This window comes from Molossus molossus, unplaced genomic scaffold (assembly GCF_014108415.1).
Source record: "Molossus molossus isolate mMolMol1 unplaced genomic scaffold, mMolMol1.p scaffold_m16_p_20, whole genome shotgun sequence".
Classification (NCBI taxonomy): domain Eukaryota; kingdom Metazoa; phylum Chordata; class Mammalia; order Chiroptera; family Molossidae; genus Molossus; species Molossus molossus.
Genome location: NW_023425356.1, coordinates 53,599,409 through 53,668,165, shown reverse-complemented (window position 1 = coordinate 53,668,165; position 68,757 = coordinate 53,599,409). Strand labels below are relative to the sequence as shown.

Sequence of the window (68,757 nt, the reverse complement as noted above, 5' to 3'; positions counted from 1 at the left end):
CTGGAAGGCGCCTGCCCAGACCTCAGGTGACCGGCTCTTCGGAGAAAGGCCTCTGTGTGACCTGCACCGCTGACCTTGCCCCAGTACCTGGGTCAGTTGGTCCCACGCTCCTGCTGACCCAGGTATGTCCTGTAAACTATTCCTTAAAATAAGTAGCCAAAGTACAGCCAACTACGTTAGTAATGGAACATCCTGATTCTTCCTAAGCTTCCTGAGGCCCCCCAAGCCCCCCACGAATGTCTCATCAGAGAACGAATGTCCTGTACAAGAGAACGTCAACCAGGAGTGGCCCAGTCACAGCAGCCGGCGCCCGGCGCCCCAGCCCTGAGCACGACAGAGCCCCGTGCCCCGTGCCCCGTGCCCCGTACCCCACCTTCACAGCCTGGTCCACTGCAGGGCAGCCCGGCCTTCCGGGCACAGACGGGACCTTGAAAGGGAGACAGACAGGACCCGGGGTCACGGGCCTCCAGCCACACCCTGGTTCCTGACTGGACTCATCAAGGTTCAGGTCCTTTGCCTGCCGGCCAGCAGGACACACGGAGCCATTACCACCGGCCCCGGAGGCAACAGGTCCCCTGGACAGAATCTATCCCAGAGCAGTGCGCGGTCGGCTCAAGACAGAAACACAAATCGGATGAGCTTTGGGGGGTCCTTCCACACCTCGGCGTCTGGGATCTAAGTGTTCGGAGTTGGCGTCTGGTGGTCAGCACAGCCGTCACGGGGCCGTGACAGGGTCTGTGTGGGAAATGGGGCCTCTGTCTGGCCACCGTGGACAGGCCTGCGGCCCGTGACCGCCACCCAGGGCCACACGTGCCCGGCACAGGCCGTCTTCCTGCGGATTCGATTGTTTAGGCCAAGGGGGTACGCATCTTCCCTGAGCCAATCCCTGGACCCGAGCGTCAGGAGTGGGCGGCGCCTGAGGCCTGCTGGGAGGAGAATCCGCCCCCCTCCCCCGCTCGCCGGAGAAACACGTGGATCGTGCAAAATGTTGGACCAGCCGCCGCACACGGGGCGCCCCGCCCGGGTCTCGCCCCCCTTTCCGTCCAGACCTGGCGGACTGCCCTGCCCTTCCGGGGCCGTCACGAGCCTTAGGCAGGCACTGCCTCCTGCAACTCTGGGCAAAGGTTTCCCTGAACCGGAAGCTCCCTGAGCCTCAGGAGCCCCCTTTCTTTCTTAGCACGTAGTCAGTTATTTCTCACAGGGGACCCCCCACAGGGCCCCTTCTTTCCCTTCCTCCCGACGGGGCGGGAGCGTCCTGGCGGGGTCCCCGTCCTTACCCCTCAGGCAAACATGAAGGCCACCCAGAGAAACGACCAACATCGTGTCCTCCGTTAGGACAGAAACGAGGTTTTCTCGGTGACAGCCCCCAGTTCTGTCAAACAGCTCGTCGCGTCCTCCGTGGGACAGAGCATCGCGGAAATATCTGCAACCGTATTTGCAACGAGGCTCTGTCGGGACAGGGAGCTCGAGACTCTCCCTGGTTCCTCAGCGTGCGGCCGGAACCCACGCAGGTCTGTCTCCCTCTGTGCTTGGGCTTCTCGGTGGCCCTGGGTCCCTCCTCACTCAGCTCTCGTGGTCCAAGTCCACCGCCACGGTCTGCACTCTGCGTGATCGCCGGCTCCCCACAGCTGAGCCCACAGTGACTCGGTGGGAGAAGGGGCCACACTGGTCCAGCCCCGAGACCTGGGGGCCTGGCCCCCCTGCGGCTGCACAGCCGTCAGAGAAGACGGGGAGTGGACGTTTACTGAGGTGAAGGAACCCGTGTCACCTTCCCCGTGGACTGTGTGCAGCTCCTGAAATTCCCAGGAGCCCGTGGGAGTCGTGGACCAAACATATCCCACCGCCAGCAGCCTCTGTGATCTCGACGGAGGCCAGAGCTGTGACCCACCTGCCCGGGGCAGTTCTTCGTCCACCTTCTCAGCGGAGACGGTGAACGTGGAATCAGGCCTTGTCACACCGATGGGCGCAAACAACTGCAACCAGGCCGGCGGCGCGATACGAGGGTGACCCTTTGGGGAACCCCAAGGATGACACTTGTTCTGTCGGAATGTTCTTGTCTTTCCCCCAAGAGCAACCTTCCCTTGAAAAATCAAGCTCGTCAGAGACTCAAGGGTCTGGAAATAAAATGAATCTTCAAAAGAAGGCTAAAGTTCGAAGTTGAAAATCACTGGTAAAAATGAGACCTTCAGCCCTGGCCGGTGTGGCTCAGCGGTTAGAGCATCAGCTGGTGCACCAGAGGGTCTCAGGTTCGAGTCCCGGTCAAGGGCATGTACCTGGGTTGTAGGTTTGATCCCCAGCCCTGGTCGGGGCACATATGGGAGGCAAATAATCAATGTTTCCTTCTCTCTCCCTCTGCCTCCTTTCCACTCTCTCTAAAAATCAATGGAAAACATATCCTTGGATGAAGACTAAAAATAAATAAATATGCAGCAGAATTTTCACTGATACATCACCTAAGGCGACAGAAACAAAGGAGAAAGTGAACACATGGGACTACATCAAACTCAAAATCTTCTGCACAGCAAAAAAAAACCACCATCAAAATGAAAAGGCAACCCACTGTGTGGGAGAACATCATTGCCAACGATACATCAGATAAGGGGTTAATTTCCAATATATATAGAGTGCTCATACAACTCCACAAAAGGAAGACAAAGAACCCAATTTAAAAATGGGCAGAGGAGCTGAATAGACACCTCTCCAAACAGGACATACAAATGGCCAAGAGACATATGAAGAAATGCTCATCATCACTAATCATCAGAGAGATGCAAATTAAAACAACAATGAGGTATCACCTCACACCTGTCAGAATGGCCGCCATCAACAAATCATCAAACAACAAGTGCTGGCGAGGGTGTGGAGAAAAGGGGACTCTAGTGCACTGCTGGTGGGAATGCAGACTGGTGCAGTCACTATGGAAAAAAATAAGGTGTTTCCTCAAAACATTAAAAATTGAACTCCCATTTGACCCAGTGATCCCACTTTTAGGAATATACCCTAAGAAGCCTGAGACACCAATCAAAAGGAATATATGTACCCCCATGTTTGTAGCAGCACTATTTACAATAGCTAAGATCTGGAAACAACCCAAATGTCCATCAGTAGACAAATGGATAGAAAAGCTGTGGTACATGTACACAATGGAGTACTATGCAGCTGTAAGATAGAAAGATCTCTTATCCTTTGAGACGACATGAAGGGACCTGGAAAGTATCATCCTAAGTGAAACAAGCCAAGCAGAAAAAGACAAATACCACATGACCTCACTTATTTGGGGATATAATGAACATAATAGTCTGAAGAACAGTGTAGTCCCAGAGACGTGGAAGTGGGGTACAGACTGACAATCCCCAGAAGAGGGGGTAGGGGTGGGGGGGATAAACCACAGAACTTATATGCACGTGTGCATGAACAGTGGACATGGACCACAAAGCTGGGGACAGGGTGGGGAGGGAGGAGGAGGGGGAATCAGTGGGGGGAAAAGGAGAAACATCTGTAACAAAAATAAATTAATTAAATAAAACAATAAATAATAATAAATATGAGACCTAAGGTGACTCAGCTCTGTCCTCCTTCGCCACGAGGTAGCAACTGCGGGGAGGTGGCCACAGCATCCACTCAACTGTTTACATCGTCGGTCTCCTCAAATATATACAAGCACGTGAGGTCAACTCAGATTCCGTAAGCAATACCTCAAACATCTAAGGAGATAAAGACAGGTTCCTGTCACCACGCCCGAGCTGACGCTGGGTTAGCGTCTCCAAATGCTGAGAGGGGTGTTCTCTAGGGGTGAAGCTCCCCCACAGGGGGTCAAGTTCGCCGTCTTGTGGGTCAGCCTTGGGGGGTCACCGCTTCTGCCACAGCTGTGATTTCAGCCCTGGCCTGGGTCTTGGTGATTTTTAATTAGGCGACTCTCTTCTGCTCCCAAACTTTTAGAGGGAATGAGTTAGGAAGACTCCCCCTGGAAGGCATCTCTTGCTGATCCCTGAAACCGGTGTGAGAATCGGAAAGGACGTTATCGAACAAGTGACCCACCCTCCCTTGGCTACGTTAGGAAACAGAATCCTGGGGAGAACTCCTGGCCCGCGGGTGCAAGTCCGGGGCCTGACCCACCGAGTCTGCTCCTCGCCTGCGCTCTTCCCGTGGGCTGGGAGGAATGACAATGTGTCCGTCAGGGCTCTGTACCCGAATCTACCCCACGGCACGGGGCTTCCCGTGAATCCTCGGTGGGCTTGCCCTCGCAGCAGGTCGCTTTGCTAAGCACGTAGGTTGTCCTCATTTATCTTACCTGGATTTTTAAAATTATTTATTTATTTTTGTTACAGATGTTTCTCCTTTTCCCCCCATTGACATCCTCCTCCCCCTCCGTCCCCGCCCTGTCCCCAGCTTTGTTGTCCATGTCTGTTGTTCATGCACACATGCACATAAGTTCTGTGGTTTATCTCTTCCCCCTTCCGCCCCCTCTTCTGGGGATTGTCAGTCTGTACCCCACTTCCGCGTCTCTGGGTCTACCCCATTCCTCAGACTGTTATGTTCATTATATTCCACAAATAAGTGAGATCATATGATACTTGTCTTTCTCTGACTGGCTTGTTTTACTTAGGATAATACTTTCCAGGTCCCTCCATGTCGTCTCAAAGGGTAAGAGATCTTTCTTTCTTACAGCTGCCTAGTACCCTGGCTCTGCCCCCCATCTCTCGTCCCCACACCCCACCAACTCTCACTTTTCCTTTCTTCTCTCCAAGCGACTAAAGGAACCCGGTGCTCAGTGCTCAGATAAAGACATTAAAATCCACGTCGGATGGGGGCAGAGCCAGGAAAGGCAGATCTGGAAGCATTAGTTCAAATGTTGCCTTTCCTTTGGGGCACACGGTCTGAGACCCCTCTGGAGGACAAGTGTGCTCAAAGCTCCCCAATCCCATGTCCCCAGCCCCGGGCTCAGGCAGCACTGCAGTGGGGAAGATGACTCCATTCACAAAGGTACCAGATGACAGAAGAGGTGCACGCGGACAGGACACCACGGCAGCGGAGTCCCCCGCGTGCCAGGACCCTGACCGGCTCAGGTCAGCGCGAAACAGCTGCGGCGCCTGTGCCCTGCCGTGTAGACTTAGTTACGTCCAGAAGGGGCGGTGCGTTCAAAGATGCACACAGCAGTCATTAACCTCGCTAGTGCACCAGACAGAAGACCGCGAGGAACCGGCAAAGAAACGTCCCATCCTCGTGTCTCGGGGAACATGTCGCATCCCGACAAGAACATACGGGGTGCAGCGGTGACAGTGCCTCCTTTTCCGCAAACCGCTGTCGATACCCACGCAATGCCAGGCCGTGTGCCGCAGGGTCACCAAGCGCCGGGCCCACGGACGTGGTCATCGTCCTAGAGCCCAATGTTCCCCAAATAATAAGGGGCCCTCTATCCACTCCACGGAGGTACAGACTGATTTCAATAGCAGTGGGCTAAAGGCATCATTACCGTCATGAAAGAGGATTGTAATCCCCGGGGTTGCGGAACTGGAAGGGGAATAATCAGGCTCCATCTCACACTCGGGGAGCCCTGCGTGCCTCTCGCCTCCCATTTCTCGTTTCTCCTGTTTCTCGGGCTCTCTGGGGCAGGGGGCAGGCTGAGAGGCGTCAGGAGTAGCCAGCCTGTCCTCCCAGGGTCTGTTCAATGGTCAACCTCACCCCCCCTAGTTACCATGTAACCACCACAACTGAACCAGTTACTGTTATCTTTTTTCTTTTTATCCTCACCAGAGGACATTCTTGCATTTATCTTCAGACAGAGCAGGAGAGAAGGGGGGAAGAGAGAGAGAGAAACATCGATATGAGAGAGACACATCGAGTGGCTGCCACCCGCACAACCCCAACCGGGGCGGGGACACGCTGCAACCGAGGTACGCGCCCTTAGCGGGAACCGAACCCAGGACTCTCTGGTCTGCAGGCCGACGCTCTAACTGCTGAGCCAAACCAGCCAGGGCTGTTACGTGTATCTTTTAAAAATCACCTGTGCTTCTGACAACAGGGAGGGAGGGCAGGACTTACTCTCAGTCCTGGTGTTGTTGGAGACGGGGCCCTTGGCTACAATGCTTCTCTTTGAACATCACCTGGAGGTTATTTCTAAGGTAAAAGTCGTCAAAAAGATCTGAGCTGAGAGACGGAACCCGGCTGTCTCTTAGGCTAACACTGCTGGGGCCTTAAGGGACAGAGTCAGGGTGCACAGGGGTCGTGTCCTTCGAATCACGAAGGCTCAGCCCACATTCCATCACATCCACTCTCGGGAGAAACACCCGCTTAGTCTGCATCCTCCAGGATCACGCGGTTAGTTTCTGACAGTCGCACTGCGTTCCAGTTGCTTGGCTCAGACGCTGGTCTGCAGGCGGGAGTTGGGCAAGGCCACAGGTCCTGTGCACATGTTGGCACCTGAGTCTCCGCGTGAGCACAGCCCTGGCAGAGGAGTGTTCTCGAAGGAGCTTGGGGAGTGCTGGGCCGGCCGCCCCGCAGACTGTGAGGAGGCCCTGCCCTTTATACTGTGGAGACTGCCCCCCCAATACTGTGCAGGTAGAGAGAACCCGGGAAACTACCAGTGTCCATCTACCTGAAGAGATTGGGTAACACCTGTAGCCAATGAATAGCACCTGTGGCCCAAGGGCTTTCTCTGTCCACCCAACCGCTGCTTCCTTCTAACGGGGTCAAGGTGCCCAGGACGTGAGCCTGCGCCTGGCAGCATGCCCGTCTTCCTCCCGGTGCGGCTCACGGACACAGCCCAACTCTGACGGCGCTCGCGTGGGCGCCAGGGGGGTTCCGACATTTCGTGCACAGTCACCAACCTTCACAGCCAGCCAGTGGGCAGACACGCTCGGCTCCCTTTTACAGGGAAACTGAGGCGCAGAGAGGCTAAGGAAACCACCCGCTCACACAGAGAGGAAGCGGGGCCAGGACTCGAACACGCAGCCACAGCCCAGGCCCCTCTGCAGAAGACGCTCTGGGCGCTCGGGGTGCGCGGTTCCCCTGGGGGCGTCCATCTCCGGGCTCAGCGCCCTCAAGCCCTCCCTGCGGCCCACGGAGGGGACACAGCCCCCCTCTGCAATGAGCACCTGTCTGAGCTGGGACCCTCCCCTGAGCAGGGTGCCCCTGCCCCCCTCGAAGCCAGCCTCGCCCTCACCTTTCCAGACAGGAGTGGGGCAAGGCTGCGAGCCCTTTGCACATGTTGGCAACCGAGTCTCAGCTGTGAGCGCAGTCCGGGGATGAGAGTTGTCGAAGGAACTTCAGAAAGCGCCTGGGCCGGCGGCCCCGAGACTATAAGGAGGCCCAGCCCCCCCAGCCCGCGGCCAATCCGGAGCCAGGGCGGGGCTGCGGCTGGGAGCAGCCTGCCAGCGGGGGCTGGGGGGCTGCATTCCTCCCCGTGGGGGCGGGCCCCTCGGTCCCTGGCGGCTCCATCAGGAGGACGCCAGGCTAATCTGCCCGCAGGGTTGCCTGTTCCCCCTGGGGCCCCGAGCCACCTGGAGCTGTGGGCTTTGCCCCCCAAAGACAGATCCGCGGCTCACAGGGCCTCATGGACGGGATGAGACTCCGGGGATGACAACGCATTTAGACCGATGTAGCAACACTTGGATAGTTTTTGTAACTGTCTTTATAACATCCTTCTAGCCCAGGTTTCCTGAGATGTGGGGGTTTGTGGTTTTCGGATTTTGCTCCGGAAAAGTACAATTTCTACAGTAAGACTCTTCACTGTGTGATTTAATTGCGTTACGGTCGAGATACTGTGGCTTGGAAATGATAAACTCTTTGGAGATTTGTTGTCTATTCTTTTTTGGGGGGGTGAATATTCCTTTTGTGCTTGGAAAATGTATGTTTTCTTTCCGTTAGACTCAGGCAAGTTCCTACACATCTGCGGTTCTGTGACTTTATTTTATCCAAACCTTCTCCAAGCTTACTTTTTATGTTTGGCTCTCGGTTCCTGAGGGAAACACTTGAATATTCTCAATGTGAGATGGATTTTTCAAACTCCAATGACCGAAAAGCAGTAACTGAGATAGTATTTTCTTCGTACATTGGGAAGCTTGATTGTTAGGTACCACCAAGTCCTGACCATCAAGAAGGCTTTTCAAAAATCCGTGTTTCACACCTATGATTGTCTCTTTCCATGGGTTTTGCTCTCAAATTTATCTTGTCTGATAGGAATATTTCGACCTCACCTGTGTTTTGATTCGTAACGGTCCACATTCATCATTTCTGCGGGGGTCTCTGTAAATTTAAAAAACATAGTTCCATGTTTCAGACCCAATAGTCCATGTCCCTTCATCATTGGTATCATTTCTGTTCCACCTGTTGTGGATATATTTTTGCAATCCTGTGTTGTGTGAACATTATTCTCCTTTTTCTAAACACAGAGTTTATTTATTCCTTTCTATTATGCTTGATTTATCTCGTGGTTACACTTTCTATTATTTTAATGGCTACTCATACACGTTTAATATCCTAAGTTCATTTTAAGTCCAAACATTACTTAGTAACTCTCTCCTCTCCCCAAAGGGACACATCACTTCTCCCAGTACTCCTGCTGAAGAAAAACCACCCCACAAAGCAGTAATTTATTGTTTGTTTTCTAATCATCTGTAGTCTGTGGGAGCTAATCCTCCATCCCTGGGGTGTAACCATGGTGTTTGTTACTTTTCGTCTCTTTTCCTTCTTGTTTTAATGTTTCTGTCAGGGAGGATCTGTGTGTGTTTCTAAAAATAAAGGTGAGGCTGGTGGGAGAGTCTTAGTTGTAGACTAAGTTGTAGACTAAGTTGTAGTCCCTTTTCAGGGAGCATTTTGAAGGGATGACTGCTTTCTGGAGCCTGGGAGTGTTGTCGCTAAGTGTCCGGTGCATGAGGCCGCTGGGTTGGGAGGTCTCTGGAGGGAGGTCTCTGTGGGAGCCTGGGGTCTCCCTCCGCTCCGGGAGAAGGGGCCCAGTTCCTAACTCTGCCTGAGCCAAGGGCCGTCCAGGGAGAGACCCAGGTCTCCCTGCAGCTTGGAGACGCTCAGCCTCGGTTCCCCGCACCTGGCTTCATGTCTTTGGATAAACGCCCGGAACAGGAACTGCCCGGCGTGACATTTCCCGGAACGAGTTAGGGGATGTCAGTGGCCTTTCAGGAGGGCAGTGTGACTTCGTGGTTTGGGGCCCGGAACAGGTCTGCCACCGAGCACGACTGAGCAGACGCCGTCCCCGGTGGAGCCAGGCGGCGGTGCCTGCCGGGGGCGCGCTCAGGAGCCCGGCCAAAGCACCGCGTTGGTTCCTTCTCACGTGTTTTCCATGACACTGAATTTGCTCGTGGGGTTGGATTCCCATCTGGATTTTTGTTTTGTGGGATGACCTCCTGTGGGAGCGTTTTCTCCCGAGTGTGTTCTGGGTGTCCCAGACGGCGTAGGGGGCAGGGTTTGGACTTTGCACGGGGTTGTGCCGGGGACCTGGCTGGACCCCGAGTCTGGGCAGGGGGGTGATGCATTTAAATCCGGACCGAGCACCTGACAGACACACGCTGAAGCGCTGGGGTTTCTGAACAGGGGGTGGAGGGGGCTGGACTTTGCCCCAGGTTCCTTCCAGCCGGTGACGGAGAGGACGGCTTGAAGATGATGGTGTCTGTGACACTGGGGGTGCAGAGCCCCAGGGCAAACATGTGCTCGTGGGGGGTGGGGAAGTGGGAGCCACAAGTAAAGAGGGCGCTTCCCAGACCTGTTGGGGTGATTGGACGAGACCCATGAAGGTAACTCGAGCAGGAGCGAGATGGTTGAGAATCCTTTAGAAGGATGAATGGGCCTGGCCAGTGTGCCCAGTGGTTAGAGCGCGGCCCTCGGACCAAAGGGTCTCAGATTTGATTCCTGTTCAAGGGCATGAACCTGGGTGGCAGGTTACTGATGTGTCTCTCTCACATCGATGTTCCTCTCTCTCTCTCCTCCCCCCATCCCTCCCTCCCTTCCACTCTCTCTACAAATCAATGGAAAAAATAGGTGAAGATTAATACAAAAGGATGAATAAAATAAGTAAATTAAAGGAAGAATGAGAGGTGAGTGCGTCACAGGGGACCGGCGCGGGCAGGCTGAGGTTCGGGAAGGAGGCCCCACCCGAGACAAAGCAGAAGGGAAATGACAGGCACTGCGACGGGATCTGCCGTGAGGGGACAGAATGAGGAGGGTGCGGCGGCCTTGTCCTCCGGGTTGAGGAGGGGAGGGCACAGGGCTCGGAGACACCCTTCCTCGCTCTCCCCGTGTGGCTCAGGGGAGCGTCGAACTGGAGACCCCACCTTTTGTGGACCAGTTCAGTGTTCTGACAGGTGGGGTTGTCTCGGGGGCCTCCGTATGGAAACGGCTCCGCGCGGGACGAGAGGATGCCCAGGACGTGCCGGGGCCTCTGCGGCCCGCGTGGGATCGGAGGTCGGTGGAGCTGGCAGAGCTGCAGACAAGGAGTCCTCGTCTCCGGAGGGAACGGGCCGGCGCGGCCCTGAGAGCTGCTTGCGGCTGTAATTACCCTAATGTGTGTTTATCCTCAGGGTCAGCCGAGCGGCTGGAGAGCCTGTCCCTCCCCCGAGAACCGCGTCCTCCCCAGATAAATAATTCCTGTTGGAAGAACATTCTGTGAGTCCCTGTTCTCACTACAAATGTCGCCCAGCTTTGCACTGGAGGGTATTCGAAAACAAGCCCTTTCTTGATCTTTCCCACGAAGTCAGCGGGACGGCGTAGGCGGGGAATTCGCTTTCCGATCCTCGGCCTCCGCCTCTCTGGGTTTGGGCTCCCACATCTGAACGAGGGCTGGGTGGTACCCCCGAGTCCCCTTCCACGTCTAACATGCTGGGCTCTTTGATTCTGGGGGGTCACAGTGACAGGTGCCTCAAACCACAGCTGAGCCTAAGCTTCTTGAGGCCAGATGGGGAACATGTTCTGTCTTTGGGCCCCACAGCGTGTCAGACGGAGGCCTGTGTCAGCCACGGTCTGTTGCTGAGGCCACAGCTGAGGTCATCACGTCGATGCAAGGTCTCCGAACATTGCAGCAGCCTCAAGGGCACCAGCTTCAAGAGGGTCAGACGGGACACCGACCGGCTTCACGGCCCAGCTCTGGCCAGCCACCCAGCCCTCTCTCTCGGGCACATGCTCGTGTGCAGGGCACAACCTCCCACGAAACGTGAGAAGTGGGCCCCTCATAGCCCCCACATAGGTCTGCATGTAGCCTGTGGGAACGGAGCAGCTGTCCTGGGAACCACGGTGCCACCGACGTGACCAGGGCTCAGCGTCACCTGCCCCAACCCTGTACCTCGGGCGTCTGGGAAGCACTGCCCCCCGCTCCTGGGCTGACCTCATGCCATCCTGACCCTCCTCCAGGTCGCTGGCCCGTGTGGCTCTGGTTGTGAACCAGCTGGTCTCCTTATCTTCAGTGTCCCCTCTTATCACCCCGCTTCCTGGACTTGCCTGAAACAGAAATGCTCCTCAGATGAGAGACTTCATGTTTTGTTTTGACTCTGTGTCCTCCTATCCCGTGGCCCCCGGGATCGGGGCAGGGGGGCCCTTTGACTCCCTCCTGCGGTGTGCGGTCACTTTGGGATGAAGGGGCGTCCTCGCTCCACCGGTCGGCGGCCCCTCTCAGCGGCACATCCTGATGCGACCGGAGCAGATGCCACTCACTCTCCTGAACAGAAGCCTGGCTTCGTGTGGAACAGCACCCCGTGCCCAGCTCTTAACAACTAAAATTAAATTTCCCTCGGAGGGTGGTCAGGGAGGTCACATGGTTTATCTCAAGTGGAGGAGGCAGAGTCGTGGGGGCCCGGTGCCCTCCTGTCCCTCTGACCGTGTGACACCCATGGCCGTGGGCACTGGGTCTCGGTACCAGGAGGCAGCGAGCGGGAGGACGGCCTGGAGGCACTTGGAGCTCAGGGGGGCCCGGAGGGCGTTTGTCCAGAGGCCGTGGTGCAGGGAGAATGGAATCCTCACGTGCTGGGCCCAAGGCAGAGGCAAAGCGTCTCCTCTGTCTTTTCCGGGTTCTCCTCCAGTTGTCCCAGGATGGTGGCTGCGGGATCAGCCATCCTCCAGCTCTGTCCTCAAGTCTGGCCACCAAGCACGGTGACCTCGGCATGGGGGGGCCCGTCGGTTACACAGAACCGGTTTCCAGCTCATTTCTGATTCTCTCTGTCTCACTCCATCGAGGATCCACTCGGGGTTCTGTCAAAACCAGAAACCGCACCCCCGTAAAATCTCCAGTCCACATCCTCCATTTCAGACGCCTTCTTCTCGTCACTCACGTGACCCCATTACAATGACCACCAAACCCCCAGCTCTGAACCCTGTCACCGCTGTGAACCCCACCTGTGCCCCCCGGCGAGACCCCACGCGGCTGTGCGTCCAGCCCCACGTGCCGGACCCGGACGTGCCGGACCCGGAGTCGGGACTGCTGACACGCTGCCGTATTTTCCCAGGTTCTCGTGTTCATCGTTTCAAACATCCTTCCGGGGAAGCGAGACCCCTTTGCTCTGTTTCCTGGGCCCATCGCTGTCCCTTCCTGAGAAAACCATCGGCATCACCCACATCGCTCCTCGCTCTTAACACATGTAAACAATGTCTTTGTATGTGATACATTTTCCTAAATGTAAGTGTGCGTGTATCTCTCCCTCCAAAAACCAGATACATCTAGTTTTGTGTATTTATTTTAAAATACACAGAGGCTGGAAAGATTCCGTCTGAGATCTTTCCGCATTGATTCATGCTGGTCTGCGTCACTCATTGGAAATGCCGGGCATTGTTCCGTGACGTGGACGGAGAGTCGTCCGTCTGGGCGGCGGGTGGGTGATTCCGGCCCTGGAGCTGGTCGCTGGGTTCAGGCCAAGCCCCTGCCGCTCAGCAGCTGTGAGACCTGAGGCGAGTTACTGCATCTGCCTGACGCCAGCACTGTATCTATAGATGTGGTTGATACGTGCAGCCACGTTGTGGGATTTAATAGGGATTAAACGAGTTAACCTACGGGAAGCATCCGGAACCTTCCCAGCCTGCGGGAAGCACGCAGTATCAGGGTAGCAATTGGAAAACGAGTGCAAATGAAAATTAGGGAAATTTGGGAGAGGGTTTGCTTGCAAAGGGACCTATTACAAAAGTGTAGGCAGATTGGGGGGTGGGCGGGGGGGTACCTGGAGGCAGTGACCCACGGTGAGAAGCTGTGAGCACACCCAGGTCAGAAGGGGAACAAATCTATCACTGGAGCCAAGATGTCAGGGCAGACGAATGGGAACCGGCTCCGCTCCCCCTGGCCCCATCCCGCCCTCTCCAGGACCCGCCGTGAGGGTTGGCGTGTGTGCAGACCATAGACTAAGACTTGGCCACACAGAGTTTTCCCCGTGAAGAAATAAACACTCTCGGGGTATTCCCATAGTGTACCCGCTCTCTTGATTATTTTGAGAAAGATTAATTTTTCTGCTGAAGAATGTGGGTGTTAGTGAGCACATGAGATTTCTGGGGATGAGATGGTAAGATATGATAAGAAAAAGAGGTGGGGTCACCCCTTTCATCACTGACGGGACCAGGCAAGTCTTCGGTGGTGAAGTATTTCTCTGACCCGGGTCCCACCAACGGTCCTTCATCCAGGCCACTGTCTCCTCCCCAGCCCAGCGGGCTCGGGGCAGACGGCGGTTTGGAGGAAACAAGTCAGTTTTACTCCAACAAAGGACATTTCAAAGTCCAGCTGCAGAGGGGGGAGGTCCGCCCTGTGCAGTTTTACCTGGTGGAGTCAGCGGGGAACGTTGTTCTCCCACCTGGACGCCCCTGACAACACGCCAGGGAGGCCTCAGGCCAGGGACCTGGGCAGCTCGCCAGTTCCTGAAGTGGCCGCACAAAACTCAGGTGAGGAAGGACAGAGGTCCTGAACTGACCTCAGGACCTGAAATGACCTCTGGGCGCCGGAGGGTCACGCTAACCACCGTTCCCCCCGCACAGGCTGGTCGGAGGCTCCCCCGCAGTCACGCGTGTGAAACGTCACAAGGCCGGCACATGATAGCCGCTCATTACATACATGTAGCCTTGCTGTTCCCAACTCTGTACAAGAACAGAAGAAATTACAGGGTGTTCCAAGTGCCTCGGAAACATGTTGTTCTCCTCCTTTGAAGGTGTCTGTTCGAATTTCTTTCTTTAGCTTACTTTTTCCACTCCCAAATCTCTGAATGCAGATGTCTACTGATAGAATTTCGTTCTCGCGATTTCCTGGGAAAATTTCAAAAACATTAATTACTGTCCTTAGATGTTCTAGAGGAAAAACAGAGCCTTGAACAATTCACGAGCCAACAGCGGCCTTGGGGACAGGCGGAACCACATTTGTGATTTCACGGACTGACCTTGTCGGGGAGGCTCGGCCCCTTTCTCTGCCTGAGAACACGGGGACTGCTCTCAGGTTCGGTGAAGATCAGGGGTCCATCCTGCCCCCCAAACCACTCCCAGCCCGAGGCAGGACTTACCATCCGCTTGCAGCCAACATTTCCAGCTTTTACAAAAATGATGCGGATCTCGTAACCCCATCTGCTGTCATAAAGAAGTCACACCAGTCCGGCCGGTGTGGCTCCGAGGCTGAGCGTCGACCCTGCACCAAGAGGTCGCTGGTTCGATTCCCGGTCAGGGCACATGCCCAGGTTGTGGGCCTGATCCCCAGTGGGGGGAACGCAGGAGGCAGGAGTCGATGTTCTCTCTCATCCATGTTTCTCTCTCTCTCTCTCCCTGTTCCCCCCTCTCTCTAAAATCAATAGAGAAAAGAAAAAAATTAACAAAAGAAGAAGTCTACACTAGCACGAAATGTTTCACGTGTCGTGTGAACACTGTTAGGGGCGCCATCAGCATCGTGAAACGCCCATCCGTGCGGGGCGCCCTGCTGGTGCCGCGAGAAAGACACCAGTGAACACGAATACGGTCCCCACTGGGGGATAAGGTTCCCTGAAAACCTGCTCTTTCCAGAAGCCCGACAGTTGATGTGTTAACTGTCAAGAACAACTGCACCGCACCGCTGGCCCTAGCCTGTGGCACTTGCAGGAACCGTGGGAATCGGGGGGCTGCAGGGCGACGCCTCACCTGCGCCCCTGTCAGCTGAAACCAGGTCCGGGTATTTGTGCGCCCGCTGATTTTCACACGTTCCTTCTGGACGATGACTCGACGCCGTCATGCACTTCAGTTGTGTCTCTAAGTCATCGTCGGACTTTCAGCATCGTTTAAGGCGTCTTCTCCTCCAAGTAACTTCGCAGGTGGCGGCTTCCGTCTGTGGTCACAGTATCTGTCTCCGTGTAACATTGTTTCTTTCAGCCCCGTCTGAGGTTCACTCCTTCAGCCTTGCGACTTCAGTTCGTCCGTCTTTCGACAGTATTTCAAACATGTTGCCGATTATCTTCACCAACTGAAAAGTAAATGACGATATTAAACAAAATCCACATTCTTAGACGAATATGTGGACATCGGTTCCTCCGCAGCGGCATGAAGCTGTAGATGAGAACGTTCTGTGGGGTTTCCTGAGGTGTCGTTCCCTGGGGTCTTCTTTCTCTGCTGTGCAAACTCCTCTGTCCTGGGACTCGCGTCCCGCAGGATCCCCGGGGAAGGTCCACCCGGAGCCCAGAGGCCCTGGCACCTTGAGGACGTCGTGAGCCACGACGGAAATAATCTGTCGTCCGTGACTTCCCGTGTGCGATGAGTCAGCTCGCGTCGCGTCGCACCGTTTGAGCCTGCGCTTCGTTACGTGTAACGCAAACCATGAGACACAGACATGGTGGCTGGGTGAGGAGCATGACTGACAGGCCCTGCGGTCAGAACCGGGTCCGGGGCGGGGCCTGGAACAGCGAGGAGCCGCGGTGGACAGTCCCTGGCGTGCGTTGATCCTCTGATGTGACCTGACCCGGGACAGAGATGGCGTCTCCAGGAGGGGCCCGTCTCGTGGCCGGCCGTCGTCTGCAGACCAGTGGACAGAGTCACAGTTGGAGCTGAGCAGGCTGGACCAGCGGCATCTGGCCCACAGGGTCTCAGCCTGTTCTCCCTGCCTCTCCGGTGCCTGGAGGCTCCGTCAGTAAAATTCAGAGCATCTGCACACTGGAATGGGGGGAAAATGACATCTTTCTTTTCACTAGAACCCCTAACTGAAATACAGCCTTTCCTGTCATTCTGAATGCAGACCGAGCCAACCAACCAGCCATCCCCCCTGCGCTGGGTCTGCGACTCGATGGGTCGCTAGTAGGATTCACGGCTATTTCGGTATCGCGTTCTAGTTATTACAGGTGTCTCCGAATATCACTTAAATGCATAGCCACTTTGGACTTCAGTGGGTCCACTGCTAGATACTGAATTAATTTTAAATCTCTGAAATATTAATGTTCATGAACGAGTCAACACCTGTAACATCAGATGGGTTTTTAATATTTTCACAACTGTGCTTCAACCTAATCTTCCTGGGACCTTACGAGTCTCATTTCATGCCCCGGAGGACGTTCTTCTGCGTCTGTGAGTTCCAGGGCTCCGCGGAGGCTGCGGCCCCCACAGCGTCGTGAGCGTGGGCGAGAGGCGGGGCCCTGGGGCAGGCTGACTCCCCTCAGGGGACGCGGTGGTCAGTGTTCTCACCCACGAAGGGTCTTCCCTGGGAAGGAGCCTCTGGGAACCCACCGGGGGCCAAAGGTGGAGCACAGGCCGCGTCCACACCCCAAACTCTCGTTCATAATATTCTCCAGCTGAGGTCCCTGCTGTGAAACCCAGGGGTGCGCCCGGAGTCCTCAGACGCAGAGTCTCTGTCCCCACAAAATTCAGGGCCCTGGGTGAAGTGAACAGGTTGCGGCTCCGTGTTTTCAGATTTCTGTTGGTGTGATCTGAAGGGTGCCACGTACCCAGGGAAGTACGCCAGGCACAGGTCTGTAGCTTCCACAGACTGGACGTGCCCGAGGCAGGGACACTGGCCCGGGGGCTGCGCAGAGGCCACCAGGTATGAACATCATCGGGCGCTCAGAGCCTTCTCGGGCTCACCTGTCCTGCGTGCGGTGGCAGCTCCCGGGGGTCCCGTGGCCTTCAGCCCGCAGCGGCCGCGCCCAGACTCCCCCCGCCTGCGACTCGCCTGGAGCCCCAAGAGGTGAACAGAGCCTCCGTCAACCAGCGCTGTCCGCCCTGCAGGAGCCGCGGGAACTGTGCCCTGAGGGAAGGACCCGCTTGAACACTGCCCCTCGCTTACCACGGAGGCTGCCGACTGCAGCACTGGGCTTCCCTCCCTGACCACCTGAGAGTCTGTTTTTCTCAGACGCGGAGGCAGGTTTCTGCGGGCGGGCGGTGTGTGGCTGATATTTGTGGCTCCCCCCACCCCCTGACACAGCGCGGGGCAGGAACAGGCCCCAGGAGACGCTTGTGGATGGATGAGTGTCTCCCGGCTTTGCTGGGAAATGCACTGCCTTCTGGTGTGAACACGGCCCTGGAAACTTGTCCTGCGGGCACGACCTCGTCCCTCCGTGCCCGTAGCAGTTCAGGTGGAATTGTTTTCTTTTTGTAAAACCTTTTTAAAATAGAGGAAGGGAGAGGGAGAGAGAGGAACAGAGATGAGAGAGAACATGCATTGGCTGCCCCCTGCACGCCCCCCACTGGGACCCAGCCTGAAACCTGGGCCTGTGCCCCGGCGGCAATCACATCGTGGCCCTCAGTGCTGGGGCGACGCCCAGCCAGCTGCCACAGGGGCCAGGGCTGGGCTGTCCTCCTGTGATAAAGTCGCCCCTTCACCCAGGTTTCACACTGTGGTTTCGTTGATTTACTGTGAGCGTCCAGGTCAGTGTGGGTGACACACACTCCACCCGAGACCATGGGCCACGCTTCTCTCTCCACCTGGATTCCAGCCCAGCTGCGGAGCTCGGTCAGATCCCACTGCCGACCCTGTTCATCCGTGACGGGAACGTGGCCGACACGGTCGGGCTGGCCAGGCCCTGCTACAGCCGCTCAGTTCTTACGTGTTCCGTGTAAGAGAGAAAACACCGACCCAGACAGTCACGGACAGAGGAGTTGACAGTGTCCGGGGTGGGGAAGGACGGGTCCTTGCAGTGCGGACGGCGGTGGTTGATGGAGGCTCCGTTCACCTCGTGGGGCTGACTCACCGCTGTCAGGAGCCGGGGACGAGCAGCACAGCGGCTCTGTTATGCCCGACACTCGAGACTGAACGGGACGGGCTGGCACAGACCTCCCCTGGGGCGCCCCGGGTCCGCACTCACCTCAGGGCCCAGGAGGAGCCTCACTGTCCGGTCTCCTCTTCGCGTGGAAGATCCTTCTGGAAAAGTCACAACCCGTCCCCGAGGTGTTTGCTTCCGGCCTCACAGGTGAGTCCCATAGAAGTTTTGTCTTGAGGCCCTGGTCAGTGTGGCTCGGTTTGCTGGCTGCGTCCCGGGTACCAAGAGGCCACTGGGTCGATTCCCGGTCGGGGCACATGCCAGGGTTGGGGGCTCGATCCCCAGCGGGGGGCGTTCAGGAGGCAGCCAATCGATGTTCTCTCTCCCCCTCCCCCTTCCTCTCTTTCTGAAATCAATAAAAACATATTTTAATAGAAAGTTTCGACCTGAACATCCAGGTTTGTGGCTCCAGGAAGACAAAGCGGTAATGGGTCCAAGATGCGCATCGTTAGAATAGGCCGGAAAAATGTTTGCTTTTCGGTCATTTCACGTCGCCAGCGGGTTCTGAGCACGTGGAGATGAAGTCGTTTGGGCCACGTCCGTGAATGTTTGGTTCAACTTAACCAACATTTCCCAAGCGGGTGCTACGCAGCAGACAAGACGATGGGTACCAGGCGCTGTTCCGGGTTCGAGAGGGGCGCGGAGGAGGGGAGACGCCAGGCAGGACAGACACGCGGTGAGCACCTCACGCGACACCCAACTCTCAGTGTCCAGAGGGAATCAGGCAGGTTCTGTCTTCGGCCACTTCAGCTGCGTCTCAGAGGCTGAGGTCCCAGGACAGTGGGGGGCCCGTCCTTGTGGGAAATGCCCGCGGGCAGGAAGCGGCACATGCCGGGGGTGGTGGGGTCGAGTGTGGGGAGAGCTGGGGTCCGAGGGGAGATGCGATGGGATGGGGGGCTGGACTGGGAGGCAGAGGGCTGGGGTCTCTCTCCGCAGAGAACCAGGGAGGGTCCCGACAGCACGCCGACCCGTGTGACGGGTGCTGGGTGGACCGTGCGGAGGACGGAGCAGGGCAGCTGCGGTCACTGTGATGGGACAGTTCTGCTGTCACCAAGTATCCCAGAGGCCAGAGAGCAAGACACATTCCTGTGGGCGTCTTTATACACAGGAGGGGGCTTCACACCCACACACACCCTCACACCCCCCACACACCCTCACACTCTGGTCTGGCAGAACTTCACTGTGTCTGAGGTGGAAGATTACAAGGTCATGGGCGTTGGAATCAGACAGAAGCCAGGGTCCTTCACTGGCCCTAACTTTGCTCGAGACACCGCAGCTCTCGTACAGGGCAGGGTGGAAAAGGCTCCGCAGCCTCTGGAGCCGCAAAGCGAGCAGAGCACGCGAGGGGTGCAGGAGGGCAGGGGCGCGGGAGGGGCGCGTGAGGGGCGCGTGAGGGGCGCGGGAGGGGCGCGTGAGGTGCACACAAAGGGTTTTCTGCGGCTCTGGCCTGTTTAAGGACAGTGGGCGCTGACGTGGCCAAGTCCCTTCTCACAGTTCCTGCCGGGCTGAGCCCCACCCGACGTCCATGCGTCCCTGGTCCCCGCGTTTACTGAGCAGCTTGAAGTCCGCGCGGACCAGAGGACGAGGAGCCCCACTCTGCACGCCCGTGATTTCCAGATTCACCACAAGGAGGTGCCGCACAGAACACTGGCTCCTGCAGAGCCTGTTCCGAGTGTCGCCCCCAGAAGTCACCCCCGCGAGTGGGGTCTCTGCAGCTCCACCCAGAACCTGCTAAATCATGGTCCTGTCCTGGGGGGCTCGAGAGTGACCCTTGGAGCAGCTGACAGGGGCGTCCACCGAACACGCCGTCCCCAGCCACCCACTGGAGCCCGGCCACAGCGGCCCCTCTGACTCATGGAGAAAGCAAGTCACAGGACGATGGGTGATCGCGTTTCTTTTAAAAACAGACTGAAGACAACTTTAGCAGAAACAATAACATTCACAGCAAGTAAAAAAATAGAGCACATTAGAGAACTCAGAAAGGACGAGGGTCACTAGTCCAAAGCTCTGGTGGTGACGCACTGCAGGTGCCACACGGGAGTCAGCAACCAACACGCTCACGGAAGACAGTCACCCAGAGCTCAAGACTCGGGGCCCAGGACCCCCTCCCAGACCCCCCAGTGGGCTCCACTCTCTGAGGCCTTCATCACCATCGCTCGTCCACTGCAGGTCCCAGGCCTCTCGGTCCCCGGAAAGGCCTGTTCCCGGCAGCCGTCCAGAGCTCCTCATAAGGACACGAGACCTTCCGCCCACGCCCTTCGCCCTGAGCCCTTCATCCAGGCAGAGGGGGTGTGGGGACTGGGGAGAGACCCCCGAGACATTGCACCTCCGATCACATTACGGAACGTGCTCTGCTGAAGAGATTCCCTCCCTCGAAATGGCGACAAGGGTAGACAAGCGATCGGGCTCCATGGCCCCTCCTTGGGCCGCTGTCCCTAACGGTGCTGAGACGTGGGTGAGCCCAGATTTCAGACCGACCAGCAACATCATCGGTGACTGTGAAGACTGACCAGGCAGACAAACCAAGTAAACCGCATTGAACTCAACTGGAACATTTTGAAATCATCTATGTATGTCCTCAGTTACAGAGGTTACACTGCAATTGGATTGAAGTCGATTATATACACACATATATATAATAATAATAATATATAAAATAATATATATAGTATCTCCTCTCCTGAAAATAGGCCACCCCCCCCACTCCCGAGGGACCCCCTTGCCCATTGTACAAAATTCTCTCACAGCGTGGCGAGGTGACGACTAATATTTATGTATCTCTTTTTTTTTTAAATCCTCACCCGAGGACATTTTTTCATTTTTCGTTCAGATAGAGTGGGAGGGAGGGAGAGGAAGAGAGAGAAACATCAACGTGAAAGGGACACATTGAGTGGCTGCCACCTGCACGACCCAACCAGGGCCGGGGACAAACTGTAACCGAGGTACGTGCCCTTAGTGGGAACCGAACCCGGGTCTCTCCGGACTGCAGGCCGACGCTCTAACCGCTGAGCCAAACCGGCCAGGGTGTGTATCTTTTAATCCTGTTCCTTCTACCCATGGCTGACGACCCACGGTGCTCGCTCTTGCCGCCAGGGATACAGGCTCTCAGCTCTCCCCACTCTGCCCTCGCGTGGCCGAGGCCCTTGAGCGTTACCACCACCACCTCTGGGCTCCACCCCCGCCCCCTCCACGGAAAAGAAAGGGTTCAAATCTCTGCGAATCTATAGTTTTACAAAACCAAAGAATCGGAGTGTCCCGAGGGGCCCGCGGAGACAGTGGGCAGGACGGCCCGGGGCTCAGCTTCCCGGGTGGCACCTTCTTGGCGCCCACATCAGGTCCCGGGCGCAGACAGCGGCTGAGGAAGACCAGAGACAGAAGCACCTTCTTTATTGGATTTGGGCGAGGCCAGCAGGCTCCAGACGTGCACAGAGTCAGCTCTGCCAGTGTGATCAGACAGCGCCCTGGGCGCACCTCCGCTGTCCTGGACGTGGTCTGCCGGCCAGGCCAGGATCAAAGGCCCCTGCGGTTCATCTCCGCCCCTCCCCTAACGCCGCCTGACACCCGCCGGGTGCCCTGGGGCCCAGATGGAGCTCTGACTGCCTGAATATGGGGTGACAGGCACGCACCAAGCAGTGTCCTGCCGTGACCCTGGGAGGGAGGGGGGACAGCACCCCAGGTTTAAAACAAGCCACCCTGCTTCTTACTTTAGATGAAGCCCTGCAGACTCAGAGAGAACAGATCTCCCTGTTCTGGGCACTGGCCTCACAGGGCGGCAGAGTCACCCCAAAGTATCAGAAATAAGCATTTCCCCAGAAAAGCCATGCCCGGGGAACATGAACCTTTCCGCTCCATTCCCGCGAGCGCCCCCTTGGACTCTGAGGTGCTCAGCGCCTCTCCTCTCCCCAGGCTCCTGCAGGCAAGACAGACACAGGTGAGGGGTCCGCTTCCCTGACGGCGGGTCAGCAACACCTGACATGCAGCGCCTCTGGGCAAAGCTGGACTCCAGGCTGAGGCTGGGACCCGGGCCAACCCGGGTCCCTCCGAGCTCGGCGCCCTGATGTGGAGACGGGCTCAGGCGGGCAGAGGAGGGTCCGACGTGCTCACGCGAATGGCAGGAGCTGGAAGGTGGCACCTTTACCGGGCGGGGGACCAGCTGCCCGTCTGGTTGCTGGGTGAGGCAGGAAGGGGGGAACCTGCTCCCTTATCAGACAAGGGGGGAAGCCCAGAGGCAGCAGAACGCGGACGGGGGGACCTCGCTGCCACTTTCCGACCCGCCTTCTGCGTCTCCTCTCCTGCCACCGGGGTGACGGCCACCGCTGGGCCGGGCGTTCGTGGAGGTGAAAGGGGCCAAGGTCACACAGGTCCTAAGTGAAGCCCTCGCTGTCCCCCCACAGGTGACTCCTCTGCCTCCCCCCAGGACACGTGTCCCCATCGGTGGGTCCAACCTGCCCAGCTCCCAGAGTAACTAGGGCCTGAGGCCCGTGACTGAGCTCCACCTGGCAGATCTCGGTTGGCCCAGAAGGCCCCAGAGGGGATGCGGGGTGTCCCGTGGAGCCCGAAGCCGTCTGCAAGTGTAGCTCAGGCCAGGGGCTGACGAGGGGCACAGGTGGTGGGCTTGACCTTATGGAACTGGGCAGCCCCCAAACGACCCTGAGAAAAGCCAGAGCGAGAGGGTAGAGACCATCTGCACCTAGAGCCAGGCCTTGGCGCGCGTGTGTCCGGAACCCACCGCCAGGGCCGCGCTGAGGGTCCCCCCGCAGCCCTGAGGCGGTGGACGGCGTCGCTGCCGCTGCAGGACGCGCCTCGTCTGTGCGGGGCCCAGAGCCGTTAGGTCCGAGGCTGCACGTGGGCCCGGGGACCTCTGCCCAAGCCGGCTGAGGGCGGCTGTGGCGGGTCCCCCGTGGCCAACACGAGGCTGAATGCTCGGGGTTCGGTCTCCAGACAGGAAATGCCTTTCTCTGCTCACCTCACTGCTTGTAATCTCTTGGCCACTAGACCTTGAAAAATAGAAAATGTTAGTGTTAGAAAGGTGCCAGTTTCGGCTCAGCCGGGTGAGTCAGCGACTCCGCCTGGGGGTCGGCGGAAACAGTAAGAATGGACAGCACGGAAGGTTCCCAGGGCGTTCGAATTTACGACCCACACAGCCCGTCCATAAAAGGGAAAAAATGTGGACATAAAAGTTACAGACAAGTGCTGCTCAGGCAGCTCAGGGAGTTCTGCATAAATGCCGGGTCGGGGTCCCCGGGTTTCCTGGCCCTTGGTGGTTTGTGCCTCACGGAGGCTTAGGAAGCGGGCTCCGGGCAAAGCGCCAGGGAAGCCGTCCCGCACCTTTGCCAGCTTGGAGTCTGGAGGTCGGATGGTGCAACCTGCACATTGTCTGGTGACGGTTCACACTGTTTTCTGTTTCCTCAAGTGGCACGTATGTCGGTCAGCAGCACCGTGGCCGATGGGCTGCCCGCCGGGCACCAGGCTCTCTGTGAGCAGCGCCGTGGCCGATGGGCTGCCCGCCGGGCGCCGGGCTCTCTGTGAGCAGCGCCGTGGCCGATGGGCTGCCCGCCGGGCGCCGGGCTCTCTGTAAACAGCGCTGGTTCCCCAGTGAAGCCGAGCCCGTAAAAGACCCAGAACAAGCAACAATCTGCTCTGTCTTCACGGACTTTCCAAATGTACCAAAAAGTTTTATTTGAATATTTTTTTAAAGTGATAAAACTATAATGAAGAAAATAACAAAAAGGGAAAAAATCACCCCAAATCCCACTTTAACTCTGTGGTCACACCTTCTCAGTTTCTGAGTGGGATGATCCTTTCCCTCGTCTCACAGAATCTTGTTTGTTTGTTTGCTAATCCCCACCTGAGGCTATTTTCCACTGATTTTTAGATAGAGTGGAGGGGGGGGCAGGGGGGAAAGAAAGAAACATCGATGTGAGAGGGACAATCGATTGGTTGCCCTCCACACGATCCCCACTGGGGCTGGGGATTGAACCTGCAACCCAGGCATGTGCCCTTGATCAGGAATCAAACCCGAGACCCTTTGGTCCGTGGGCCGAACCTCTAATTGCTGAGCCGACCTGGCCAGGGCGGTCACGGGTTCCTGAGCGCATCTGGCCCAGGGCCTGTCCTCGGACGCTCCATGTGTGTGGTGGGGACCCTGTGTGCATGGCCACAGCCGAGGCCCCAGCTGCCTCGTCACAGCCCCCCAGCCCCCCTTAGTGGTTCTGTGCCTCTCCTCACCCCACCTCTGCCCCTGTGTCTGCCCACACCAGTCCTGCAAAGGGCATTATTTGCCTGAGACCATGTGAAATTCAGCTGAAAACTTCCCAGGAACACATCCCAGGAAACGGGTTGGGTTTCTTCTCTAATCACATTAAAAGCCAGGAACAGATTCAAACCACCGGGTTGAAGGCGGCGATGGCTGAAGCCAGCCTGGGTGCAGACATCCTCTCAGCGGGGTGCCAGGCGCTGGCCTGGGACTCGGGGTGGGGCCGCCTGCCCTGCCCGAGGTGCTGCAGGGGAGAGGATAGGAGGCCAGCCTGCGGCCCGGGTCACGTTGCAGAGGAAGCATCTTCATGGGAAAATGAGGCCAACATGAAAATAGAAAGTGCTCGTGTCCTCCAGCACCCTGGGGAGGGCACAGTATGGAGAACGGAAGGGTGGGGGAGGGCTGGACGGGAGCTCGGCCCCTGCCCTGCTGCGATCCCCGTGGGCGTTCGGGGTCCGATCCCCACGGCAGTTCTGTGGGGAGAGACTTTCTGGGCTGAAATTCTAGGGCGCTGTTTCCAAGTGAGGCCCCTGGCCAAGGAGCAGGACAGAGACAGGGGAGAACATGAAGAAACACTGACTTGGCTCTGGGACAGAACAGGGGGCCTCCTGCGTCTGATGCAGGCTGGCCCTCGGAGGGTCCCGCCCCACCCCCTGCCTCAGGAACACAACTGGCTTTCGACCCCTGCGGGGAATTTCGGATAAAGAATCCTCTGCTAAGAGGCCTGACTCACCTCACCCTCCCCACCCACATCCCCTGGGCCTCCCACCCCCCCAGAAGTGAGCCTCCTTCCGTCTCCGGAACACATCTCAAAAGAACCCTCTCCTCCAGGCGTCCAGCCTCGACAGGCCTGGAGCCGCAGCCCCTGATGAGAAGAGCCCCATCTCCATCCAGTGGGTGAGGCCGTCCTGGGCTCCCAGACCCCACAGACCGCGCGGGGAGGGAGGGTGCGGAGCCCAGAGGGGAAGGTGGCCGACAAGAGCCCTTCCAAGGCTGAGCCTCACACTCGACGCATCCAGTGAACAGGGGTGTGGTTCTCTGAACATCTCCGCGACCTGGGGGGACGGGACATTCTGCCCCACCGACCTGCCTGTCTGTTTTCTTAGACGTCCGCCGGTCCCTCCTCCAGGGCCACGTGTGAGCGTCCTTGGACACTGTCCCTAGCGAGCTGGACGATTTTCATTCACATGTCCCTTACATCTCTGCTTCTTCACCTGTGAAGTGGGGCCGATGGTCAGGTCTGCGCCCTAGGTGGTGAGGATGAAGTAAAATTATACCTGTAAGGCTTTGCAAACTCAGAGTTGCCTTGTTTACCCTGGACCGCACGTCCCCTCGGTGGGCAGTCGGGTCCGACCCGTCGTCTTTGTTTTGACTCCAGCCCCCACCAAGGTCCGGACGACTGTGTCACGCGCGTGATCCTGTCCGACAACCTGGTCTTAAATTCCCTGACCCTGGACTGTGAACACCTCATCCCTGCGACGCTAATCCCACCATCCGCACACCCGTGTGCTCCCGTGTGCTCCTGTGTGCTGCGTGTTCTCCGGGGTCCTCGGATCACCCTTCCTCGAGCCCCCCTTTCCTGCGGGCTCCCTTCCTTCCCCCTCGGTCTAAATCTCAGCCTCCAGGGTCTCCTTCATCCCTCTGCCCAGCGTCTGAGGTCCACAGACCCCTGCACCCTCCCTGTCGGTCCACCTGGACCGTGCCTTCCCTCCACGAGGGGGCCGCTGAGCGTCCCTGAAGGACGCTGCACACCTGTGTCCCTGCTGCCGCCAGAAACGTGTGGACTGGGCTGGGGCACCCCCTGCCCGCTCAGCTCCCTCACGGCCTCACTCACACCTCCCTGTACCTCGTCACGTTGCCAGCACCGACTCCGGTGCCCGGGACACCTCCTTCTCCATGACTGACGCCGAAGAAACAAGTGGGGGACTGGATCCCCAATAGGTCTTGGAAGATGAAACGAAACGACATAAAAAGCAAAGGGAAAGGACGAGGGAGAGGACAGGTGTGAGAAGTGTGCCCTCTGATCACGGCCGTGCCGTCACGTGGTGTCACGGAGCACGTTAGTGTTCCCATCACATTCACCTGCTGCGGCCCGGACCTCCCACGGGACAGGTGTGGAGGCGGCTGGCCCTCGGCAATTCGGGCTGGGTCAACGCCCTTGTGAGGAGAGACACCAGAGACCTCCCCGCTCTCGGGGCAGGTCCCAGGGAAGAGGTGGCCAGAGGACAGCCCCCCCAGGACGTGCCGGCCGGCACTTTGGTCTGGACGTCCCAGCCCCCAAGACAGTGAGGAAGACTGTTCACGGCTCAGGTCGCCAGTCGAGTGTTTACGCTGTAGCCGAATGGGCAAGACGTTAACGAGCCCCAGTTCATTTAGTCTGTGGGGGCTTCAGAGAGTGAATCTGCTGGTTGAGAAGGGAGATTATTTGCAGACAAACAGAACTATGGGCCAGCTGTCTTGAAAAAAGTGTTTTTAAAAAAGTTCTAGTTTCCATCGTTAATGAAATTCCTGCATCTGTTGTGTGGATGCGTCCCCCTGGGGACCCCAGGAATGTCCAGGTCCTCCAGGGACTCCAGCAGTCTCATTTCCCATAAACTCACGTCGCCCAAAGCAGAGCTAATTAAGTCCCCCGATGAGAAAGGGAGATGTCACTGTGCAACTCCGTCTGTCTAAATACACAGAACCGGACTCGGCCAGAGGCCTTGATCTCTGCTTTATTAAAATAGCTTTACTCTAGTGCACTGCTGGTGGGAATGCAGACTGGTGTAGCCACTATGGAAAACACTATGGCGTTACCTCAAAAAGTTAAAAATTGAACTGCCATTTGACTCAGAAATCCCACTTCTAGGAATATACCCTAAGAAGCCTGAAACACCAATCAGAAAGAATACATATACCCCCATGTTCATAGCAGCACTATTCACAATAGCTAAGATCTGGAAACAGCCCAAGTGTCCATCAGTAGATGAGTGGATAAGAAAGCTGTGGTACATACACACAGTGGAGTACTATGCAGCTTTAAAAAAGAGAGATCTCTTATCCTTTGAGGACTGACAAGCCTCAGAGGAGGGGGGATTGAGGGGGGGGGAGAAAAACCACAGAACTTACATGCATGTATGCGTGACCAATGGACATGGACAACAAAGCTGGGGATGGGGTGGGGGAATGGGGAGGAGGGTGTCAATGGGGGAAAAAGGAGAAACATCTGTAACAAAAACAAATTAATAAAAAAAAATAGCTTTATTGAAGTAAAATTTGGCTACTATAAAACTCCCGCCATGAGCACACACTTCAACCACCCTGAGGGAGCGTATCGAGCTTCGCAGCCGTCCCCACGGAACGAGCTTTTGAACTTGGTCACTGCCCCGCCGGCCCCCAACAAGCCTGCATCCCATCCCTGTGAGCTGGCTTTTTCTGGCCATTTACAGAAATGGAGCCACAGGCAAGTCTGTGTATGTGGCTTCTTGCACTCAGGTGCTGGGGAACCCACCCCACAGCCTGTGCCCCTGGCTTGTCTCCCCTGAGGGCTGCGTGGTCTCCCCGTGTGGACACCCCTCCCTGGTTGCTCTGCTGGACAGACACCTGGTGGGTCCCAGCCCTGGTACCGGGGACACTCTGCGGACCCTTCCCTACGAGCCAGTGAGGCGGCCGGGCCACAGGGAGAACGGGTTTAACTTGTTCGAGTAACTGCCAAACCCTCCAAGTCGGCCACACACTGTTCCCAGCAGCCGCTCCTTCACCTTCGCGGTCTGTCCTTCCCTGAACCCTCGCCAAGGGGATGTGCTGCTCACTGATTCCAGAGAGGGGAGGAGGGGAGACATTCACTGGTCGCCCCCCGCATGCACCCCGACCGGGCTCAAATCTGCAACCTGGGTATGTGCCTCGACCGGGAATCGAGCTCGTGACCCTTCGGTGCATCCGAAGACCTTGAATCTTTCTGTGAGACAAAAAAATGTCTTTCTCTTGATCACACTGCTGTTTGCTAGGCAACGTTCCTCCTCAAGCAGGCCGCCTTCTCACAGAAGTGGGCAGAGCGGAGAAAGGAACAAGGGGCGGCTCCGCACGCGGGCGCCGAGCACCAGGAGCAGGTGAGCGAGGGCGTTCCCAGCTGTGTCAGGGGAACAGGCGTGTTCCCACGAACAGTCCCCTGGAGACAATGTAACGACCAAGGCAATGCTGTCTCCTTTCGTCTCAGCCAGTGGTGAGGTGCGTCTCCAAGGCGGGTTTTGCTTGGCAGTGGTCGGCAGACTCTGCCAGAGTCCGTAGTGAGGCCCGTCCTCGGTGCTCTGAGCGGACCCTGCCTTTTCTCCGCGACCCAGTGACACAGTTCAGCTTGGCCCCGTGGCAGCCATCCACGCCTGCCATGCGGGGTTCCGTTTCTAAGGAGAGTAAGATGAACCACACGTACTGACCAGGCTGCACTCAGAGGGCATCAGTAATAGAAACGTAAGGGAATCAGGGCCACTTAGACCCAGGGGTGGGGCCCTGTGCGGCCCTCTGGCTGTTCACAGGACCCTGCTCACAAGGCTTCTGGTCCATGAAGTCCTCACCCCAAAACATCAGACTGTGACCTCATGTGCAAATACGGTCTTTATGGGGACCTTGGGGCGGCCCTCACCCACTGGGACTGCTGCCCTTGTGGGTTGGGGATCTGGACAGATACACAGGGAGAAGCCACATGGAGGTGGAGCAGAGACAGGGACCCACAGACCACCAGCAACCCCCTGAAGCCGGGGAGAGGCCGGGGACAGATTCACAGCCTCAGAAGGAACCAACCTGCCGACACTTTGCTTCCTGTCTCTGAGCTCAAAGTGGAAACGTAACAGGCGTGAGATGAAGTACCCTCACCACCCCATCAGTGGTTTTCAGATGAAGAGTTCATTGCCACTCAGGGCAGGAATGATCTCGTAGCCCGACATGCTGTGGTTTGTTCCTAAGAACTAAGATCACAATGACGTCGCTATGACCGTTTGTTTTCCATGTAGAGCAAACGGTCGCTTTCTTAGGAAAATCGATGCTCAGAGGGAGGAAACGTGGTGAACGTGTCCCGTCTCAGTTAACAGGAAAAACCTTCCGAGGAGCCAGGTCAATGAGCAGCTAAGGCTGTGAAACTTCCCAAGACAAAGAAAGAAACACAGAGAGCCCAGGACTTGAGTCTTTCTCTCTGCAGTGAGTGATCCTGGGTCCCAGGGAAGTTGGGTCCGGGAGAGATCCTGGAAGCTGCCATTGTGGAGAAAGAGGGTTAGGTGAGAGGAGAGGGTGCCTACGCAGGGCATCCCTGCAGGCCCAGAATGCCCTGGAGACTGCCAGCCCACCCACACGCCCAGGGGGACCCAAGGAACAGCACAGAGGAGCTCAGGAGTTAGTTCAAAGATCGAATAGCTAAAGCCCACCCAGAGGATCTGCTTAACCTCCACGGGTCTCTTCTCACAGGTATCGTGTGTGCATGGTGGGGAGCTGGTAGAGGCCAGGAGGCATCTAGGGACGATCCTCGCTGGGAGGACCCAGGGGCGCAACCGTGGTTCTTATATGAAAAGCAGGGACCTGACGCTGCTGTTCGGGCTCAAGCCCAGGCAGTGCAGTGAGCAGCTAACAGAGCTTCTACCCTGTTTACTGGGGCTCACATTTTGGTCTCTTGGTTTCCTTATACCTGACTATAAGCATTGTCTCAGTTTTCTTAAGGAAAACTTAAATTTATCATCTGAAAAATGGGAACGGAGACTATATTTTGCTGTGAGAATGAAATATTTTTTCCCTTATTTGTAGAGAGGGAGAGGGAGAGACAGAGAAACATCGATGAGAGAGAACATCGATTGGCTACTTCCTGCACGCTCCCCACTGGGAACTGGCCCACAACCTGGGCATGTGCCCTGACTGGGAATCAAACCGACGACCTCTTGGTGCAGGGTCGATGTTCAACCACGGAGCCACACCGGCTGGGCTTGCTATGAGATTCAAATGCAGTGTTCCATGGAGAGGACTCTGTGTGTGGGAGCTTTCCTTGTTATTATTAAGCACCATATGCAAACAGTATAGAAATCTCATCGTAATGGGTTATGCCAGGAACAATATTCAGGGACCAATTTTGAATTTATATGGTCAACCTGTTCACTAGGTTGGGTCTGCTTTAAAAAAATGGGGAATGAAAATGGACAGGTTTTTAAAAAAATACAAAAACGCTAAGGATTAAGTTAGGTAATGTTACTTGGTACTTACGTAGCAATGTTTTGAGAAAACGCTCATCTCCTTTTTGAGAGAAAACAGGATTCAGAGGCATGAAAAGGTGAGAACTTAGGATTTCCTTCTACGGTTCTCATTGGACTTACCTACTGTAACAGAAACCACTACCTAGAGCAGCTTGTTCCCCGAGTTCTCTGACTTGTGACAGTCGTCACTAGTTCTGTTTTAACCCCCCCCAGACTTATGTGATAAATGACTAATTTTAACATTCATGTGCACTAATACTAATATTTTCCTGAGAATCTCATTAACGCCCTTGGGATAACTGGAAACACCACAGTGTTGAAATACCCAGAGCACACAAATTGTATTTTAAAAATGTCAACTGGACAAATATATGAATATTTTATCACTATCCAACTTATTAGGGTTAACTCCCAAGACTCACTCTGCTGGTTATGTTAAAATCATGTAACTAGATGTGGAAGTTTGGGGAGGGGATACTAGCAGGGTTGGAGTCTAATACCCAAGTTTTGCTTCCTTGGAGCTGGTCACAGCTCATCCCAAATTAGTTTAGCGAGGACATGCATTTTGTGGTTTCTAACTCAAGATTCCTGGGAGTCCTTCACAGAGACGCTGTGTGATGCTTGCCTCCCTGGCCCAGAGCGCGGACGAGCAGTGCAGCTGGGACAGGTGAGCAGCGCGGCTGGGACAGGTGAGCCGTGCGGCTGGGACAGGTGAGCCGTGCGGCTGGGACAGGTGAGCAGCGTGGCTGGGACAGGTGAGCAGCGTGGCTGGGACAGGTGAGCAGCGCGGCTGGGGCAGGTGAGCCGCGCGGCTGGGGCAGGTGAGCCGCGCGGCTGGGGCAGGTGAGCCGCGCGGCTGGGGCAGGTGAGCGGGCAGGTGAGCGGCGCGGCTGGGACAGGTGAGCGGCGCGGCTGGGGCAGGTGAGCGGCGCGGCTGGGGCAGGTGAGCGGCGCGGCTGGGGCAGGTGAGCCGCGCGGCTGGGGCAGGTGAGCGGGCAGGTGAGCGGCGCGGCTGGGGCAGGTGAGCGGCGCGGCTGGGGCAGGTGAGCGGCGCGGCTGGGGCAGGTGAGCGGCGCGGCTGGGACAGGTGAGCGGCGCGGCTGGGACAGGTGAGCGGTGCAGCGGCGACAGGCGGTCGGACCCCGCGCCCCCCTCCCGGAGCCCCGACTCCAGCCCTGCTCTCAAACCAGTGACCTGGAATCTAACGTCCCGGGAACAGCGCTCGGCGCCTCCCGCCTCGTCCCGCCGTGTGAGCGAACGGCGCCCCCCGGCGCACAGGCCGCGCTCCCAGCCCCGCCGCCGCAGCACGGCTGTCACAGCGCCGGCCGCGCCAAGGCCCCGCGAGAACGGTCGGGCCCGGCCCGCCACTCACTCCCCAGCGACGCGGACAGGCCGGGAAGGGCCGCCCGACGCCTGGGCGAGAACAGCTCCGCACCGGGAGTCCGGCCGCGAGGCGCCATCGTCCCCGCCCCCGACAGGACCCCGCCCCTAGACACGGCCCCGCCCCCGACCCCGCCCCGCCGGGCCCGCCGCATCCCACTTCCGGCGGAGTGCAGCTCCGACCAGACACCCGCTCCGCGAGAAAGGTTCCGCCCCGAGCCCGCGCCGCCCGCGCAGCTCCTGTCTTTTGAGCCCCACCGGCTTCCGGCGCGACCGTTACCGGAAGCGGGCGGAAGGGGCGGGGCTTCGGGGCAGGCGGCTGGTTTAAAATGCGACAACGGTCGGCGTAGGGAGCGCGGCTTTTCCCGGGTCCGCTCCGTGGCGGTGAGCGCGGGTGGGGTGAGCGCGGGTGGGGTGAGCGCGGGTGGGCGTGGGCGGGGCGGGGCGGGGCGCGCCGCGTTGCCGGCAGGTGCGGGCGCAGGTGCGGGGCGCAGGTGCTCCGGAGTCGCCGAGGGGGCGCCGCTCCGGGGGCTGAGCGCGGGCCTCCCTCTCCGCGCCCCGCGAGGCCCACGTCAGCGGTGTCGCCCGCGTCCTGGGGTCGCGAACGCGCAAGGCCCGGGTGCCCGGGTTGACGTCCGCCAGGCGGCCCGAGGGGCCCCCGGCCAGTGACCACAGCGGGGCCGCCCGCGCCTCCTGCGCCTTCGGTTTGGGGAAAGCGGCGCCGGGACCGCGGCCCCCGGGCTCGTCCTCCCCGCGGCCCCCGGGCTCGTCCTCCCCGCGGCCCCCGGGCTCGTCCTCCCCGCGGCCCCCGGGCTCGTCCTCCCCGCGGCCCCCGGGCTCGTCCTCCCCGCGGCCCCCGGGCTCGTCCTCCCCGCGGCCCCCGGGCTCGTCCTCCCCGCGGCGTCGGCTTTGCCCGAGGCCCAGAGGGGCCGGCGGCGGGGTTCGGAGCAGAAGGTTGCGTGGCGGCGCTGTGCGTGGGGTGTCGGGGTGTTGGGGTGTTTGCTGGGCGTGCGTGCGGGGGCCTGGCAGCGGGGGTGCGGGGCGGGACCACGACCGCAGCCTCTCCCACCCGCAGGCTTCTTGCAGAAAAGTGCTTCTCTGCGGTTCCATGGCCGCGGCTTCTGTCTCCTTGCCCGAGGGTGTCTGTCTGTTTATCCCCGAATAACGGGGGGGGGGGGCGGGGGGGGCAGAAACGTGGAGGGGCAGAGCCGCACCCAGACAGGCTGGGGCCAGCCGCCGACCCAGTGGTCACCGCTGAGCCGAACAGGCCAGGGCGGCCGAGCCATTTTATCAGCTGTGTTTGCGTCTCGACCCGGGTGAAAATGGACTCGGTTCTGCTGAAACACGAACAGTGGGAGGTGGAGAGGGTCTGGGAAGAACGCTGAGCGCTGGGACAGTCGGTGGTAGGACAGGTCGGCGCCTGAGGTTCAGATGAACCGGTTCGTCCTCGGGGCCCAGGGAAGGAGCCAGGGCTGTCTGCCGGGCACCTGTCTGCCGGGCACCGGTCTGCCGGGCACCGGTCTGCCAGGGCACCTGCCTGCCGGGGCACCTGTCTGCCGGGGCACCTGCCTGCGGGGCATCTGTCTGCGGGGCACCTGTCTGCCGGGCACCGGTCTGCCAGGGCACCTGCCTGCCGGGGCACCTGTCTGCCGGGGCACCTGCCTGCGGGGCATCTGTCTGCCGGGCACCTGTCGGCCGGGCAGTGCGCCGGTGTGGGGAGGAGACCAGAGCGTGGGGCACTCACACTGGCCACGTGTGGTGGTCGGGTCCGTTTCAGCTGTATTTTAAGACACGGACAGAATAGTTTTACAGGAGAGTGAGCAGAATGGTCCAGTCCCTAAGAGTGTGGGGTAAGGAGTGGCTGTGCTTAGGAGGGGGAGCAGGGACAGGATTGGGGAGCAGGGGCAGGAGAGGGGGAGCAGGGACAGGATGGGGGAGCAGGGACAGGAGAGGGGGAGCAGGGGCAGGAGAGGGGTGCACAGGTTCTCTGCAGGGGTGGCAATGCAGGACTGGCAGTTAAGGGACAGCGCACAGGTTTCTCTGCAGTCTGAGGAAGTTTCCTAACTACTGGACCGCACTGAGGAGGGGGCAGTCGTCCCCAGTGAGTGAACTCTGGGTTCTTTGCAGGTGGAGCCAAACTGGGGGTCATTTCTCAGTCGTCTCTGAGAAGGGCTCCCCGTACTTATCAGATTCACTCAATCCCAGTGTTCTGACAAACTTTAGAAGCCTAAGGAAACAGTTCCAGAATTGTGGGTCATTTCCGTCTGATACGGAGCCGTACGGAGCCGGGCCCAGCTGGCCCTGGGATCATGTGCTCCCCGGGGAGCAGGTCTGCAGGTGCTGAGACAGGCGCCACTGTCGAGTGGCTGTGTTGCTGCTGCTGCTCTGGGAGGGGGGAGGAAATGGGAAGGTCCTGCTGGCTGGGCACTCGCAGTGCAGCACCCGAGTTGGGACAACAGTCACAGCACAGGTGGCAGGTTGTGACAGGTCAGTGCCAGGCTCCAGCGGGATTTCTAATCTCGGCATCGCCGAGTCATTCTGTGCACTGTGGGGTGTTCAGCAGCACGGGGGCCTCTACCCACTGGGTTCCAGGAGCAGCCTACCCGTCCCGACACCAGAAACGTCCCCATATGCTGCCAGATCCCCTGGGGGGCCAACTGTGGGAACCAGTGCTTGAGGGGACCCGGGCTCTGGTCACCATCTGAGGACATTAGGGGAAGTGGTTTGCTGTTGTTTTCTCCTAGTCGTCACCGTGGTGGTTGCATTTCTGTCGGTCGCAGGTCCCCCTGCAGGGCCCCTCCCTCCCCGCTTGCACTCAGCCCTTCCCGGCATCTCTGTCCATCCAGGAGCAGGGAGGTCGAGGTGGTGTCCTCCGCCCAGCGTTACTGGGTGTACAGTGATTGTGCTGACAGTGTCGACTACGTATCTCCTTTGAGGATTAATTCTCAGGATCCATGTTGTTAATCCGTGTACCCCACCCCTGAATTTAAAGAAGAAAAGTATGTTTTTTTCATCTGTTCAATCATACGAAAGACAGCAGCGTGAGGGTATTGGAACAGAATGATTGTGGGAGCTGCAGATCGGCTACGTGAGACTGAGTCCCCCTCCCGGCTGTGGTGACTGCGGACCCCACGCCGGTCACCTCGGCCCCTGATTGTCCCTGTGTCGATCGGCTTCCAGGCAGTGAGAGCCGCTGTCCCGCCCTGTTTCTGATCTGTTTTCTTCCCTCAGACCAGCCGGAGACCTTCCGAGATGGAGACCTTGTCGTTCCCCAGATACAGCGTGGCTGAGATTGTGACTCATGTTCGAAACAAAATCTTAACCGGGGCTGACGGTAAAAACCTCTCCAAGAACGACCTTTACCCCAACCCAAAGGTGAGCGGGCTGTGCGGCAGGTGGCTGATGGCAGGGAGAGCGGACTGGACGCAGGTCCCGCGTCTGGGGCAGGGCCGCACACGCAGTGGTTCCTGTGGGCCAGTCGCTTCAGCCCAGAGGCTCGCCCGCGTGTCGCTTAAGAGTACCATGAAGTTTCTGTGTGGGACACCGCTCCCTTCCCCTCGGAATTCAGTTCTTCAGCATCGTCCTTTTCTTCAGGGAGCAGCTTCTCGAGCAGACACGCTCCAGCGCATGGGATTCCTGTAGCCGGAGCAGGGCCCGAGGGCCCTTTGCGGGCATGTGGGAGGGCACTCCGCACGGTTCACGCCCGATGCGCTGGGGACAGCCCTTGGGAGCTCGCGGTTCTTGCATTATGTCCCCGGGGTCGATGTGTTTGGACACATGTTGCTCTTAATCTTTTTACTTTATTTAATTTTTTTTTTATCCTCACCCAAGGACACTTTTGCATTCATCTTCAGATAGAGCGGGAGGGAGAGAGGGAAGAAGAGAGAGAGAGAAACACTGATCTGAGAGAGACACACGGAGTGGTCACCACCCACATGACCCTAACTAGGGCTGGGGACAAACTGCAACTGAGGTACATGCCCCCAGCGGGAACTGAACCCGGGACTCTCTGGTCCACGGGCCGAGGTTCTAACCGCTGAGCCAAGCTGGCCAGGGCCCAGACATTGCTCTTTTGTACAGTAGTTATTGAATGCAAACGGACCAGTTTCTGTGACACAGAACCCCAGCCGCCTGGAGTTTGCTGGGCTGGAAGAGAGAGCACAGGAGACCCTGGTGGGGTGGTGTGGAGCTCACCTTCCTGATCGCCGTGCCCTTCCCCCCTCCCAGGAAAGGGAGGCTCCTGGGGTGGATGGGCCTGTGTGTGGGTGGGACGGGCCCTGCAGGCCAGCGTCTGGGAACCGCTCGTCTGGAAGAGGAAGCTTGAAAAATCCTGCCCCCCATTACGTCTATACTCCTGCTCACAGTGTTCCCTTAAGTCCAACGTCTGAGGTTGCACAGGGGGTGCCTTTTACCCCTCCCCCCCCAGAGAATGGTTTTACCACCTGTTTGGAAAGACTGGCCCTCCCCTCCCTAGTGTGGGTGGGTTGCTTGGGTTGGGTTTGGCTGGTGTTGCTCGAGTCCTGTCTAGGAGCTCATATAACCGATCTGATTGACCTTCATTACTTACGAGCAAGTGATGAGCACATCAGGTGTTTTCAGATCGGGGAAAGTTAGAGCTCTTTGGAGGGGAGGGGAGACATTCGTCTTGCGTGTGGGCTCTGCGGTGAGGGGGGCGGTGCCGGTGCCAACAGGCCCTTTCCTCCTGCAGCCCGAGGTCCTGCACACCATCTACCTGAGGGCCTTGCAGATTGTGTACGGCACACGCCTGGAGCACTTCTACATGGTGAGTCGCCGCGCGCTCGGGCTCAGGACAGGGCGCCCTCCACCCTGTAGAGAGCTGTGTGCACGCCGCTCGGACGGGACCAGGCGTGGCGGTGGCTTATGTTGACAGCTGTGCAAGACAAGCCGCGGTGAGACCGTGGCACAGATCACCGGTGTGGGCAGGTGCTCACATCTCAGGCTGGCGGTTCTCAGGACGGACCCCGAGCTGGGGCAGGAGTCCACACTGAGATGGAGTCAGGCAGCTGAGCCTCTAGCACGTGAGGAGTTCCTAGGGGAAGTTAGGTTTCTCCTGGGAGCGTCATCCGAGGTGCCCATGTCCCAGCGTCCCTGCACGTGGTTCGAGTCCCAGGCTTTCTCGCTGAGGCCTTGCCTCTGTCCTGGGTTCTGCGGTTGAGAGCATGCGTGGAGGCCAGCGCAGTCTGTGCCGCTGGTCAGAGACGGGGACCAGTGCGTGTCCTTCTGCGTTCGGAACCGTCCTTGGACACTGCCGAGGACCTAGGGTCAGTGGTCCTGGCGACAGCGCTTGGTCTGTGCCAGGGTCTGGACTGCTCGCCGTGTCTTCCGGGAGCAGCTGGTGTGATTTGATCTTACTCTGGTTGAGGTTTCTCGAAGGGGAAGGTTTTTCTTGCTCCATCAGGAAAGCGTAACGCGGGTTGTCTGATTTTCCACTTAGATGCCAGTGAACTCGGACGTCATGTATCCACATCTGATGGAAGGCTTCTTACCCGTCAGCAACCTCTTTATTCATCTGTGAGTGGAGTGTTGCGTTTGCTCAGTCTGACCCTGTCCCGTCACGTTAAGCTTTCACAGTGATGTGAGGTTCTTTGGAAAGAATTTCTGCCCCTTCCTCCGCACTCCATCCCATGTACACTCAAAATCACAGGCTTTCCGCAGGCGTAGCTGACCGCCTCCACCCGGGACACTGCCCGTGGCCGTTCCCAGGTGTGAACACGAACTGCTGGAGGCCGTTGTGTTCTCAGAGCCCAGTGTCTCCCAGAGGGCGCCTTGTGAACTGGGGTCTTTTGCTGCACCTGAGCACGACACCCCTGAACTGTGCAGGGCGATCTCGGGGCTGCGGGGTCGCGCCCTCGCGTGGCCTCTGACGGGCTCTCTGCCGTGGGGGTTAGGGTTAGGGTTAGGGTCCAGAATCCTGGACCACGCTGTGCCTGCCCTCTGGCTCTGTGTGCGCACCGCTCAGTGCTTTCTCCACGCCCCCAGGAACTCGTTCCTGCCCATCTGCCGCGTGAATGACTTCGAGACGGCCGACATCCTGTACCCGAGTGAGTGAGGGCCCCGGGCCGGGACTCCTACGTCCCAGCGCTGATGTTGCCCTCGCAGAGCCGCAGGAAGCTCAGCAGTTCTCAGCGCCTTGCGTTCGAGAGACGTTCTGTGTGTGTGAGAACATGAGTCAAGTGACACGCAGCCGTGCTGCATCGCGGGCTCAGTCCTGCCGTGTGTGAACCGTGTGAATGTGCACGTGCTTCTACCAGGAACCAAATGTTTCAGCAAAGACGGGAACGGTGCAACATTGTAGCAGAAGGTGGAAGTGTCCCAACTTCTGAGCCCTGGCTTGGTCCACCCACATAGCCACTCTTGTCCTGCTCAGCTCTCCTCTGCTCTGTTTACTAACGTGCAACTTACACAGCGTGAACGTTCAATTTTAAGTGCAGAGTGGAAGTCTTAAGTGTGTGTATATATACGTGTATATATGTACGTGAAATAAATCCTGGGCTGCTGGCTGCCTGTCCATCCAGGGCTCCTGAGGACGCTCGCTGGTTCCCTTTCCCTTTGCCTTCGCTGCATGTAAGTCGACAGGCGCGTCCACACGAGCGCGTTCACGGCTCTGTACCACTTTAACTGTAGAGCGCGAGGGATGTCCTCGCTCACCTGGACCTGAGCAGTTCTTCCCTCACACTTCCGTTTCTCCCTGACCACTGAGTCGCATTTTTTAAGATTTTGTTGATCATTGATTTTTTTTCCCCTCAGTTTTAATTTCATTTTCCATGTTGTTTTTTGTACTTATAGTTATTCTTTTTCATGCTCACTTGGTTTTGCTCTTTCTCCCCCTAGTTTTAAGGTAGAAGCTGAGGCTCTTTGCGATGCATCTTCTTTTCTGATGTAGGTGTCACTGCTGTGACTCTCCCTTCAGCTGTACCCACAGCCTGAGGAGAGGTTTCCTCGTGTGTGCGTGTGTGCGTGTGTCAGTGAAAGACAGTTCTCGCCCGTATGCTAGGGCAGACGTGTGCTCTTGGGCAGTTAAAACGGGGCACAGCTATGCTGCCCTGTGGGGTGGGCGGCTCCGTGCCACGCTGTCCCGGGGCAGTCAGGGCCTTGCTTTCTGTTTCAGAAGCCAAGCGGACCAGTCGGTTTTTGAGTGGCATCATCAACTTCATCCACTTTCGGGACGCCTGTCGTGAGACGTACATGGAGTATCTCTGGCAGCATGTAAGACTCAGTGCAGCCCGGCAGCATCATTACAAACTATCGTCCGTCTAAACGGTGGTCGAGGTGACTGCCGTACAGCCAAGTGCATTGTCTTTACATGACGGTGCAGGTTCTAGTTACTGAAAGCATCTCAGAGCAAGGTTTTCTTTGCTGTTTGTGACATTAGGGAGAGGCTGGGCTTCTCTTCCTTTGTCAGGAAGTGAGGGGGGAGGGTCGCGGTAGGTCCCCGTGTTCAGCAGTGTCCTTTAAGTCACGAGGCTTGAGATTCCTGTTTGCTCCACGGGACGGCCTAGGGGTGTGTGTCTACCTGCTGCCCAGCAGCTCACTGACGGTGCACCCGCCAGCAGCTCGGAGGACGTGGGAGGCTGTGGGTCATCTGTGATTCGTCCTGTCCATCCTCAGCTCTGGGCACACTCAGGACAGCACCAGAGCTGGACATGGAGCCGCAGATCAGCACAGACGTCCTCACATAGGCCCCACGCCTGTGCCTGTCTGTGTGCGCAAATGTGACTTGGCTGCCTGATGTCTCATCTCTAAGGCACAGCCTCTGTCATTTCTATGGAGCCTCTGTGACGCTTCCTGCCGTCACCCAGGGGGTGGGGGGATGTCACTGTGCTCAGTGCTGGAGCGAGCTGCACTGGGGTCCTGTGCTCATGTCCTGACTCTTCACGGCCCCTGTGCACTTAGTCCCAGAACTGTCAGTCACGGTGTCCTTCGTGACACTGAGGTGAGCACAGAGCCGAGGACGGGGCACAGGAGCCCGGCCCCTCCTCAGGTGCGGGGGCTGGCGGGACGGGGGAGCCGCGGGGTGAGTGCCCATGGTGAGCTGGCAGCCCTGAAGCCTGGCGCCAGCTGGGAGAACACTAGGGTGACCTCAGAAACCTCTTTGTAGAAATCCTCTGTGGACAAGCTGCAGCAGCTCAATGCGGCCCACCAGGAGGCGCTGATGAAGCTGGAGAAACTGGAGTAAGTAGCAGACCCACAGCTAAAACACGGGCTTCGCGGGCCAAGTGGCCGTCAGTGGGGCAGGCGGGGCAGCCCGGCCAGCACGGCCAGCACGGCCGGTCTCAGCTCCTTTGCTGTCAGCGGGGCGGCCGGGCCATCGAGTCCGGTCTCAGCTCCTTTGCTGTCAGCGGGGCGGCCGGGCCATCGAGTCCGGTCTCAGCTCCTTTGCTGTCAGTGGGGCGGCCGGGCCATTGAGTCCGGTCTCAGCTCCTTTGCTGTCAGCGGGGCGGCCGGGCCGGGGCGGCCGGTCTCAGCTTTGCTGTCTGGGGCTCACCATCCCTTTTCTCACCCTTGGGGCAGACGCGTCTCTTCCTCCTCTCTCCCTGTCAGCACATGAGCTGGTGTGTGCAGAGTGGAGCCTCGCTCTGTAGGGCTGGACACTCCTCGGACCAGGCCCTTCTGCCAGCGTGTCCCTTGCTGCGGGCCGGGTGTCGGGCCCGGGACAGGAAGAGCCACTCGAGCGGGGACGCCTCGGCCTACGTTTTCTGACTGGGAACCGAGGGACTTTTACTCCTGCTGGTGTCCGAGTGCGTCTGCCGCAGGGCAGCGAGCTGGCGGCCCCGCGCACCAGCCACGCTGGGACAGGCTGGGCGGGCAGCAGAGCGTTCTTCCCGGTCACGAGCGGTGACGTCCCTCACGTGAAGGCACCGCAGACTGTGACGGGCGAGGGCGGGAGGTGGGCCGAGGTGAACACGTTTTTGACCGCTCATGAGCTAACTCGTGTTCTCCTGCCCAAACGCTGCGGACCGCGCATGAGCCAACGGGTGTGCACTTGCACCAGCTGTTTCGGGTTTTGAGGCTCAGGGTAATGTAGGGTTATCGTGTTTGTGACTCTTCGCCCTGAGGGTCGAAGTTTGAAAAGAGCACACGTTCTGTGTCCTGAAGTAGCTGGGGAAGGGGCATCTGCTGGTTCAAATGAGTGGGCTCAGAACCTAATGTGCAGTTTGCCCGAAAACGTGCGGCCCTGGCGTGTCTCAGGTTTCTATGCGGCGCGTGTGTTGAGAGCGGGTTCGCGGGGGTGCACGCCAGTGGCCAAGGAGAATGCTCAGTGCTCACCTCGCTGGCCGGCGGGGCTGGAAAGGAAGGAGCCACTCTGGGCCGCATTTCAGGGACTGAGGGCCGTCCTGTGGAGGAGACGGGGAGGTGTGACTCGGAGACGAGGGCCAGGGCCAGGCGGCTGCGGGCAGGGAGGGGACCCGCCTGTCTCCTCGGGCAGTCCCCACGGAGCCCTGACGTGGGAGCCGAGGGAGCCCTCTGCGAGGTGGTCAGTAGGAGCCAGGACGGCACGGGGCTCCTCTCCGAAGTCCTCGAGGGCAGAGGCTTCCGGAAGGTCAGTGCCCTAACCTTGGCTTCTGTGCTCAGCTCCGTCCCAGCCGAGGAGCAGGCCGAGTTCAAGCAGCTCTCCGACGAGATCCAGGAGCTGCAGCAGCTGCTGAATCAGGACTTCCGGCAGAAGACGGTGCGTGCTGGGGGCCCTGACGCCCGGGGGTGTGCTGGGGGAGGGGCGGGGCACATGCAGTGACCACGGGGAGGCTGCGCCGCGTGGGCTCTCCTGAGGGACAGACCCTCCGCCAGGCCGCGGGGCTGTGGCGCCAGAGTTAGACGCCGTCCTGGAGACGAACTCCTCAGGGTTTCCCGTGTGTCGTCCTGCGGCCCTGACTGCATTGGCCCTGGACACGCGCAGACCCTCCCCTGCTCCCGGCCCGGCGTTTCTGGGGTTTCTGGGGAACGTGGGTGCTCAGCATGTCACGTGCCTGGGCGTCCTGTCGTCAGGACGACACAGCAGGAGTTCTGTCTGGGCCCCAGGCTGTCAGACGGGAGCAGCTCAGTGGGGGCTGTCAGTTCCCTGGCCAGGGTGGGGCTCGTGGACGGGGGCGGGGCTCGTGGGCGGGGGTGGGGCTCGTGGGCAGTCGGGTCCCTTGGTTTCCCGAGAAGGCACCGGCGCTGTGTCGGAATCTGCTTTGAGTCCTTACAGACCAACTGTGCTTTCCTTAGACGTCGCTGCAGGACAGAAACGCCCAGAAGAAGGCGGACATCTTGGAGAAAACCAAGCGTTTGGTGAGCACCTTTTCACGCGGCAGCACGGGGAGGGTGCCGAGGGTGTGTAACTGGGCGGGTACAGCCCGCTGTCCCCGTGCTCCCCTTGAACGGAGCTGCCGGAGCTCTCAACCTCCTCGGTGCTGCCGCCCTGCCTGGTCCTGGGAGGACCGAGGCTACTGGTCACGCCCACGCCGCCCTGTCGGGGGAGACCCTGAAGTGCGGAAGGGCGGTGTGGCCGTACAGTCTGTCCTGGTGCTGGGCAGGGTTCCTGGGGACTCCGGACCCCGTGGTGCCGGAGGCAGGGCGACCATGTCCCAGCACGGGGCGGTGTGACCAGCTGGCAGGGTGCCCGGGGCCTGGGGGGTGACACTGGATGGCAGCCTGAGGGACAGTCTGGAGGCCACCGACGAGCTCGGCCTCGAGGCCGGGAGCCGTGCTCAGCGAGCGGGCCGGACCTGTTCTCCCCACCGCACCAGCAGCACCGGTTCTGTGCTCCCCACAGAATGAGCTGAAACTGTCCGTGGTCTCTTTGAAAGAAGCACAAGAGAGTTTGAAAACAAAGATTGTGGATTCTCCAGAGAAGTTAAAGAATTATAAAGAAAAAATGAAAGACACAGTCCAGAAGCTTAAAAATTCCAGGGTGAGTGTCCGTTTTCAGGGGTCTGTTCCCCAGCAGTTCGTGTTCCCCTGAAGGGTAGTTTCTGGGCTCCAGGCCCCTGCCCTCCTCCAGTGCGTCTCCGGCAGTGCTCGTGTGGGGCTCAGGGTGGAGACGTGGTGTTTCACGACAGCTGTTCATGCGACGCGTTGGAGGCTTTGCTCTGGGTGACCTTCAGGGGACTTGGTGCTTTATCTCAAGGTGATTGAAGGGCGTTGAGCAGTTTATAACCAATTCTGTAGCAACAAATCTATAGAAAGTGTGGGGTCGGCGTGTGGGGCCCGGAGTAGAGGAGACTCTGCCTCCTGCTGTTTGGCTGTGAGCGTAGACTCCACGAAGTAAAGCCAGTTGGTGCGGCTCCGTGGTTGAGCGTCTGCCCTGCAGCAAGAGGTGGCTGGTTCGATTCCCAGTCAGGGCACATGCCCAGGCTGTGGGCCTGATCCCCAGGGGGGCATGCAGGAGGCGGCCAGTCGATGTTCTCTCAGCGATGTTTCTATCTCTCCCCCTCTCTCAAAATTAATAAAGAAAAAAATTTAAAAATAAAAAGTACCACAAAGAGAAACAGAAGATAGTTTTGGGTGCTTGGAAGTAATGTAATGAGGGGCGTCTGCTCTGGTCGTGTGGAAATCAGGCTGAGGGGGCGGAGGGGAAGGTGAGCTGACCCCCAGTAAGCGGGGTCCCAGGGAAGGTGCACACGGGGAGCACCGAGGGGGACGAGGGGCAGTGCACAGACGCTCTGCGGTCGTGGGAGCACGGCGTGCCCGGGACCAAAGCATGATGCCCACGGAGGGACGTGGCCTCGGACGGTGGGAAACCGGCAGCGGCTGAGGGTTCCAGGCGCTGGATTCGATCTTGCGAGCACACCCGTGACTGCCTGTCACTGCGGGGCAGGGGGTCGGTCGGACAGTGGGAGTGGGCGGACACTTTAGCAGCTTTTATGAGGTGAATGTTGTAAACTGTTACTTGAAGGACACTTCTGGCTCATCTCGAGTTGTTGTTCAGATCGTCCCTGTTAGAGGCCGTCACTCAGGAGCAGGGCCACGAGGACACGAACGGCCGGAGAGGCGGGTGTCCGAGGGAGGAGCGGGCTCTCCTGGCCTGGCTGGCGGCCCACCAGCAGCAGAGGGTGTCGGCTGTGCCTGCGCCATTTACCGGATACATTTTAACTGGACTAGACATTTAATTGAAAAATTTAGCAAATTTAGAAGTTTTGGGAGAACACTTGAATAATCTTGGTCTGCCGTGGACTTGAACGCAGTGCGCCCTGGGACATGCTGCCACGTGCGGGCGGGGCCTGTCCGCACAGCGGTGCTGACGCGTGGCGTGCGAGAGACAGCGGGCCCCGCCCAGGGAGGACATCAGCTCCCTGACACGAGCCCGCTGGTTGACAGGGGGCCGGGGGGAAGAGCCTCTGCTGTTAGGGGGTTGTGGCCACGGTGTTCCTTTCTGATGTTAGAATAGGAATTAATCTTTTTTTTAAAATGAGCTCGATTAGTTGGGTTTTTTTTAATCCTTGCCCAAAGACATTTTTGCATTTATCTTCAGATAGAGCGGGAGGGAGAGAGGGAGGAAGAGAGAGAAACATCGATGCGAGACAGACACATTGACTGGTTGCCACCCACGTGACCCCAGCAGGGGCCAGGGACGAACTGCAACTGAGGTGCGTGCCCTTGGTGGGAACCGAACCCAGGACTGGGTCCGATGCTCTAACCGCTGAGCACACCGGCCAGGGCGGGAGCAGTCAGTGTCAAAGGGGCTGAGATCCATTCGGTGGCGCAGTCAGCCGGGAGCCATTGCAGCAGTTGGCGTGTTCGTGGACAGAGTCTCTCCAGACCCTACGAATAACCTCGGGAGGTGCTGCAGTGAGTGGGTCTGTGGGACGAGGCAGCTTTCTGTCCACGCTCCCTGAGCTGGGGACGCCTGAGGGCCTGTGCTCAGCCTCCGCCTCCCGGCCCTGTTCCTGCCGGACCCCGGCTGCCAGCCCCGCAGCGTGGTGCTGGGCGCTCAGACTGGGCTCCTTCGCTTCCGCAGCAAGAAGTGATGGAGAAGTACGAGGTGTACCGCGACTCGGTGGACGGCCTGCCCTCCTGCCAGCTGGAGGTGCAGTTGTACCAGAAGAAGATACAGGACCTGGCCCAGAACAGGGAGACGCTGGCCGGGGTGTTGAAGGAGGTGGGCTCCGTCCCCGCGGGACTCGCTCTGCTCTTTGTCGCTGTACCTAAAGCAAGGGCCCTGCTGGGTCAGGTGTGGCGGCCTGTGCGGGGCCTGTCGGCACCTCTGATGAAGTGGGTGATGACGCACGTCGCTGACGTTGGTGTTTGTTCCCCGCTACAAACCCCCTTTCCTGCCCTCGGGGGTTTGAAGAACTAGGGCAGGTCCCTGCTTCTGGCTGGTCCCACACCCACCTCTGCTCCCGTCAAGCCTCTTGGGTGTGCCGCTCTTCTCGGCCCCCTGCTGTCCCCCGTCCTGCCTGCAGACCCTCGGCGGGGCGGGAGCAGCTCTAGCTCTTTCCGTCTCCCTGCAGCTCTTCCAGGAAGTAGCCGTTCACTGTCTGTGCACCTGCTTGGGCTCACTGACGGTCCTTGTCGTGGCAGAACCTGCGCCTGGAGGACCAGATCGAGAGCGGAGAGTCGGAGCTGAAGAAGCTGAAGGCCGAGGAGAACTCCATGCGGAGGCTGCTGAACGCGAAGAAGGAGAAGCTCGCCACGGTGCAGTTCCGCATCAACCAGAAGCACGAGGGCGTCGAGCAGCACAAGCGCGCGGTGATCGAGTGCGGAGCTGGGGCGGGCGGGCGGGCGGCTGGGTCCAGAGGGGCGGTCCCCCTTGAGGTGGCCGAGCAGACGGGCCGAGCAGACGGGCCACCTTGGGTCTTGTGATGCTGTGTCAGGCTTAGAGATGCTGCTGGCCGTGGCTTCTCCGGGTCACCCGTCTGTAACTGGGTCATTCTCAGGGCTGGGCTCCCACGTCAGCCAGCTGTCCCCGTGGCCGGGCAGTGCTGTGGCTCCGTTCAGAGGAGGGCCGCACTAAGTTCGCATTTCTAGCATCGGCCGTGGGCTGGGCTTTCCCTGGTGGGGTCTCCCATCCATCAGAACGTGTTTTTAGAATAGTTGAGGTCCAGGTACGTCTGAGATGTCACTGCTGAGCCTCTCACAGGTGCGTCAGGGATCGTGGCAGAGCCCTGGCTCACGTCCCACCCGGCAGGGCTGTGACCTCAGACCCAGGTGGCTCGTGGGCGCCTGTCACAGGCGCAGCTGCACTGGGGTCTCAACCCATCCGCTGTGGCCCTTGAGAGGCTGAGGTGTGTCCTGTACACGTGGTCACTTTAGACTCGAAGTCAGGTAAATGTTTGCCTTTTAGATGTCGAAGAAGAACTGTAACTTGGCCGTTTCTATTTTCTTTAGAGATTGCAATAAAGTTCAAGAAAAAAGAGGTGCTGTCTACGAGCGAATAACCACAATTAACCAGGAAATCCAGAAGGTTAGGTTTGCCATCCAGCAGCTGAAGGACACCACGGAGCGGGAGAGACGCAAGTCCCAGGTGAGTGTCCGTGGGGGTCGGCTTCACGAGGTCGAACGTAAGTTCCATCACCCTCATTCCGAAGAGTTCATCAGTTCTCGAGAGGTTGACCCTCCTATGACCTTTTAGAATCCCACTTTTTCTTGCGTCAAGGTTTGAGAGTTTTAAGAAAAACAATAAAAGATCAAAGTGGCCCTGGGCGAGGGTGAGACGGACGGTGTGTGGTCTGGAGTCCATTCTGCTTCCACCTCCGCACGCGGTCGGGCTGTGACCCCATCCTGGCTGGAAGGGCTGCCTGACCGGGTGATCAGGATGACTCCCCCAGGCACTGGTGTGTCTGAGCCTGAGACTCACAGTTGGTCTGTCTGCCTGGCCCTCAGGGACGCCCAGGTGTGTGCCTGGCACTTGCATGGGGAGCGTCGAAGTAAACGTGTCCTTGACCATAAAGTAAGTTCTTAGTGTCTTGGAATCCAGGCCCTGCAACAGGCCCGAGCTGGTGGTTTCCAGGGAGCAGACGCCCTGGTGGTCTGTCTGGCCTGCAGAGCGGAGTTAAGAGTAGACACGCGTGTGACATGGGCTGCAGGATAGTTGTTGATACGTGGGACTCAGCCTGGGAATTGTTGTATCTCGTTTTTAGGTCGGGTTGTTGCATGGACTCATCTCTCTTGTTTTCCACTCAGGAAATATTTCTGAGCCTGAAGGGGGCCCTGGAGAAGTACCAGGAAGGCGTCGGGAGGGCGGCGGAGGAGGGCCGAGCCGAGCTGCAGGGCAAGGCCGCCGAGCTGAAGCGGAGGATGTCCGCCCTGCCCACCTGACCGACCCCTGGCGAGTCTGAGCAGCGTGAGCAGCTTACTGTGCTCCGTACCTAAAGTCAGAGTTAATGGAAGCATCAGAAGTACTAAAGTTTGGCTCAGTCATTTTTGTATCCTCATGGGCTGTTATTTGTAGGGTAATGCATTCAATGTGGACTTCTGCTAACTTGTCATAGAGCTGCGCACCTGGCCATGGCTGGGTCCCGCCCCTTCCTCTCGGCAGGGCACAGAGGTCGGCTGTGTTTCTCTGCACCCATAACGAACAATCAGGAGATGTTAAGAAAATCCCATTAACAGTTGTATCAAAAAGCATAAAATTCCTAGGAATGAATTGAACCAAAGAGGTGAAAGACTTGTACTCTGAAAACTAAGATGTTGAAGAAGAGCTGAGCAAGATGCCCATTAAAACACCAGTGGCATTTTCTGAACAGCTGTTCTCAAGTGTATGGAGCCACAGAGGACCCCAAATACCCAAAGAAATTTTAAGAACAAAGTGGGAGGTAGCAGCTCCGTGGTACCAAACTACATTACAAAGCTGCAATAGTCAAAACAGTGTGGCATGAAACCGATCACAGGAATAAGTCCTTGCTTGTGGGGCGTCTCCAGCCAGGGGGAGAACACACAGTGGGGTCAAGGCAGTCCAGAAAGTGGTGCTGGGAAACTGGATCACTTGCTTGTAGCAATAAAAAAAGATCTTCTTGTCGCAAAATCTTTGGATATGTCTTCTCAAGCAGTTTAACACTGGAAACTGTTTTTTGCCATCCTGCCCACAAAGGTCCACTGTGGGTGGTCTTCACGTCTCCTCCCCACGGGGCTCTCTGAAAGCGTTCCCTGCAGCCCCGTCCTGCTGAGTTGTGAGTTTTTGTCCACTATATCCATTAATCCCCAAACGGCATGTGCTAGATCTCGAGGTCCTGGAAGGCAGACTTGTCACTTGTGACTGACAGCCTTGGACTCGTGGGGTCCGATGATACTTTCTGGTTTAGACATTTGACTTGTGATGGGAAGGCTCCCCCTCAGACGGTGGGGCCGGCAGTGGACCCCAGGACCGACCAGCCCCACCTGCCTCTGTCAGCCGGCGGCATTGCTTCTGCACTGTGCCCGGCTGCTGTGCGCCACGGCAGGGCTCTGTGCTGGGACAGCCACCATCGCCACAGGGAGACTGTCCCCCCGGCCCAGCCCCGAGCATGCTGGCCTCCTGCCCTCGCAGGTGAGGCTGAGTGAAGGGGAAGCTGCTGCCATGTGTCTGTGGCTTTAAAAGAAGCAGCAGCCTCGTCCCCTCTGGCTTGGTTCGCACCACCTGGGTGTTGTAGCTCCTCCCCTCGTTCCGTCCTGAAGGACTAACAGATTGTAGGATGCCTGAAACAATCTAATGGTTCAATGTAGGCCCCACCCCATGCGGTCGGTCCCCAGATGATGTCATCCTGTCCCCCACCCCTGCAGAAATGGTCTTTCACGAGAATTTCCACCAACGTGGCCCTCCAGAGTCCTCAGCTCCGTAAGAACAGGTGTCTTTGAAGTCCGTCCCCCCAGGCCCTCAAGCAGTGCCCGCGCATGGAGGGCACAGCTGACCAGCTGGTGGTGTTTCAGTGCCAGCTTCACCTGGGCACGCGTAGTACTGGGGGAGGTGAAGGGACAGGGGAAGCGGCGAGGAAGGGTGGTCCCCAAGGCACGTGCTCGTTGACCCTCTGGCTGCCGAGGCCCATGTCCCGCGGGCCACCTGGACGCCTTGCCGTGTCCCCTGCTGCTCAGCTCCCGGAGGAGAGACCCGCAGACCTCCCTGCTCAGGGATAATGAGACTGGAGAGAAAAGATCTTTTTCATCTTTTTAACAAAAAAAACTAGTCAGAGCCAAGCAGTTCTACAAATATTATTCATGTCAGTCACCGGAAGAAAGGGGCCTTCTGCATGAAGTGGGACGGGACACAGGCGGCATTGTCTGCGCATCAGAGAAATTAATCTCCACGCAGTGTGAGAGCCGCACTCGGAGAGCCGAGAGTCAGGACAGCCCAGCTGAGAATAATTTTCTAGCCAGTTAATTTAATTGCATAAATCATCCCTTTGTTAGCAATAAAGAGATATAATTAAAACGAGATTGCCGCTTGCGTCTATTCTCTGGGAACTAAAGGAATTGATTTTGGGCAAAGCCTTCATCCAAATACCAGATCTGCAAATTGCATTTACCTTTTTTAGAAAAGCGGAATTATTTTGCCGTAATATCGTGGTGGGTTTAATTAATTATAGATCTGCCATATGATCTTAAGGAAATAATGGATTTAACGTCCTCAGGACAGAAGTTTGCAGTCACGAGCGTGTCCCCGTGGTCGTGGGTGTGCAGCAGGTCAGGAGTTGAGCGGGCAGCTGCGGGGGGTGCTAACCGGGGCTCGGGGCTCGGGGTTCGGGTCGCGGCCCTTGTTGGAAATAAAAAGCGCCACCCTCAGGATGGCCCTGTTTAACTGAACTCATTTAGGTTGGCTTCATCCTAACACCCCTGCTGGTAATTATCCGCTGTCTGGGGTTCGGAGAGTCTGTAATTGTCTGTTAAACGAGGGTTTGGCTCCGGGAGGGAGGCGGGAGCCACTTGGCAGGGCCGCTCTGCCGCCGGTCAGCTGCTTGGCAGGGCGTCGCTGGCCGCCAGACAGCAGAGGGCTCATTTGTATGGTAACGAATTCGAATTTGAAAAACTATGAAAAACTGCCCAAGCTTGCTCCAGGGTTTTGACGTTGGCAGCAGTGTGGTGTGGGAGGGCGGCCGGGAGGGCTGGCGGCCTGGCGGGCTGCAGAGGGCCTGGGCTCGGGAATCGGCCCACAGGCCAGGCTCCGGGGACCGTTCCCAGCTGAGAACACTCGCAGGGGAAGGGCTCCCGAGTGGAGGCTGCCCTCGGCTCCAGAAAGGGCCTCGGTCCGCTGACGCCTCCTGCCACACTGCCGAGGGCCCTGGGTGCTCACGCTGGTCCCCGGGGTAGCAGCCCCCCGCCTTCCTGCACCGGGACACCCCTCAGGAACACAGGCGGGATGCTTGGGTTCAGGCTCTCCGGAGAAGATGCCTGGTTTGCAGTGGGGGGTCGCGTCGTCCAGCCGTCAGGAGGAGACGTGCCGGACGTCCCCGGGGGCAGCAGAGGGAGAACCGGCCCAGGACCCCGAGGAGGCACACCTTCCCCTGTGGCGTCTGCGGAAGCCAGGCAGCGCGAGGTCCCATTTAGACACTGGTCACCACCACAGGACAGAGCAGGTAGGGCCCAGTGCCCGCTGCCTGATGTCTGAAGAGTCCTGTCTGTTGGGACCGTCGCTGCCCTGGACACACAGGCACATCCACAGGGTCCAGCCCTCAGGTCCCAGGCTGTCACCTGACAGCTCCCTCCCGTGGCTCACAGCCCGTGGCCACTTTCACTGCCGCAGAGTTGGGGTGACTCCCCCACTCTGCCCTGTCTAGGCCCCGACTCAGGCAGCCTATCGATGTGACACGAACACCTAAGGTGGACGTTGAGGGTGACCAACAAGTGGCTCCTGCTCATGGCGGCTTCTCCCCAGACCGCGGAGGGGCAGGGAGGGGCCGCTGGCCTCTGCCCAACCAGATCCCTGGCTCCTCCCACCCCTGCTCCACGGCACCCCCGGGGCCTGCATGTCCCTTCACAGACCACGGCGCTGCTGTGCGGTGCCCCGGGGCCACGCCACCCGGGGCCACGCCACCCGGGGCCACGCCACCCGGGGGCCACGCCACCCGGGGCCAGGACACCAGAGCGCATTCTAAAGGTTTTTACCTGCTTCTGAAAGGAAAGTCCGCTCGTGGGGAATGAGAAGTGGAGAAGCACCAGATACCGAAACCCACCAGCACCTCTGCCATCCAGAAGGACAGTGCTCATACTTGTGTGTGTGCGTGTGTGTATATGTGTGTCTATGCGTGTGTGTCCATGTGTTTGTGTATGTGTGTGCGTGTGTGTATGTCTGTGTGTGTGTCCGTGTGTGTGTATGTGTGTCTATGCGTGTGTCCATGTGTTTGTGTATGTGCGTGCGTGTGTGTGTCTGTGCGTGTGTGCATGCGTGTGTGTCTGTGCATCTGTGTGTGTGTGTGTGTGTGGCTTGTGTGTTCTCTTACAGAACCTCTTTACAAGTTCCTCTGTCTTTCCCACCAGACTAACTTCCTGGGGTGACTGATGTGCCCCTGGACATGGCACAGGTTCTGCAGGTGTCTGTCAGGCCGAGCGCTCCCACATGCGCAGGGATAGCTGGACTGTGACACGATAGGACTCCCGTCCCCGACCAGACCTCTCAGAGTGAGCAGACCACACCTCAGACCATGTCACTCTGCCAACCCCAACCCCCGAGTCGGAGGAATCGACCCCAGACCTCTGGTCCACATCGTGGTTGAGAACGGTCTCGGGCTCCCCCTCCCAGAAGGCCACAGTCCTGACCCCCTGACGTGAGAACCACTCACAGCCTCGCCCTCCTTCCCGATGGCTGGCGGTGGCCCGACGCGCGGGTCCTTCTCCCCAAGAGCTGTTAGCGGTCGGCTCCACCCTCCTCGACAACTAACTTCAGGTCCCGAGACAGCATGTGTGCAGCACCCGACTTCCCTGTGCCGGACGCCGGCACACAACGGGGCACCAGAGGGGCAGCTCGTGCTCCCAGCTGGACGCCGCGCCCGCTCGGACCGGCGCCTCCCTCGGCCCACGTGGCCCTGGTCACTTCCCTGGACCCCGGATTCGACCTGGTTTTTCCTATGGAACGTTCTTGAAACTTGGTAGAAACGGAAAGCTGTGCTCGGAGGCCGCAGGAGGCCCCAGGAGGCCCAGGACAGCCGTTCCTCGTGTCCGGTCGGAGGTCCTGGGACTCGCAGGAAAGGAGGCGGGGCCACCTGCGCTCCGGGACAGTGACCAGGGTGACTGCGGAGGAGCTGGCCTGGGGCTGGCTGACAGGGGCTTTCTGCAGCCACTGGAACCGAGTCGGCCAGAGCCGCCCCGAGGGGCCTGCTGCCGGGGGACAGGCAGGGAACGTGCTGCCTCCGCCCGGACGGCGGCCGCCTGCCGACGCTGGGCCAGCCCGGGACGCAGCCTGGCTCCGCGTCTCAGCCCCCAGAGCCCCGGTCCTCAAACTAGGTCAGCAAGCCGGCGGGGACGGCGGGGACAGCGGCTTCTCATTGTCCTCAGTGACAGCTCCCAAGCCTGGCGGGGTGAGCCGGACACCGGACGGAGCCGCAGACTGTCCCGTGGCGTCGGTCCTGTCGATTTTCTCTTTCTTCACATATTTTATCCACGTCTATTTTCTGCCTAAAAGAGTGTTTTCTCTGGGTTTTCAAACACGGCTCCTTATTGCTTACTTTGCTCGTGTTCACGGTCGGCTCCTTCATCCCTTACGCGGGGTCGCGGACACTTTTCAGCCGTTGTCTCGGGAGCCCCTGGAGTTCAACTTCCCGGAGCCTTTTCTCTGTCCTGACTGTGCCGCTGCTTCCTCCTGCCCAGCGCGGCACGTCGGGCCCTGCAGTCCAGTCCGTCGGGCACCGTCCGGAACCCTCACCGGGGTCCGCGCACCTGGCGGAGTGTGGCCGGCGTTTCCGTCCCTCTGGGCGCGCGAGGTGCCCGCGCAGTGCCCTGCCCCCGGCGGGCGGGGCAGCTTCCTCCGAGGGGCAGTGGCCACGGCCCTGAGGCTGACGGGAGCGGATGCTGCTGAGAGTTTGAGCCCCACTGTGCACCCATCAGAGGGGCCCAGGCTGACTCGGAGAGGGGAGGGGGTGCCCGAGCTGCCCTGCCCGCCCCTTGACGGCTCCTTCACCTTCGGGTGTCGCCAACACCGGGGCCCCTGCAGTGACTTCCAACCCAGAGATGCTTTGGATTGGATGGGGCGCCGTCCTCGGATCACACTGAACGGTCGCACGTCCAGGGTTCGGGGCTCCAACAGGCCCCGGGCTCAGCAGGGTCTTCACAGGACACTTTCCGGAAGGACTGCGCCTGTCAGTACCGCAGGGACCGAAGCCAAGCCGCGGTGGGTCCTGGACAACCACGTCAGACCCAGAGGCCGAAGTGGACGCGCACCTGGGCAGACTGCTCCTCCCTTGTGTTTCCGGAGCAGCCAGTGGACTAAGAGGCCCCTCTTCCCAGTTTCACGAGACCCACGTGACCACCTTGGTAGGAAGCGAAGGTCAAAGTGATTTTGGAATGAAACCCGGTCAGTCTCGATAGTCTGAGGAAGATGGTTGGTCGGTTGGTGAATTCACTCTGACTCAATGGCCCAAGCACCCCCACGTCCCTGCTGTGGGGGGGCCGCCACAGCCGCAGCGTGGGCGTGGCCGGGTGTCCCCTGTCCGGATCCAGTCCCTCCACGCGAGCAGTGAGGGATGTGGGCGTCATTTTGGTTCTTATCTCTCAGACCCCCTAATGCTTTGTGTTGTCTTCATATTCACGGGGTGTCCGGTGGGTGACGGATCTTCTGGGGGACCCTGTGGTCACTCACATCTGTGTCTCACCGGCATGGAGGGGCCACCCCCAGGGTTATGGTGGCGAATAGAAGTGGTCACCAAAGGCAGAGTTTCTTTGTTTGCCCTGGGTGCTAATTTCTCATAACTCTCGTGCACGAGACCAATGACGAAGGAAAGTCGGCTTCTGTGAACAGCTCCTCACACGTCACCGTATCTCCCGTCACCGGGAGCTGTCGACCCGCCCGAGGCGAATTAAACCACAAAGACAACAAATGACACGTGATCAACCTGCAGGTACGGAATCACTCGCAGATTTATAGCCCTCGGAGGTTCCCACGATGTGTAGAATCCAGACGGTCGGTCCGTTTCCTGCAGACAGTGTCACTGAACTTCCGACTGAAGCCACTTTCTGCGGAGATGATGGAGAAGTTTGGTTTGTGGGACAGCGGGGCCCAGGGGGCCGCAGCAGCCGACGCGCAGGAAACGATCACAGCGTCACTTTCGTGACCGTCACTGCTGAAAGCTGGGAGCAGTGATTCAGAAGGGAGACCGGAGGGGGACGCGGTGTCTCCGTACGAAAAGGGTGAGGGGTGTGTCCCGTCCACACAGGGCAGGGTCCCCAAGGACAGGGAGCAGCCCGGACGACGGCCGGGCTCTCAGCATCACTGCGGGTCCGGGCGGACTCCCTTCTCCCCCCGAGTGACCGTGGCGTCACCCACTGCTCGGGCGCCACAGGCGGGGCCTGGAAGCACACACCCCTCTTGCTGTTCATCCCCTGCGCCACCGAGTCAGCTGGGGTGCTGGTCACCAGCCTGGGCTGCACAGGGGGACGGGGCTGCAAGTCTACTGAGTGTCCCGAGGCTGTGGGCACCGCGGGCGGGCGGGCTGGCGGGCACGGTCCCCTCTCTGCCCGAGGGCCCCTCCTTCAGCCACTGGAGCGGTCGGCAGAGCACCTTCCTGCGGGTCAAGCCTGAGACGCCCGCCTTCACCCTCCGCCCCGAAGGGCCTCTCCTGGGACGGCTGTGCCACCGGCGTTCACTGTAAGGACAGTTTCATTGCTTTCGAGCTTCTGTTCCCAGCGCTGTCCCCACACAGTCACGAGTATTAACATTAAGTGTGAATCATCTTAACATTTCCTGAACTCGGAACCGAACCACACGCGTGTCCATAAAACCATAAAACTTCCAGAAGAAAACACAGGCAGGCAAGTCTTCGTGATATTTTTGGATACGTCTCCTTGGGCAAGGGAAACAGAAGAAAATAAACACATGGGACCTCATCTGACTGCTTTCTACACAGCAAAGGGAACCCACTGCTTGGGGGACACATTCACCGATACATCAGACAAGGGGTTAATCCCCACAATAGGTCAGGAACTCATACAATGTAACAAATACAAAAACAAACAAACAATTCAATTAAAAATGGGCAGAGGAGCTGAATAGACACCTCTCCAAACAGGACATACAAACGGCCAAGAGACATATGAAGAAATGCTCAACACCACTAATCATCAGAGAGATGCAAATTAAAACAACAATGCGGTATCACCTCACACCTGTCAGAATGGCCGCCATCAACAAATCATCAAACAACAAGTGTTGGCAAGGGTGTGGAGAAAAGTGGACTCTAGTGCACTGCTGGTGGGAATGCAGACTGGTGCAGCCGCTATGGAAAACAATATGGTGTTACCTCAAAACATTAAAAATTGAACTCCCATTTGACCCAGTGATCCCACTTCTAGGAATATACCCTAAGAAGCCTGAAACACCAATCAGGAAGAATATATGTACCCCCATGTTCATAGCAGCACTATTTACAATAGCTAAGATCTGGAAACAACCCAAATGTCCATCAGTAGACAAATGGATAAAAAAGCTGTGGTACATATACACAATGGAGTACTATGCAGCGGTAAGAAAGAAAGATCTCTTATCCTTTGAGACAACATGCAGGGACCTGGAAAGTATTATCCTAAGTGAAATAAGCCAAACAGAGAAAGACAAATATCACATGATCTCACTGTTCACAATAGCTAAGACCCGGAAACAGCCCGAGTGTCCCCCAGTAGGCGAGGGATGAAAAGTTGTGGTTTACGATAATTTGTTCGCAGCAGCAGAAAATTAAGACATTTCCCCCCACGTGCTATTTGATTACGACAGAACAGTTTAACATAAATTTAATCACTTTGAGATTCTCTAGATTTTCATTTTAAGATTCGATTAATTACAACACGAAACCTCGCATCAAACAAACATATTTTTGGACTTGACGCTGGTGCCGCCTCCTTCCGTCTTCCTGACCTCGAGTCAGCTGGGGCCCCGCGAGGAGCCGGCTGGTCTCCGGAGACGTCTCTCCCCAGCACCCGGCCCCAGACGTGCTCCCCAGGCGGTGCCCCTGCAGCAGCCCCGCCCTGTGCTGACCCGAGGCTGCTGCTGGCTGCCCACTGGTCCGTGTCCCCCTCTGGACAAGGGCCAGGAGGGCTTTCTGCTCTTCAGGGGAGGGGCTCAGAGGAGCCCCGCGGAGCCCCTCACTCATTTCCAAGTCCCCCAGCAGTGCCGAGGGGGACCAGGCCCAGGGAGAGGGCGAAGGTGAAGTCAGCCACCCCAGGACGCAGCCTCAGGGGAGAGGCCTGGGTTCGAGAGCAGGGTGTGAGCTCTGGGCCTGACAAAGCTGTTTCTTTCACAATAAAATGGGAGCCGGGGTCCCCTCCGACCTGGACATCAATGACACAACCACCCGGGGTTGGACAGAGGCGGAGGGACAGGGACCCGTCCGACCGGCCAGCAGGGAGGCAGCTCTCACTCTGATCGTCCCCAGGCGCCGCCCACACGGGTCACAGCAGGCTCTGCGCCCCGGCCGCCACCACCCCCAGGTCAGCCTCCGGTTTCCCCTTCCCGAGTGTCTGCTCTCTCCAGGTCGAACTGTCCCCTGTGGGCTGTTGTGGCCCTCGCCTGGGAGGCTCACTTCCCTCACGAGTCCTGGTGCTGCCCAAGCTCCAACCCAAACAGGACGGTCGGTCTCCACGTGGCTTCCCTGAGGTTCCTGTCTGCCCAGACCGACAGCCGTTCCTCTCAGCAAATCCCTGCAGCCAGGACACCGAGGTGCTGACCGTGCCGCGGCCCCGTGGGCGGACTCAAACGCATCCCCAGGACGGCGACCGAGGGCTGCCAGGGCAGCTTCTGATGACCGGCGGACAGACCCACCCGAGGGGCCGGGGGCCCGAGGACAGATCCACCCGAGAGGCCGGGGGCCGGAGGACAGACCCACCCGAGGGGCCGGGGGCCGGAGGACAGACCCACCCGAGGGGCCGGGGGCCGGAGGACAGACCCACCCGAGGGGCCGGGGGCCGGAGGACAGACCCACCCGAGGGGCCGGGGGCCGGAGGACAGACCCACCCGAGGGGCCGGGGGCAGAGGACAGACCCACCCGAGGGACCGGGGCTGGACTCACCGGGAGCTGAGCTGTGGGACCTCCGGGCCTCGGTCTCCCCTGCTCTGCAGGCCGGGGGCGGGCTCTCTCCAGGTGCCCTGCCTACGGGCCAGGTGTCCGCAGGGGCTTCTGGGAGCCCACCTCCGCCCGGGCGCAGGCACCACTGCGCTCACCTGGCCTCCCACCTGGGCAGCGCCGGGAGCCTCGGGCACCGCTTGGCCTCTGCCTGCTGCCCACAGCGCCCGGGCCCGCGGCTACTCAGAGCGTCCACGTCCGGCCGCCTTTCAAAAGTGTTTCCAATGACTCATGTCAACACACGTGCAAAGCCCAACAGAACGAAGAGACAGGAGGTAACCCTCCAAGGAAGGAACAAGAAAGTTCCCAGAACAGGCCCCAGAGAAGCAGAGATAATGAGCCTGATGAAGAAGTGACAGGAACAGTCACCAGGACGCTCACCAGACCCGAGGGTGGGGCGGAGGGGCCCGGGGAACCGCAATGCAGACCTGCGGGGAAGTCCCAGGGGTACCGCTCCACGCTCCCTGGGCAGGCTCACCCCTCATGCTGTGAACAGAGCCGTCGTGGGGACGGAGCCGGGGCTCCCGGATCCAGGCCACCCCAAGTCCAGGCCACCCCGAGGGTAACTCCTGAGAGCTGGTCGGCCAGGTGTCACCTGGTCTTCCCGAGCTTCTCCCCTGGCGCTGGGTCCACGGTCCCAGGACTGACCGCCTCCAGAAAGCCAGCCTGATCCTTCCTCAGTGAGCGTAAAGCATGCTCCGGTCAGACACCAGGCGGAACCCGCACCAGCCTGGACGTCCACGGAGGCCTCCGCCCTCCCAGGGCTCGTCCAGCGCCAGGGCTGTCTGAGCGCGGGGCCCGGCGGGCCTGAGGTGCTCCCAGGAACACAGACGCTGAGAGACAAGGTTCCCCACACGGCCAGTCGCTCTCCCTCGCCCTCCTGACCTCGCCCGGCAGGTGTCTGCTGAGCGCCTGGGGGTCGGCCAAGGGGCAGCCAGCTCTCCTCTGTTCAGCCGGCATCTGAGAACATGCTTCCTACGCACCGACCTGCACAGGTGACAAGCGTCCAGTGGGGACGGGCAGCCAGGTGGCCTCGGAGAACACGGGGGAACGTCCAGCAGGGACGGGCGGCCAGGTGCCCACTTTCACGTCCACTGCTTGGAGCGGGGCTGGAAGTGACCCCGCCTGTGGCTGTACTGAGACCCAGCCACCTGCCTGTCGCCCACGTCCGAAAGCCTGTGCTCGCTGGTTCCTCGCCGGTGCGGCTGCCATGACCCGGGCTCCACGGACGACCGACAGCCTCGTTCCTTCACGTCAGATCCACGGAGCCCTCGCCCTGGGTCCTCGAGTTCCACGTGGGCCGTGTCCCCGACCCGGTGACCTTGGCACTGTCCTGGCAAAGCCTCTCCGCCAGCCGGCTGCTGCTTCCACCGGCAGAGGCGCCGCGGTGGGCAGTCGGCCAGCCCAGAACCGCCGTCGCGTAGGCAGAAGGCCCAGCACAGGCCAGGGAGCCGGCGCGCTGGACGCCGGGAGACTGGCAGAGCCGTCTGGTCCGACTCCGACCTGGCGCCTGTGCCCGGTGACCCGTTCCACCTTCCAGATTCGGATGATGGCATTTGCCTTGCAGAGGTGCGGGGTGAGGGGTCACACAGGGCGGGGTGAGGGGTCATACAGGGTGGGGGTGAGAGGTCACTAAGGGCCGGGTGAGGGGTCTCACAAGGATGGGTGAGAGGTCACACGGGGTGGGGTGAAAGGTCACACAGGGCGGGGTGAGGGGTCACACAGGGCGGGGTGAGGGGGTCACACAGGGCGGGGTGAGGGGTCACACAGGGCGGGGTGAGGGGTCATACAGGGTGGGGTGAGGGGTCACACAGGGTGGGGTGAGGGGTCACACAGGGCGGGGTGAGGGGTCACACAGGGCGGGGTGAGGGGGTCACACAGGGTGGGGTGAGGGGTCACACCGGGCGGGGTGAGGGGTCACACAGGGCGGGGTGAGGGGTCATACAGGGTGGGGGTGAGAGGTCACTAAGGGCCGGGTGAGGGGTCTCACAAGGATGGGTGAGAGGTCACACGGGGTGGGGTGAAAGGTCACACAGGGCGGGGTGAGGGGTCACACAGGGCGGGGTGAGGGGGTCACACGGGGCGGGGTGGGGGGTCACACCGGGCGGGGTGAGGGGTCATACAGGGTGGGGGTGAGAGGTCACTAAGGGCCGGGTGAGGGGTCTCACAAGGATGGGTGAGAGGTCACACGGGGTGGGGTGAAAGGTCACACAGGGCGGGGTGAGGGGTCACACAGGGCGGGGTGAGGGGGTCACACAGGGCGGGGTGAGGGGTCACACAGGGCGGGGTGAGGGGTCATACAGGGTGGGGGTGAGAGGTCACTAAGGGCCGGGTGAGGGGTCTCACAAGGATGGGTGAGAGGTCACACGGGGTGGGGTGAAAGGTCACACAGGGCGGGGTGAGGGGTCACACAGGGCGGGGTGAGGGGGTCACACAGGGCGGGGTGAGGGGTCACACAGGGCGGGGTGAGGGGTCACACAGGGCGGGGTGAGGGGGTCACACAGGGCGGGGTGAGGGGTCACACAGGGCGGGGTGAGGGGGTCACACAGGGTGGGGTGAGGGGTCACACCGGGCGGGGTGAGGGGTCACACAGGGCGGGGTGAGGGGTCATACAGGGTGGGGGTGAGAGGTCACTAAGGGCCGGGTGAGGGTCTCACAAGGATGGGTGAGAGGTCACACGGGGTGGGGTGAAAGGTCACACAGGGCGGGGTGAGGGGTCACACAGGGCGGGGTGAGGGGGTCACACAGGGCGGGGTGAGGGGTCACACAGGGCGGGGTGAGGGGTCATACAGGGTGGGGGTGAGAGGTCACTAAGGGCCGGGTGAGGGGTCTCACAAGGATGGGTGAGAGGTCACACGGGGTGGGGTGAAAGGTCACACAGGGCGGGGTGAGGGGTCACACAGGGCGGGGTGAGGGGGTCACACAGGGCGGGGTGAGGGGTCACACCGGGCGGGGTGAGGGGTCACACAGGGCGGGGTGAGGGGTCACACAGGGCGGGGTGAGGGGTCACACAGGGCGGGGTGAGGGGGTCACACAGGGTGGGGTGAGGGGTCACACAGGGTGGGGTGAGGGGTCACACCGGTGACTCCAGGACCCTTTCTGAGTCCCTGGGTCCCGAGGGCCCCTCTCCATCCTCATCTCTGCCGCCCTCTGTTGTCCCAGGTCCACAGAGCGGCCGAGTCTGGCCCTCCTGCTGGTCCATTCTCCTTCCAGGGTCCTGAGTGTCAGGGGGAGGCCGCGCTGCACCCCAGGTTCACAGCATGGTTTCTGGGAGCCGGGCCGACGGGCCGACCGGGTGCCTTCCTTGGAGTGAGACCCCTGGTGGTCCACCTTCCTCTGTGCCGGCCCACAGGTCCTTCAGGGCGGGCGGTGGACACGGGCCCAGGCTGCCTGAGCTTCTGCCAGGGTCCCCAACACGCCTCAGTGGCTCACTGCGCAAGGACGAAGACGCCCCCCTCCTGGGCTAAGAGCCCGCGTGCAGGTGTGTCAGCGGTGGTCGTCCAGGGCCCGGGGGGAGGGACAGATTCCCCTGCGTCCTCAGCCTGGCACCGCCCACTCATTGCTCTGTCCTTCCCTGGCCAGGCCAACGTCCCAGCCGCCACCCCCACGCACACCTGTCCCTGCCCCCCGCCTGGTTCACACGCCGCTCTGTGCCCCTCCATCCAGAGACGCCCGTGAGCAGCCGGCCCTCAGCCCAGCGACACCAGGCTGGACAAGCCGCTCTCTGCAGGGAGTCGGACTTCCGTGGCTCTGCCTGCAGCTCGGCTTCGGCCTCGCAGAGCTCAGTCTGGCAGCGTGACGTGGACGTGGACGGGCAGCTGAGGGCCGAGCACCGGCCCCAGGGGGCTGTGGGGCTTCTCGGTTTTCAGCTTAAATACAGCATTGCGGACACACGCTGCAGAGCCTCGGCTGTGCACCCACAAAACACCAGTTTCTCTTCTGGCGCGAGGTGTGATCGCTGGGGCCATGTGGGCAGTGTCTGGGCACAGCCACCGCAGCAGGACCACGCAGGCGGCCGGGGCGGCGTGGGCTCTGCCTGGGAAGGGTCTGTCCTAGGGCAGCGGGGTGTGAGGCTACGGTGGGGACAGGGGCGGGCGTCTGCTCCGGGAATTCTGGGACATGAGGTCCACGTCCTGGCCAGGGCAACAGCCAGAATCCCGGACCCCGCTCGGACGTGGCAGCCACGTTGGAAGAGAACCGTGGATAATGCGTCTGAGCTGACGACATCCCTGTCGGAACAGGTCCCGGGCGGGCGGCCTCTGTTGCCCCCCTGGGAACACTGAGCTCCATGTGGGTGGGGGAGGTCGTGCAGCAGACACAGCGGAGTCACTGGACACCGTGGGTCCCTAAAAACCAGAGACGGGGCGACGTCACACTGCCCACAGTCCCCGCTGCACGGAGAAGGGACTTCCGACCTCAGCACGCAGGGCCGGCCGGGAGACCACAGCCTTCCCGGCCTCATCTCCTGCTCGGCCCCTGCTGGCTGCCCGGCCACACGGGGACAGGCCGCCCTACACGAGACAGCAGGGGTGCTTCCTTTCGCCTGGACAGTCCGGGTCTATGCTGGGGGACGATGGTGGAACTGGGGTGGCCCAATGATGTGGGGACTCGGGGATCTGTCTGGCAGTGCGTGGGGCATGGTGTGGACTGGAGAGGGTGACTTGGTGCTGTTCGGTGGGGGCGGGAAGGAAGGGGGTGATTACTTCGCTCCACGGCGTCTGGGTCCCCACACCGTGCCGGACACCTCGCCCCGTGGCACCTCTCACCCTCCACGGACACCGTCAGAGGCTGCTGACAGCCACGTGTCATCACGAGGACGAGGCCCGGAGTCCAGGTCTGAGGGCCGAATCCACGTGTTAGGTGTGGAGGCGTGTGGCCGTCCCGCTGGTGGCCCCTCGCGGGGCTGTGAGCAGGAAGGAGTCAGGCTAGGGACTGCGGACGGGCCTCCTGAGAGGTTGGTCTCCCCAAGGCGCATGGGGGCCTGGGCGACGTGTCTGTTTGCCAGTAGTGACCGGAAGGAGCCTGGCGGAGGGGGAGAGCAGGGGTTCCCCAAGATCTGGGCTCAAAACGTAGACTTCACGCCCTGCCCCGCTCACCCCTCCTTGCCCTGAACCTGCCGCTTCGTGACATTCCCTGTGAAAGTCCCCGTTTCCCAGGCCACAGACGGAACCGAACATTAGGTCTGACGGCCCCACGCTCACGGGGAAGTGGGGTCCCTGGGGCTCCCCACCCCTGCGTGCTCCTGGGAGAGGCTGCACCCCAGCAGAGGGCGCTGTCCCCAGCCCTGAGCCTCGGCCACCTTGGTCTGTCGCTGCGCCTGGGCCCGGCTGCGCCTGCAGAGGGCGCTGCTCGCCTGGAGATGACGTCCTCCCGCCCGGCCCTGTGCCTGTCTGGGCTGCGGTTTCCTCCGTCTGCCTCGGTCCCGGAACCTGGAAGGCTCTTCTGTTTCCACAAGGCTCCCCGAGTCTCCTTCCAGATGTCCCCTCGTCCAGGGCCCTGTTCCTGGCCACCCACCAAAACCTTTCCGCCCGCTCCTCGTCCTCCGCTGACCACGTCACACCCGACACACGTGTCCTACGTGTTCTGTGTGCGGCTGCCCCTCGCCGGGGTCGGCCGCTCCGAGTGAACGTGTTTCTCCGCGGCCCAGCCCAGGCCTCGCGTGTCTGCCACGGTGCTCGGGCGGCTGCCGGTCAGGAGGCGATCCTGTCCACCGGCTGTGGTCGTGGGGATGCGGCCCGGTCTCCCGAGGGCCGTGGCCGTCCCAGTGAAGACAGCGAGTTTGCAAAGCTGACACGAGTTGGGAGAGAGGAAAGTAAGTAAAATTCACACACACACACACACTCAGTACGCGTGGTTTTCAACCCGTGTAAAGCGCCCTCTCTCGGGACTCGGGTCTCCCCCGGGTCTGTGGACTCTCAGCTGTGCCCAGTACTGGGACCCGTCTTAGATCCCATGATGATGCAGTTCAGCCCGAATCAGGGGACTTGGGGAGCAGGGGGGAGCGATTGTGTCCTCAGGGAGGGGGTTCACACGCCAGAGCACGTCACTTGTCTGTACTTCACGCTGAAGGTCTGGGCTGCCGGGCGGGGCTGGCGCTGGGCACCGCTGTGGCGGTGAGACCTGCTCTGCGTGGCCCTTGTCGGGGCTGGTCCCGGGCGGGGACGGGGCAGGCCCTGGTCTGGGGGCGCTGGGCCGAGAGGATGAGAGGGGCCCTTTCGGAGAGAAGCGCTGAGATGCGGGGCCTTCTGAGGCCGTGGGGTTTGGCCAAGCACGGGACGTGCAGGAGGTGCCGCCCTCAGACCAGGACGACATGTGGTCGGAAGCAGAGCGGAGACCAGGTTGTGAGCTGAGCTACCAGCGGAGGCCGGAGCCCCCGCCTCAGGCTGGTTCTCCTCACGCAGGAAGCCCGCCCCAGCCCTGCGCGTGTTCGAGCCCCCTGCCAGGTGTTCCCAATAAAGGGGACGATCTCCGGCCGCACCAGCCCAGCATTTCCTGCGTCTGCGGCCCTGCTGGAGGCCGCTGACAGCTTGGTGGCCTGACGCTCACCCGCCTTCGCCCGCTCCCATCACGGAGGCGCCGCAGGAGAAGGTGGGCGCCCGCGAGCTGACTGGGCGCCTGCGGGGCAGTGACAACACCCCGGGGCGGGGGCGGAGGTGTGCGACCTGCGGCCCAGGAGAGGTGTGTCTGCGGCCCCCGGTCTTTGTGCGGCTGGGGTTGGACGGGCCACGTGCTCTCCCCCACCCCAGTCCACCCGGGAACGAAGGCCGGCAGGGTCAGCCTGAGGGGCTGCCACCTCAGCGACCCCCTGGCTGTGCTGGGCCGGAGCCCCCCACTCCCCGGCCCTCCCACCCGACTTCCTTGCACGGAGGGAGGGGGCCGCTCCCGTCCGGAGGTGGGGGTGGGGGAGGAAGTCCTGCAGACACCCCTGGAGGAGGAGATTTACTGACATCCCAGTTAGAATTTATTCCCTCGGAATCCTATTTATTTTATTTATGTTTATAAATCACACATTACCAAGTACAATGAAATCTCCTAGGAACCCAGGGGGCAACTCGCTGTTCCCGGCGACTTGACAGGAGCAGAGGGGAAGATGGGTGACCGGGGGGCGGGGGGGGGGCTCCGCAGGAAACCTCTGCTCCCAGCCTGCACCTCGCGTCCCCACCGCGGTCCCTGCCCTCCCCCCGCAGGTGAGGCACCGTGAGCACAACGGGAGGACAGAGGGCGGGAGGACACAGCCGGGCAGGGCGTGAAAAGGCATCGACACTTTGGGTAAATGGACGGGGGCCTTGACCGTCCGAGGGCAGGGACGGCCTTAACCTGACAGATCGAGTCCTCCTGCGTCAGGACTCCCAGGTCCTGGTAGCTCACCTTCTGCTCCTAAAAGGGGCCACCCTGCCCCTCCCGCAGCGGCCGCTGTGGGTCGTGACCTGCGCACCGGGAGCCTGGGGTCCAGCGCATGGACTTGAGGCCCAGCCAGGACCCTCCGCAGCCGGGTTTCTCTGGGCTACTGTTGACGCCCTGCACCTGCCCTGAGGTGTGTTTCCACCCTCAGAGGACACGGCTGCGGCACGGGGTGACCGAGGGGCGGAGGAGGCCCCAGGGAGGGGTGGCCTGAGACGAGGCCTGGAGACAAAAGAGGGTGACAGGCGAGGGCAGAGGACCACGGGGGGAGGGCGGTGGTGGACTGCGGGGCGCACGGGGGTGAGGGCGGCCGTGGACTGCGGGGCGCACGGGGGTGAGGGCGGCCGTGGACTGCGGGGCGCACGGGGGTGAGGGCGGCCGTGGACTGCGGGGCGCACGGGGGTGAGGGCGGCCGTGGTCTGCGGGGCGCACGGGGGTGAGGGCGGCCGTGGTCTGCGGGGCGCACGGGGGTGAGGGCGGCCGTGGTCTGCGGGGCGCACGGGGGTGAGGGCGGCCGTGGTCTGCGGGGCGCACGGGGTGAGGGCGGCCGTGGTCTGCGGGGCGCGGGGAGGCGGAAGGGCAGGTCTCTGCGTGCACCGCGCAGGTGACTCGGATGCTGTCAGTAAACGACGAGACACTTTCACAGAAGTAAAGAAAACGCCAACATGTGGACGGGGCGGGTGGGAGAGAAAAATGATCCCACACCCACCAGAATGAGGGCGTGGCCACCTTGACACCCTCTTGGGCCAGGGTCCTCTCAGCCGAAGCCTTGGTTGACCACCGCTCTGCCCCAGCACCTCCTCTGTAAAGGGGGGCGCCTGTGGACGGAGGCCGAGCCGGAGGCCCTCCCACTGGGGTGCTCTGCGGCGGCTGCTTTGAGATAAGCATGTGTGTGTGGGTCCACGGAGACAAGGTTCCGGGGGGGTGTCTGTGGCCACAGTGATGCGGGTCCTTTACTGAGCGTTTCGTGATGTCGCAGAGCCCAGACTTCAGCAGCTGCGTTTTGGTGCAAGAGGCAGTGACGGGTGTCGGGAAGCCCGGGGCCGCGGTGGGTGGGGCTCCCTCTCCCGGACTCTCCTGGTGTTTGCAGCACAGGCCACAGTGACCTGTCCTGGGAGGGGCCGGTGGGGAGGTGGGGAGCTGAGCCCACTCACACTCTCGGCTTCCCCTTGTTCTAGGCTCAGGAAAGTCCCCGGAAGCTGTCATTCCAGAGGGCACCGTCTGCCATGTGATTTGCCCGATGGCCCTTCGTGGAGGGGGCTCCATGGCGCCCCTGGGTCGTGAAAGGCCCAGAAGGAGCTGCTGGCCGCCCGGTCTGCAGCCTCGGATGTGCAGCAAAGGCGACATGTCTCCGGCGCTTTGCAGGCGGCCTGTGCCCTGCTCCAGGCGCAGGGACGGTTGGTTCCTGGCTCCGCTCTGTCCCATCTGCCAGCCCCGCCCAGTCAGAAGCTGTGGGGGTGCGGCCAGTGATCTGTGTTGTAACAGCACCCCCAGTGACTGCTGCCACTCAGCTTCGGGAACCTGGTGCTAAGCACCGCGGGATGACGGCGACGGAGAGACAGGCTCCCGTCCTTATGCCAAAGCTCGTATTCAGTGTGCAAAGTCGAATCCCAGTTCCTGAAGATTAAGCGTCTCACCTGCCCAGACAGTCTTCCGACGCCCTGTGGACGGTCCATGTCCTGTCCCTTCTCCTACCCCAGCTCCTCACTCACAAGCGGTCTGCACTCGGGTCCAGGGAGCCGGACTTGGAGGAGCCGACTCTGGGCGGCTGAGGAGGAAGGGGCCACGAGGGACCAGGCCTTAATGGGGGCCCTTGCCTCCCAGCCAGGTCCTGGGACGGACGGTAGAGGAGGAAGCAGCCCTTGCCCTTGGACAGTCCACACGCACACACACACACACGTGCGCACACACGCACAGACGCACACACGCACAAACGCACAGACGCACACACGCACGCTTTGAAACCTGAGAGGGACCAGCCAGGCCGGGGACGGGGCAGGGTGATCCAGACAGATGAACGGAGGTTGCTGGGGGTTCGTGCCCTCCCGCGGAGCTGCAGGGCGGGGCTCACCCCCACACCTCGCCGGGCAATTCCTGCCTCGTTTTGTGGAGGAGGAGATTGTTCCCAGAGAGGATGCGCCATCTGGGGCCGCGAGGCCTGCAGACAGATGGCGGCGGCCGCCGGCCCTGCGTGATTCCTGGCGGGGGATCACACGCCCGCGGCCGGCGGTGGAAATGGGATGTGACAGGACGTGGATGGTGTCAGGGGCTGTTTCTCTTTTGCTCATTTTTTTTCTTTCTGGAAACATGTAGTAAAAATAAAACTTCATGACAGTCTTCCTGGTTGTGTTTGAAGACGTTGGTCGGCCAGGCGAAGGGCTGATGGGCCCCGGGCTCGAGGACGGGGGGCTGGGGGTGGCGGGGAGCCAAGCACTTCCTGTCCCCACCTCTGGGCACCGCTGTCCCAGCCCCTCCCTCGTGGGAGGAGGACCCGGGATTCCCCTGACTCCGTGTCTGAGTGAGAAGTCACCACGGGGCGGGGTACACGTGGAGCTTCATGTAGACGAATCTACGCCCTGTGAGTGGGCACAGTCACCCACCTCCTGTACTGATGGGGAAGCCGAGGCGTGGACAGTCCAGTAACTTGCATGAACACCACCGAGACGTGAGCTGAGACACCTGCCAGACCTCGAGCCCGGGGCAGACCTGCTGCTACTTCAGTGAGAGTTTGAGTGGCCTGGCCGACGTGGCCCAGTGGATGGAGCGTGTCCCAGGATCGAGAGGTCCTGGTTCGATTCCCGGTCAGGGCACATGCCCGGGTTGGGGCTCGATCCCCAGTGGGGGGTGTGCAGGAGGCAGCTGATGGATGTTTCTCTCTCACATCCGTGTCTCTATCTCTCTCCCTTCCTCTCTCTCTAAGAAAATCAATACAAATTAATAAAAAAAGAGTTTGAGTGAAACTTGGGGACGGTGTGGGTGGGGCTGCAGCAGAGCCCTCTGCAGTGCGCGCCGGGTGGCACCAGAGAGCAGACGGGCATCTCGGGATCTCCTTGTTCAAGGGCACTGAGCTTCTGCTCCCCGGGGGTCGCCCTTGGGACATGGCCAGGGGCCCTACCAGGCCGAGCCCGGCCTGGCGTCCAGGACCCCGTGACTTCCGTGTCCTCTGGGGGGCTCCCCCGCTGATGGGCAGGCTGGGGAGAATCAGGAAGCACAGTCGGGGAGACCAAGGCCGGCGACGTCAGAGCAGGAGACGGTCAGGCAGGCGGCAGGGACCCTGCAGGAATCACACACGCACAGGGCACCCTCTCAAGGTGGCCTCACCGCCCACGCTGGCCGGGCTCGGGGATCGGGGCCTCACTGCCCACGCTGGCCGGGCTCGGGGGTCGGGGCCTCACTGCCCACGCTGGCCGGGCTCGGGGGTTGGGGCCTCACCGCCCACGCTGGCCGGGCTCGGGGGTCGGGGCCTCACCGCCCACGCTGGCCGGGCTCGGGGGTCGGGGCCTCACCGCCCACGCTGGCCGGGCTCGGGGGTCGGGGCCTCACCGCCCACGCTGGCCGGGCTTGGGGGTCGGGGCCTCACCGCCCACGCTGGCCGGGCTCGGGGGTCGGGGCCTCACCGCCCACGCTGGCCGGGCTCGGGGATCGGGGCCTCACTGCCCACGCTGGCCGGGCTCGGGGATCGGGGCCTCACTGCCCACGCTGGCCGGGCTCGGGGATCGGGGCCTCACTGCCCACGCTGGCCGGGCTCGGGGGTCGGGGCCTCACCGCCCACACTGGCCGGGCTCGGGGGTCGGGGCCTCACCGCCCACGCTGGCCGGGCTCGGGGATCGGGGGCTCTGCAGCTGGCAGTGCCCGGCCAGCCCCCGCCCGGCCCACACTCCGCGGGGCCCAGGAGCTGCACACGTTTGGATCTGAACTTGAAAGCAAGAGGAGAGAGTCACAGCTGTGGACCCGCAGCCACTATTGATCACGAAGGGGCGTCAGCATGAAGGGGGGCTTCAGGGAAGCAGACGTCCAGGGGGGGCAGCACCCTGAAAGCTTTTCACTTCAGAGCCAGCGAGAGGAGGGGGGGCTGTGCTGAGGCCCCCAGCCCCCATCTTGTCGAGGCTGAGCCGCGGCCAAAGCAAATGAGAAAAACCTGCGGAGCGTTTGGAGTCCAGGCGGAGCACAGGGCC

At 60.0% G+C, this 68,757-nt stretch overlaps 3 protein-coding genes across 5 annotated transcripts in view; 1 reads left to right on the top strand and 2 right to left on the bottom strand.

Annotated features, from left to right (window-relative positions):
* RGS5 (regulator of G protein signaling 5) overlaps positions 1 to 7,254 on the bottom strand; it is a 21,865-nt gene extending 14,611 nt beyond the window's left edge. The window contains exon 1 of the mRNA XM_036272805.1: positions 7,163 to 7,254. Coding sequence (XP_036128698.1) covers positions 7,163 to 7,206 — 44 coding nt within the window. The 5' untranslated portion in view covers positions 7,207 to 7,254. The remainder of the gene's footprint in view (positions 1 to 7,162) is intronic.
* A 25,053-nt stretch (positions 7,255 to 32,307) lies between these two features.
* NUF2 (NUF2 component of NDC80 kinetochore complex) lies at positions 32,308 to 47,963 on the top strand. 3 transcript variants are annotated; one of them, XM_036273461.1, is made up of 14 exons: positions 32,308 to 32,393; positions 35,241 to 35,384; positions 36,718 to 36,792; positions 37,465 to 37,541; positions 38,010 to 38,071; positions 39,139 to 39,236; positions 40,129 to 40,202; positions 41,604 to 41,700; positions 42,237 to 42,299; positions 42,784 to 42,921; positions 44,968 to 45,108; positions 45,531 to 45,706; positions 46,338 to 46,473; positions 47,133 to 47,963. In XM_036273461.1, exons 2-14 carry the CDS (start codon positions 35,262 to 35,264, stop codon positions 47,265 to 47,267), a joined length of 1,395 nt encoding a protein of 464 aa, XP_036129354.1. In that variant the 5' UTR covers positions 32,308 to 32,393; positions 35,241 to 35,261; the 3' UTR covers positions 47,268 to 47,963. The 3 variants fall into 3 exon arrangements, with proteins under 3 accessions (XP_036129354.1, XP_036129355.1, XP_036129356.1); XM_036273462.1 differs by lacking the exon at positions 44,968 to 45,108; XM_036273463.1 differs by lacking the exon at positions 47,133 to 47,963 and having other exon boundaries at positions 45,461 to 45,706; positions 46,338 to 46,454.
* Positions 32,334 to 33,119, bottom strand: LOC118637017 (translation initiation factor IF-2-like). The gene has a single exon (XM_036272014.1). It carries the CDS (start codon positions 33,117 to 33,119, stop codon positions 32,334 to 32,336), a length of 786 nt encoding a protein of 261 aa, XP_036127907.1.
* Positions 47,964 to 68,757: the final 20,794 nt, after the last annotated feature.

Coding starts and splice junctions, on each gene's coding strand:
- LOC118637017 (XM_036272014.1), bottom strand. CDS start 33,119: ATGGAACCGCAGAGAAGCACTTTTCTGCAAGAAGCCTGCGGGTGGGAG.
- NUF2 (XM_036273461.1), top strand. CDS start 35,262: ATGGAGACCTTGTCGTTCCCCAGATACAGCGTGGCTGAGATTGTGACT. Junction 36,793..37,464: donor GCCTGGAGCACTTCTACATG/GTGAGTCGCCGC, acceptor TTTTCCACTTAG/ATGCCAGTGAACTCGGACGT. Junction 42,922..44,967: donor AGAAGCTTAAAAATTCCAGG/GTGAGTGTCCGT, acceptor TCGCTTCCGCAG/CAAGAAGTGATGGAGAAGTA.